The sequence below is a fragment of the Phalangium opilio genome, unplaced genomic scaffold (assembly GCF_054372755.1).
Source record: "Phalangium opilio isolate 3A_F unplaced genomic scaffold, DU_Popi_V2 ptg000038l_1, whole genome shotgun sequence".
In the NCBI taxonomy this organism is placed as follows: domain Eukaryota; kingdom Metazoa; phylum Arthropoda; class Arachnida; order Opiliones; family Phalangiidae; genus Phalangium; species Phalangium opilio.
This window is the reverse complement of record NW_028324161.1, coordinates 3,683,530-3,755,618: the sequence shown is the minus strand read 5'-3', so window position 1 is coordinate 3,755,618 and position 72,089 is coordinate 3,683,530. Positions and strand designations below refer to the sequence as shown.

The 72,089-nt window shown below is 36.2% G+C and overlaps 3 protein-coding genes across 3 annotated transcripts; 2 read left to right on the top strand and 1 right to left on the bottom strand.

Moving 5' to 3' along the window:
* Window positions 1–58,101: 58,101 nt before the first annotated feature.
* On the top strand, window positions 58,102–59,172 carry LOC149682709 (uncharacterized). Its single transcript, XM_089834365.1, has one exon. It carries the CDS (start codon window positions 58,102–58,104, stop codon window positions 59,170–59,172), a length of 1,071 nt encoding a protein of 356 aa, XP_089690491.1.
* A 1,333-nt stretch (window positions 59,173–60,505) lies between these two features.
* LOC149682708 (uncharacterized protein F54H12.2-like) lies at window positions 60,506–61,810 on the top strand. Its single transcript, XM_089834364.1, has one exon. The coding sequence runs from the start codon at window positions 60,506–60,508 to the stop codon at window positions 61,808–61,810; it is 1,305 nt and encodes a 434-aa protein (XP_089690490.1).
* A 939-nt stretch (window positions 61,811–62,749) lies between these two features.
* On the bottom strand, window positions 62,750–67,161 carry LOC149682707 (uncharacterized). Its single transcript, XM_089834363.1, has 4 exons — window positions 65,955–67,161; window positions 64,285–65,839; window positions 63,057–63,191; window positions 62,750–63,015 (listed from the first exon to the last, which is right to left on the bottom strand). Exons 1-4 carry the CDS (start codon window positions 66,204–66,206, stop codon window positions 62,750–62,752), a joined length of 2,208 nt encoding a protein of 735 aa, XP_089690489.1. The 5' UTR covers window positions 66,207–67,161.
* Between the last annotated feature and the right edge of the window lie 4,928 nt (window positions 67,162–72,089).

Genomic DNA, 72,089 nt, shown 5'->3' with positions numbered 1-72,089 from the left:
TTAATCAAAATATAGGATTATACAGGACCATATTAATCAAATTATAGGAATATACAGGACCAGATTAATCAATTTATAGGACTATACAGGACCAGATTCATCAAATTATGGGATTATACAGGACCAGATTAATCAAATTATAGGACTATACAGGACCATATTCATCAAATTATGGGATTATACAGGACCAGATTAATCAAATTATAGGACTATACAGGACCAGATTCATCAAATTATAGGATTATACAGGACCAGATTAATCAAATTATAGGATTATGCAGGACCAGATTAATCACATTATAAGATTAAACAGAACCAGATTAATCAAATAATAGGATTATAGAGGACCATATTAATCAAATTATAGGTATATACAGGACTAGATTAATCAAATTATAGAATTATGCAGCACCATATTAATCAAATTATAGGGATATACAGGACCAGATTAATCAAATTAAAGGATTATGCAGGACCAGATTAATCAAATTATAGGAATATACAGGACTAGATTAATCAAATTATAGGATTATACAGGACCATATTAATCAAATTATAGGATTATGCAGGACCATATTAATCAAAATATAGGATTAAACAGAACCAGATTAATCAAATAATAGGAGTATACAGAACCAGATTCATCAAATTATAGGATTATACAGGACCAGATTAATCAAATTATAGGACTATACAGGACCAGATTAATCAAATTATAGGAATATACAGGACTAGATTAATCAAATTATAGGATTATACAGGACCATATTAATCAAATTATAGGATTATACAGGACCATATTAATCAAAATATAGGATTATACAGGACCAGATTAATCAAATTATAGGAATATACAGGACCAGATTCATCAAATTATAGGATTATACAGGCCGAGATTAATCACATTATAGGATTAAACAGAACCAGATTAATCAAATAATAGGATTATACAGAACCAGATTCATCAAATTATAGGATTATACAGGACCAGATTAATCAAATTATAGGACTATACAGGACCAGATTCATCAAATTATAGGATTATACAGGACCATATTAATCAAATTATAGGGTTATACAGCACCAGATTAATCAAATTAAAGGATTATACAGGACAATATTAATCAAATTATAGGAATATACAGGACTAGATTAATCAAATTATAGAATTATACAGGACCAGATTAATCAAATTATAGGATTATGCAGCACCATATTAATCAAATTATAGGGATATAAGGACCAGATTAATCAAATTAAAGGATTATACAGGACCAGATTAATCAAATTATAGGATCATACAGGACCAGATTAATCAAATTATAGGATTAAACAGAACCCGATTAATCAAATAATAGGATTATACAGGACCAGATTAATCAAATTATAGGATTATACAGGCCGAGATTAATCACATTATAGGATTAAACAGAACCAGATTAATCAAATAATAGGATTATACAGAACCAGATTCATCAAATTATAGGATTATACAGGACCAGATTAATCAAATTATAGGACTATACAGGACCAGATTAATCAAATTATAGGAATATACAGGACTAGATTAATCAAATTATAGGATTATACAGGACCATATTAATCAAATTACAGGATTATGCAGGACCATATTAATCAAAATATAGGATTATACAGGACCAGATTAATCAAATTATAGGATTATACAGGACCAGATTCATCAAATTATAGGATTATGCAGGACCAGATTCATCAAATTATAGGATTATACAGGACCAGATTAATCAAATTATAGGATTATGCAGGACCAGATTCATCAAATTATAGGATTATGCAGGACAAGATTCATCAAATTATAGGATTATACAGGACCAGATTAATCAAATTATAGGATCATACAGGACCAGATTAATCAAATTATAGGATTAAACAGAACCCGATTAATCAAATAATAGGATTATACAGGACCAGATTCATCAAATTATAGGATTATACAGGACCAGATTAATCAAATTATAGGATTATGCAGGACCAGATTAATCAAATTATAGGATTATACAGGACCAGATTCATCAAATTATAGGATTATACAGGACCAGATTCATCAAATTATAGGATTATACAGGCCCAGATTAATCACATTATAGGATTAAACAGAACCAGATTAATCAAATAATAGGATTATACAGGACCAGATTCATCAAATTATAGGATTATACAGGACCAGATTAATCAAATTATAGGATTATGCAGGACCAGATTCATCAAATTATAGGATTATGCAGGACCAGATTCATCAAATTATAGGATTATACAGGACCAGATTAATAAAATTATAGGATTATGCAGGACCAGATTCATCAAATTATAGGATTATACAGGACCAGATTAATCAAATTATAGGATCATACAGGACCAGATTAATCAAATTATAGGATTAAACAGAACCAGATTAATCAAATTATAGGATCATACAGGACCAGATTAATCAAATTATAGGATTATGCAGGACCACATTCATCAAATTATAGGATTATGCAGGACCAGATTCATCAAATTATAGGATTATACAGGACCAGATTAATCAAATTATAGGACTATACAGGACCAGATTCATCAAATTATAGGATTATACAGGACCATATTAATCAAATTATAGGGTTATACAGCACCAGATTAATCAAATTAAAGGATTATACAGGACAATATTAATCAAATTATAGGAATATACAGGACTAGATTAATCAAATTATAGAATTATACAGGACCAGATTAATCAAATTATAGGATTATGCAGCACCATATTAATCAAATTATAGGGATATAAGGACCAGATTAATCAAATTAAAGGATTATACAGGACCAGATTAATCAAATTATAGGATCATACAGGACCAGATTAATCAAATTATAGGATTAAACAGAACCCGATTAATCAAATAATAGGATTATACAGGACCAGATTCATCAAATTATAGGATTATACAGGACCAGATTAATCAAATTATAGGATTATGCAGGACCAGATTAATCAAATTATAGGATTTTACAGGACCAGATTCATCAAATTATAGGATTATACAGGACCAGATTCATCAAATTATAGGATTATACAGGCCCAGATTAATCACATTATAGGATTAAACAGAACCAGATTAATCAAATAATAGGATTATACAGGACCAGATTCATCAAATTATAGGATTATACAGGCCCAGATTAATCACATTATAGGATTAAACAGAACCAGATTAATCAAATAATAGGATTATACAGGACCATATTAATCAAATTATAGGATTATGCAGGACCATATTAATCAAAATATAGGATTAAACAGAACCAGATTAATCAAATAATAGGAGTATACAGAACCAGATTCATCAAATTATAGGATTATACAGGACCAGATTAATCAAATTATAGGACTATACAGGACCAGATTAATCAAATTATAGGAATATACAGGACTAGATTAATCAAATTATAGGATTATACAGGACCATATTAATCAAATTATAGGATTATACAGGACCATATTAATCAAAATATAGGATTATACAGGACCAGATTAATCAAATTATAGGAATATACAGGACCAGATTCATCAAATTATAGGATTATACAGGCCGAGATTAATCACATTATAGGATTAAACAGAACCAGATTAATCAAATAATAGGATTATACAGAACCAGATTCATCAAATTATAGGATTATACAGGACCAGATTAATCAAATTATAGGACTATACAGGACCAGATTAATCAAATTATAGGAATATACAGGACTAGATTAATCAAATTATAGGATTATACAGGACCATACTAATCAAATTACAGGATTATGCAGGACCATATTAATCAAAATATAGGATTATACAGGACCAGATTAATCAAATTATAGGATTATACAGGACCAGATTCATCAAATTATAGGATTATGCAGGACCAGATTCATCAAATTATAGGATTATACAGGACCAGATTAATCAAATTATAGGATTATGCAGGACCAGATTCATCAAATTATAGGATTATGCAGGACAAGATTCATCAAATTATAGGATTATACAGGACCAGATTAATCAAATTATAGGATCATACAGGACCAGATTAATCAAATTATAGGATTAAACAGAACCCGATTAATCAAATAATAGGATTATACAGGACCAGATTCATCAAATTATAGGATTATACAGGACCAGATTAATCAAATTATAGGATTATGCAGGACCAGATTAATCAAATTATAGGATTATACAGGACCAGATTCATCAAATTATAGGATTATACAGGACCAGATTCATCAAATTATAGGATTATACAGGCCCAGATTAATCACATTATAGGATTAAACAGAACCAGATTAATCAAATAATAGGATTATACAGGACCAGATTCATCAAATTATAGGATTATACAGGACCAGATTAATCAAATTATAGGATTATGCAGGACCAGATTCATCAAATTATAGGATTATGCAGGACCAGATTCATCAAATTATAGGATTATACAGGCCCAGATTAATCACATTATAGGATTAAACAGAACCAGATTAATCAAATAATAGGATTATACAGGACCAGATTCATCAAATTATAGGATTATACAGGACCAGATTAATCAAATTATAGGATTATGCAGGACCAGATTCATCAAATTATAGGATTATGCAGGACCAGATTCATCAAATTATAGGATTATACAGGACCAGATTAATAAAATTATAGGATTATGCAGGACCAGATTCATCAAATTATAGGATTATACAGGACCAGATTAATCAAATTATAGGATCATACAGGACCAGATTAATCAAATTATAGGATTAAACAGAACCAGATTAATCAAATTATAGGATCATACAGGACCAGATTAATCAAATTATAGGATTATGCAGGACCACATTCATCAAATTATAGGATTATGCAGGACCAGATTCATCAAATTATAGGATTATACAGGACCAGATTAATCAAATTATAGGACTATACAGGACCAGATTCATCAAATTATAGGATTATACAGGACCATATTAATCAAATTATAGGGTTATACAGCACCAGATTAATCAAATTAAAGGATTATACAGGACAATATTAATCAAATTATAGGAATATACAGGACTAGATTAATCAAATTATAGAATTATACAGGACCAGATTAATCAAATTATAGGATTATGCAGCACCATATTAATCAAATTATAGGGATATAAGGACCAGATTAATCAAATTAAAGGATTATACAGGACCAGATTAATCAAATTATAGGATCATACAGGACCAGATTAATCAAATTATAGGATTAAACAGAACCCGATTAATCAAATAATAGGATTATACAGGACCAGATTCATCAAATTATAGGATTATACAGGACCAGATTAATCAAATTATAGGATTATGCAGGACCAGATTAATCAAATTATAGGATTATACAGGACCAGATTCATCAAATTATAGGATTATACAGGACCAGATTCATCAAATTATAGGATTATACAGGCCCAGATTAATCACATTATAGGATTAAACAGAACCAGATTAATCAAATAATAGGATTATACAGGACCAGATTCATCAAATTATAGGATTATACAGGCCCAGATTAATCACATTATAGGATTAAACAGAACCAGATTAATCAAATAATAGGATTATACAGGACCATATTAATCAAATTATAGGATTATGCAGGACCATATTAATCAAAATATAGGATTAAACAGAACCAGATTAATCAAATAATAGGAGTATACAGAACCAGATTCATCAAATTATAGGATTATACAGGACCAGATTAATCAAATTATAGGACTATACAGGACCAGATTAATCAAATTATAGGAATATACAGGACTAGATTAATCAAATTATAGGATTATACAGGACCATATTAATCAAATTATAGGATTATACAGGACCATATTAATCAAAATATAGGATTATACAGGACCAGATTAATCAAATTATAGGAATATACAGGACCAGATTCATCAAATTATAGGATTATACAGGCCGAGATTAATCACATTATAGGATTAAACAGAACCAGATTAATCAAATAATAGGATTATACAGAACCAGATTCATCAAATTATAGGATTATACAGGACCAGATTAATCAAATTATAGGACTATACAGGACCAGATTAATCAAATTATAGGAATATACAGGACTAGATTAATCAAATTATAGGATTATACAGGACCATACTAATCAAATTACAGGATTATGCAGGACCATATTAATCAAAATATAGGATTATACAGGACCAGATTAATCAAATTATAGGATTATACAGGACCAGATTCATCAAATTATAGGATTATGCAGGACCAGATTCATCAAATTATAGGATTATACAGGACCAGATTAATCAAATTATAGGATTATGCAGGACCAGATTCATCAAATTATAGGATTATGCAGGACAAGATTCATCAAATTATAGGATTATACAGGACCAGATTAATCAAATTATAGGATCATACAGGACCAGATTAATCAAATTATAGGATTAAACAGAACCCGATTAATCAAATAATAGGATTATACAGGACCAGATTCATCAAATTATAGGATTATACAGGACCAGATTAATCAAATTATAGGATTATGCAGGACCAGATTAATCAAATTATAGGATTATACAGGACCAGATTCATCAAATTATAGGATTATACAGGACCAGATTCATCAAATTATAGGATTATACAGGCCCAGATTAATCACATTATAGGATTAAACAGAACCAGATTAATCAAATAATAGGATTATACAGGACCAGATTCATCAAATTATAGGATTATACAGGACCAGATTAATCAAATTATAGGATTATGCAGGACCAGATTCATCAAATTATAGGATTATGCAGGACCAGATTCATCAAATTATAGGATTATACAGGCCCAGATTAATCACATTATAGGATTAAACAGAACCAGATTAATCAAATAATAGGATTATACAGGACCAGATTCATCAAATTATAGGATTATACAGGACCAGATTAATCAAATTATAGGATTATGCAGGACCAGATTCATCAAATTATAGGATTATGCAGGACCAGATTCATCAAATTATAGGATTATACAGGACCAGATTAATAAAATTATAGGATTATGCAGGACCAGATTCATCAAATTATAGGATTATACAGGACCAGATTAATCAAATTATAGGATCATACAGGACCAGATTAATCAAATTATAGGATTAAACAGAACCAGATTAATCAAATTATAGGATCATACAGGACCAGATTAATCAAATTATAGGATTATGCAGGACCACATTCATCAAATTATAGGATTATGCAGGACCAGATTCATCAAATTATAGGATTATACAGGACCAGATTAATCAAATTATAGGACTATACAGGACCAGATTCATCAAATTATAGGATTATACAGGACCATATTAATCAAATTATAGGGTTATACAGCACCAGATTAATCAAATTAAAGGATTATACAGGACAATATTAATCAAATTATAGGAATATACAGGACTAGATTAATCAAATTATAGAATTATACAGGACCAGATTAATCAAATTATAGGATTATGCAGCACCATATTAATCAAATTATAGGGATATAAGGACCAGATTAATCAAATTAAAGGATTATACAGGACCAGATTAATCAAATTATAGGATCATACAGGACCAGATTAATCAAATTATAGGATTAAACAGAACCCGATTAATCAAATAATAGGATTATACAGGACCAGATTCATCAAATTATAGGATTATACAGGACCAGATTAATCAAATTATAGGATTATGCAGGACCAGATTAATCAAATTATAGGATTATACAGGACCAGATTCATCAAATTATAGGATTATACAGGACCAGATTCATCAAATTATAGGATTATACAGGCCCAGATTAATCACATTATAGGATTAAACAGAACCAGATTAATCAAATAATAGGATTATACAGGACCAGATTCATCAAATTATAGGATTATACAGGCCCAGATTAATCACATTATAGGATTAAACAGAACCAGATTAATCAAATAATAGGATTATACAGGACCATATTAATCAAATTATAGGATTATGCAGGACCATATTAATCAAAATATAGGATTAAACAGAACCAGATTAATCAAATAATAGGAGTATACAGAACCAGATTCATCAAATTATAGGATTATACAGGACCAGATTAATCAAATTATAGGACTATACAGGACCAGATTAATCAAATTATAGGAATATACAGGACTAGATTAATCAAATTATAGGATTATACAGGACCATATTAATCAAATTATAGGATTATACAGGACCATATTAATCAAAATATAGGATTATACAGGACCAGATTAATCAAATTATAGGAATATACAGGACCAGATTCATCAAATTATAGGATTATACAGGCCGAGATTAATCACATTATAGGATTAAACAGAACCAGATTAATCAAATAATAGGATTATACAGAACCAGATTCATCAAATTATAGGATTATACAGGACCAGATTAATCAAATTATAGGACTATACAGGACCAGATTAATCAAATTATAGGAATATACAGGACTAGATTAATCAAATTATAGGATTATACAGGACCATACTAATCAAATTACAGGATTATGCAGGACCATATTAATCAAAATATAGGATTATACAGGACCAGATTAATCAAATTATAGGATTATACAGGACCAGATTCATCAAATTATAGGATTATGCAGGACCAGATTCATCAAATTATAGGATTATACAGGACCAGATTAATCAAATTATAGGATTATGCAGGACCAGATTCATCAAATTATAGGATTATGCAGGACAAGATTCATCAAATTATAGGATTATACAGGACCAGATTAATCAAATTATAGGATCATACAGGACCAGATTAATCAAATTATAGGATTAAACAGAACCCGATTAATCAAATAATAGGATTATACAGGACCAGATTCATCAAATTATAGGATTATACAGGACCAGATTAATCAAATTATAGGATTATGCAGGACCAGATTAATCAAATTATAGGATTATACAGGACCAGATTCATCAAATTATAGGATTATACAGGACCAGATTCATCAAATTATAGGATTATACAGGACCAGATTAATCACATTATAGGATTAAACAGAACCAGATTAATCAAATAATAGGATTATACAGGACCAGATTCATCAAATTATAGGATTATACAGGACCAGATTAATCAAATTATAGGATTATGCAGGACCAGATTCATCAAATTATAGGATTATGCAGGACCAGATTCATCAAATTATAGGATTATACAGGACCAGATTAATAAAATTATAGGATTATGCAGGACCAGATTCATCAAATTATAGGATTATGCAGGACCAGATTCATCAAATTATAGGATTATACAGGACCAGATTAATAAAATTATAGGATTATGCAGGACCAGATTCATCAAATTATAGGATTATACAGGACCAGATTAATCAAATTATAGGATCATACAGGACCAGATTAATCAAATTATAGGATTAAACAGAACCAGATTAATCAAATTATAGGATCATACAGGACCAGATTAATCAAATTATAGGATTATGCAGGACCACATTCATCAAATTATAGGATTATGCAGGACCAGATTCATCAAATTATAGGATTATACAGGACCAGATTAATCAAATTATAGGACTATACAGGACCAGATTCATCAAATTATAGGATTATACAGGACCATATTAATCAAATTATAGGGTTATACAGCACCAGATTAATCAAATTAAAGGATTATACAGGACAATATTAATCAAATTATAGGAATATACAGGACTAGATTAATCAAATTATAGAATTATACAGGACCAGATTAATCAAATTATAGGATTATGCAGCACCATATTAATCAAATTATAGGGATATAAGGACCAGATTAATCAAATTAAAGGATTATACAGGACCAGATTAATCAAATTATAGGATCATACAGGACCAGATTAATCAAATTATAGGAATATACAGGACTAGATTAATCAAATTATAGGATTATACAGGACCATACTAATCAAATTACAGGATTATGCAGGACCATATTAATCAAATTATAGGATTATGCAGGACCACATTCATCAAATTATAGGATTATGCAGGACCAGATTCATCAAATTATAGGATTATACAGGACCAGATTAATCAAATTATAGGACTATACAGGACCAGATTCATCAAATTATAGGATTATACAGGACCATATTAATCAAATTATAGGGTTATACAGCACCAGATTAATCAAATTAAAGGATTATACAGGACAATATTAATCAAATTATAGGAATATACAGGACTAGATTAATCAAATTATAGAATTATACAGGACCAGATTAATCAAATTATAGGATTATGCAGCACCATATTAATCAAATTATAGGGATATAAGGACCAGATTAATCAAATTAAAGGATTATACAGGACCAGATTAATCAAATTATAGGATCATACAGGACCAGATTAATCAAATTATAGGAATATACAGGACTAGATTAATCAAATTATAGGATTATACAGGACCATACTAATCAAATTACAGGATTATGCAGGACCATATTAATCAAAATATAGGATTATACAGGACCAGATTAATCAAATTATAGGATTATACAGGACCAGATTCATCAAATTATAGGATTATGCAGGACCAGATTCATCAAATTATAGGATTATACAGGACCAGATTAATCAAATTATAGGATTATGCAGGACCAGATTCATCAAATTATAGGATTATGCAGGACAAGATTCATCAAATTATAGGATTATACAGGACCAGATTAATCAAATTATAGGATCATACAGGACCAGATTAATCAAATTATAGGATTAAACAGAACCCGATTAATCAAATAATAGGATTATACAGGACTAGATTATTCAAATTATAGGATTATACAGGACCATACTAATCAAATTACAGGATTATGCAGGACCATATTAATCAAAATATAGGATTATACAGGACCAGATTAATCAAATTATAGGATTATACAGGACCAGATTCATCAAATTATAGGATTATGCAGGACCAGATTCATCAAATTATAGGATTATACAGGACCAGATTAATCAAATTATAGGATTATGCAGGACCAGATTCATCAAATTATAGGATTATGCAGGACAAGATTCATCAAATTATAGGATTATACAGGACCAGATTAATCAAATTATAGGATCATACAGGACCAGATTAATCAAATTATAGGATTAAACAGAACCCGATTAATCAAATAATAGGATTATACAGGACCAGATTCATCAAATTATAGGATTATACAGGACCAGATTAATCAAATTATAGGATTATGCAGGACCAGATTAATCAAATTATAGGATTATACAGGACCAGATTCATCAAATTATAGGATTATACAGGACCAGATTCATCAAATTATAGGATTATACAGGACCAGATTAATCACATTATAGGATTAAACAGAACCAGATTAATCAAATAATAGGATTATACAGGACCAGATTCATCAAATTATAGGATTATACAGGACCAGATTAATCAAATTATAGGATTATGCAGGACCAGATTCATCAAATTATAGGATTATGCAGGACCAGATTCATCAAATTATAGGATTATACAGGACCAGATTAATAAAATTATAGGATTATGCAGGACCAGATTCATCAAATTATAGGATTATGCAGGACCAGATTCATCAAATTATAGGATTATACAGGACCAGATTAATAAAATTATAGGATTATGCAGGACCAGATTCATCAAATTATAGGATTATACAGGACCAGATTAATCAAATTATAGGATCATACAGGACCAGATTAATCAAATTATAGGATTAAACAGAACCAGATTAATCAAATTATAGGATCATACAGGACCAGATTAATCAAATTATAGGATTATGCAGGACCACATTCATCAAATTATAGGATTATGCAGGACCAGATTCATCAAATTATAGGATTATACAGGACCAGATTAATCAAATTATAGGACTATACAGGACCAGATTCATCAAATTATAGGATTATACAGGACCATATTAATCAAATTATAGGGTTATACAGCACCAGATTAATCAAATTAAAGGATTATACAGGACAATATTAATCAAATTATAGGAATATACAGGACTAGATTAATCAAATTATAGAATTATACAGGACCAGATTAATCAAATTATAGGATTATGCAGCACCATATTAATCAAATTATAGGGATATAAGGACCAGATTAATCAAATTAAAGGATTATACAGGACCAGATTAATCAAATTATAGGATCATACAGGACCAGATTAATCAAATTATAGGATTAAACAGAACCCGATTAATCAAATAATAGGATTATACAGGACCAGATTCATCAAATTATAGGATTATACAGGACCAGATTAATCAAATTATAGGATTATGCAGGACCAGATTAATCAAATTATAGGATTATACAGGACCAGATTCATCAAATTATAGGATTATACAGGACCAGATTCATCAAATTATAGGATTATACAGGCCCAGATTAATCACATTATAGGATTAAACAGAACCAGATTAATCAAATAATAGGATTATACAGGACCAGATTCATCAAATTATAGGATTATACAGGCCCAGATTAATCACATTATAGGATTAAACAGAACCAGATTAATCAAATAATAGGATTATACAGGACCAGATTCATCAAATTATAGGATTATACAGGACCAGATTAATCAAATTATAGGATTATGCAGGACCAGATTCATCAAATTATAGGATTATGCAGGACCAGATTCATCAAATTATAGGATTATACAGGACCAGATTAATAAAATTATAGGATTATGCAGGACCAGATTCATCAAATTATAGGATTATACAGGACCAGATTAATCAAATTATAGGATCATACAGGACCAGATTAATCAAATTATAGGATTAAACAGAACCAGATTAATCAAATTATAGGATCATACAGGACCAGATTAATCAAATTATAGGATTATGCAGGACCACATTCATCAAATTATAGGATTATGCAGGACCAGATTCATCAAATTATAGGATTATACAGGACCAGATTAATCAAATTATAGGACTATACAGGACCAGATTCATCAAATTATAGGATTATACAGGACCATATTAATCAAATTATAGGGTTATACAGCACCAGATTAATCAAATTAAAGGATTATACAGGACAATATTAATCAAATTATAGGAATATACAGGACTAGATTAATCAAATTATAGAATTATACAGGACCAGATTAATCAAATTATAGGATTATGCAGCACCATATTAATCAAATTATAGGGATATAAGGACCAGATTAATCAAATTAAAGGATTATACAGGACCAGATTAATCAAATTATAGGATCATACAGGACCAGATTAATCAAATTATAGGATTAAACAGAACCCGATTAATCAAATAATAGGATTATACAGGACCAGATTCATCAAATTATAGGATTATACAGGACCAGATTAATCAAATTATAGGATTATGCAGGACCAGATTAATCAAATTATAGGATTATACAGGACCAGATTCATCAAATTATAGGATTATACAGGACCAGATTCATCAAATTATAGGATTATACAGGCCCAGATTAATCACATTATAGGATTAAACAGAACCAGATTAATCAAATAATAGGATAATACAGGACCAGATTCATCAAATTATAGGATTATACAGGCCCAGATTAATCATATTATAGGATTAAACAGAACCAGATTAATCAAATAATAGGATTATACAGGACCAGATTCATCAAATTATAGGATTATACAGGACCAGATTAATCAAATTATAGGATTATGCAGGACCAGATTCATCAAATTATAGGATTATGCAGGACCAGATTCATCAAATTATAGGATTATACAGGACCAGATTAATAAAATTATAGGATTATGCAGGACAAGATTCATCAAATTATAGGATTATACAGGACCAGATTAATCAAATTATAGGATCATACAGGACCAGATTAATCAAATTATAGGATTAAACAGAACCCGATTAATCAAATAATAGGATTATACAGGACCAGATTCATCAAATTATAGGATTACACAGGACCAGATTAATCAAATTATAGGATTATGCAGGACCAGATTAATCAAATTATAGGATTATACAGGACCAGATTCATCAAATTATAGGATTATACAGGACCAGATTCATCAAATTATAGGATTATACAGGCCCAGATTAATCACATTATAGGATTAAACAGAACCAGAATAATCAAATAATAGGATTATACAGGACCAGATTCATCAAATTATAGGATTATACAGGACCAGATTAATCAAATTATAGGATTATGCAGGACCAGATTCATCAAATTATAGGATTATGCAGGACCAGATTCATCAAATTATAGGATTATACAGGACCAGATTAATAAAATTATAGGATTATGCAGGACCAGATTCATCAAATTATAGGATTATACAGGACCAGATTAATCAAATTATAGGATCATACAGGACCAGATTAATCAAATTATAGGATTAAACAGAACCAGATTAATCAAATTATAGGATTATGCAGGACCAGATTCATCAAATTATAGGATTATACAGGACCAGATTAATCAAATTATAGGACTATACAGGACCAGATTCATCAAATTATAGGATTATACAGGACCATATTAATCAAATTATAGGGTTATACAGGACCAGATTAATCAAATTAAAGGATTATACAGGACAATATTAATCAAATTATAGGAATATACAGGACTAGATTAATCAAATTATAGAATTATACAGGACCAGATTAATAAAATTATAGGATTATGCAGGACCAGATTAATCAAATTATAGGATTATGCAGGACCAGATTAATCAAATTATAGGATTATGCAGCACCATATTAATCAAATTATAGGGATATACAGGACCAGATTAATCAAATTAAAGGATTATACAGGACCAGATTAATCAAATTATAGGATCATACAGGACCAGATTAATCAAATTATAGGATTAAACAGAACCCGATTAATCAAATAATAGGATTATACAGGACCAGATTCATCAAATTATAGGATTATACAGGACCAGATTAATCAAATTATAGGATTATGCAGGACCAGATTAATCAAATTATAGGATTATACAGGACCAGATTCATCAAATTATAGGATTATACAGGACCAGATTCATCAAATTATAGGATTATACAGGCCCAGATTAATCACATTATAGGATTAAACAGAACCAGATTAATCAAATAATAGGATTATACAGGACCAGATTCATCAAATTATAGGATTATACAGGACCAGATTAATCAAATTATAGGATTATGCAGGACCAGATTCATCAAATTATAGGATTATGCAGGACCAGATTCATCAAATTATAGGATTATGCAGGACCAGATTAATAAAATTATAGGATTATGCAGGACCAGATTCATCAAATTATAGGATTATACAGGACCAGATTAATCAAATTATAGGATCATACAGGACCAGATTAATCAAATTATAGGATTAAACAGAACCAGATTAATCAAATAATAGGATTATGCAGGACCAGATTCATCAAATTATGGGATTATACAGGACCAGATTAATCAAATTATAGAATTATGCAGGACCAGATTAATCAAGTTATAGGATTATGCAGGACCAGATTCATCAAATTATAGGATTATGCAGGACCAGATTCATCAAATTATAGGATTATACAGGTCCATATTTATCAAATTATAGGGTTATACAGGACCAGATTAATCAAATTAAAGGATTATGCAGGACCAGATTAATCAAATTTTAGGAATATACAGGACTAGATTAATCAAATTATAGGATTATACAGGACCAGATTAATCTAATTATAGCATTATACAGGACCAGATTAATCAAATTATAGGAATACACAGGACCAGATTCATCAAATTATAGGATTATACAGGCCCAGATTAATCACATTATAGGATTAAACAGAACCAGATTAATCAAATAATAGAATTATACAGAACCAGATTCATCAAATTATAGGATTATACAGGACCAGATTAATCAAATTATAGGACTATACAGGACCAGGTTCATCAAATTATAGGATTATACAGGACCAGATTAATCAAATTATAGGATTATGCAGGACCAGATTCATCAAATTATAGGATTATGCAGGACCAAATTCATCAAATTATAGGATTATACAGGACCAGATTAATCAAATTATAGGATTATACAGGACCAGATTAATCAAATAATAGGATTATACAGGACCAGATTCATCAAATTATAGGATTATACAGGACCAGATTAATCAAATTATAGGACTATACAGGACCAGATTAATCAAATTATAGGATTATGCAGGACCAGATTCATCAAATTATAGGATTATACAGGACCATATTAATCAAATTATAGGGTTATACAGGACCAGATTAATCAAATTATAGGATTATGCAGGACCAGATTCATCAAATTATAGGATTATACAGGACCAGATTAATCAAATTATAGGATTATACAGGACCAGATTCATAAAATTATAGGATTATACATGCCCAGATTAATCACATTATAAGATTAAACAGAACCTGATTAATCAAATAATAGGATTATAGAGGACCATATTAATCAAATTATAGGTATATACAGGACTAGATTAATCAAATTATAGGATTATACAGGACCAGATTAATCAAATTATAGGATTATGCAGGACCAGATTAATCAAATTATAGAATTATGCAGCACCATATTAATCAAATTATAGGGATATACAGGACCAGATTAATCAAATTAAAGGATTATGCAGGACCAGATTAATCAAATTATAGGAATATACAGGACTAGATTAATCAAATAATAGGATTATACAGGACCATATTAATCAAATTATAGGATTATGCAGGACCATATTAATCAAAATATAGGATTATACAGGACCAGATTAATCAAATTATAGGATTATGCAGGACCAGATTCATCAAATTATAGGATTATGCAGGACCAGATTCATCAAATTATAGGATTATACAGGACCAGATTAATCAAATTATAGGATTATGCAGGACCAGATTCATCAAATTATAGGATTATGCAGGACAAGATTCATCAAATTATAGGATTATACAGGACCAGATTAATCAAATTATAGGATCATACAGGACCAGATTAATCAAATTATAGGATTAAACAGAACCCGATTAATCAAATAATAGGATTATACAGGACCAGATTCATCAAATTATAGGATTATACAGGACCAGATTAATCAAATTATAGGATTATGCAGGACCAGATTAATCAAATTATAGGATTATACAGGACCAGATTCATCAAATTATAGGATTATACAGGACCATATTCATCAAATTATAGGATTATACAGGCCCAGATTAATCACATTATAGGATTAAACAGAACCAGATTAATCAAATAATAGGATTATACAGGACCAGATTAATCAAATAATAGGATTATGCAGGACCAGATTCATCAAATTATAGGATTATACAGGACCAGATTAATCAAATTATAGGATTATACAGGACCAGATTAATCAAATTATAGGATTTAACAGAACCAGATTAATCAAATAATAGGATTATACAGGACCAGATTCATCAAATTATAGGATTATACAGGACAAGATTAATCAAATTATAGGACTATACAGGACCAGATTAATCAAATTATAGGATTATGCAGGACCAGATTCATCAAATTATAGGATTATACAGGACCATATTAATCAAATTATAGGGTTATACAGGACCAGATTAATCAAATTATAGGATTATGCAGGACCAGATTCATCAAATTATAGGATTATACAGGACCAGATTAATCAAATTATAGGGTTATACAGGACCAGATTAATCAAATTAAAGGATTATGCAGGACCATATTAATCAAAATATAGGATTATACAGGACCAGATTAATCAAATTATAGGATTATACAGGACCAGATTCATCAAATTATAGGATTATACAAAAATAATTTATTGACCTCCCTAAAAATAAATGTAAATATTGAGCGACTATCGCTTTAGATGTTTTTTAATATGTTCGCAAACTAACCCTTTTTGAAGGGCCCCCTTTTTACTGGTTCTGGTCGCGTTTGGTTTTTTACCTGGTCTCGCGAAATCACATTCGTGATGTCAAAACGCGGGCTCCAAAAAAACTATAAAAGGAAGGGACACACAATGGGTCTCTCTCGCTCTGCTCGCTGCCTCGCCCTGCTGCTGCCACGCCAGCCGATGACCACCGGACCAGGACCCGAACTCGAACCCGAAGGACGTTAGCCTCAAAGCCCCGGGATGACCCGAGACGATCCAGCCGCCCAAGGAAGGATGTTGGCGCCAAGACTGAAACGCTGCTAGTGCGCGCATGAAAATACTTCAAACTTCGTATTAAACAAAGGGTCCGGTAGGCCTAGTAACTTTACGCGCGGGATCTATATGAACGACGGGCAACGCCTCTTCAAGATACCATGGTATCGTACTTTCGAATTAATTAACATAAGAGCTCTTCACGATTATGACCAGATCCAAACCAAACGTTGTAGTAAATATTTTAGTAGTATTATGTTAAACTGTAATTTCTTAGTTTTATCAATGCTGACACTGTTTATCCATTATTAAATATTAATTCCCCTAGACAACCGATCAAAGTATTATTATTGCTAAACTTATATCCATGCCTAAAAATAGTGTCGCAAGTTCCTTTAACGCGCTACCCAACCAGTTAGAAAGACGCCATCAGAATTACGAGAAGTTCTCAAGCCCGGAATACCCACAACACCTGAATTCAAAGAAATTAACACGGGAAACAATGATGTCTAGTAGCTGTGTGCATTCTTAGTTAAATTTACTTACTTTTTGATTCCTGGGAAAAAATAGGTGAAATGAGAAACGCGTTAACTAACAGTAAAGTTAAAAGCAAAGTTTTGAATCCCATTTTCCAAGTGGTTAACTAAAGTTGAGTTGAGAAGTTGAATATCGAAGTGTTTAAGCTGGATAAGCTTTTACAGGTACGATCTCGGCTGTGTTATGGTATACAGTGAAAAACTTTGCAATAACTTGGCTTGAGTTTTGTTTTTCCATATACCTGTTCAGCTCTCTCATTGGTTGACACGAATTTTAACAAAATATATGATGGACTTTGCAAGCTGGTGTTTATTTAAACGAGGCTGTTTGAAGGCTAGGGCGATGTTGGAGCCATTGTTTTATCCAAATATTTTTAACACGTCCATTATAGTCGTAGAGAACCGCTTCGTGTTTGAATTAAGGCTTCTTATTTTACCATTTTCATCTCATGACTTAGCGCAGTAACACGCTATGAACTTAGGGCCACCGTTATCCTAGCATTTTTTACGGTTTTCCCCTTATTATATGTAAATTTAATGAAAACGTCATAGCATGTGTTTTTAAAGTTAAAGATTGCTATCGCGATAACACGTGGAACATAGCCTTGACTGGAAAAAGTATATATGTATTGTTTGTACTTAAATGATGGTGTAAGCCTTCATAACGGAATGTTTGTTCTTGAAACAAAATAATCTTTTTCGTAATTTTTTATTCATTCAAATTAAAATACACTTTTAGACAGAGTATTTAAATTGAAATATATCCGATTCATCGACAACGGCACTGGCAAATGGTACTTCTCGAAGTACAAGGTTTTTTGGTAGAAAAATCAAGACATGCGTTTTTACCACCCTTTTTGCACTCCTTTTTCGCGCAATTTTTAAGCTTGTTTATATTGCAGAACGGACCATCATCAGCTAATTTTAAAAAATTAAGAGCTTGGATTAATTATCAGTATCCTCTTAAGACTTCTGTTATGGCGATAATTCATCATCGAGTATCGAATCTTTGTCGTAATAATGCTTGTTAGATGTTATGGCACCTTATGCGTATTCTGAGAGAGCGGTAGCTCTCTTAGAGAAGACTTCATACTGCTCTTAATGTATAAGGAGGGTTTTTTGTTTGGATGTAGTTTTTTTTTTGTGTTGTGTTAACTGTTCTGAAAAAATTCCACAGAGCTACAATCCGGGTCCTTAATATGTAGTTAAACTTTCAAAGGGATTCATCTAATAGTTTATTTTATAAAAAATAAAGTTGCTAAGGGTGGTTTTCATTTACATAAAATTAATCAGCCTTTTTGCCAAAAAACTGGAAAATTCCCATAGAAATAACATGGGAATTTTTATAAAAAAGGTCAAATTGTGGAACGTATATAACAAAAACTATACATTTCTTAGGATTGAAAACGGTTTTAAATGAACATATGATCTTTATTTTAGGTCCTTTTCTACTCTTTATTTCGAAAAATTAAGTTTAAGTATGTTTAATTTTAATTTTCCAAAAATACCTCGATTTGCGATTTTTCAATGATACACTGTTTTATTTGAAATTGACAACACATTGGAAACTCGCCTTTTTTAGTGGTTTATTTTTGCATTCCTATTGGAGAGATTCTATTTGAAGCCTTGAAATGGTCTATTGAAGGTTAAATAAGCCATGATGAAATGGTCTTCTGAAATGTGGGTTCTTGTGGGTGCTTGTGGGTACTTGTGTGTGCTTGTGGGTGCTTGTAGGTACTTGTGGGTACTTGTGGGTGTTTGTAGGTACTTGTGGGTGCTTGTAGGTACTTGTGGGTGCTTGTAGGTACTTGTGTGTGCTTGTAGGTACTTGTGGGTACTTGTGGGTGCTTGTAGGTACTTGTGGCTGCTTGTGGGTGCTTGTAGGTACTTGTGGGTGCTTGTAGGTACTTGTGGGTGCTTGTAGGTACTTGTGGGTGCTTGTAGGTACTTGTGGGTGCTTGTAGGTCCTTGTGGGTGCTTGTAGGTACTTGTGGGTGCTTGTAGGTGCTTGTGGGTGCTTGTAGGTACTTGTAGGTACTTGTTTGTACTTGTGGGTGCTTGTAGGTGCTTGTAGGTGCTTGTAGGTGCTTGTGAGTGCTTGTGGGTACTTGTGGGTACTTGTAGGTACTTGTGGGTACTTGTAGGTACTTGTGGGTACTTGTGGGTACTTGTGGGTACTTGGAGGTACTTGTAGGTACTTGTGGGTGCTTGTGGGTACTTGTGGGTGCTTGAAGGTACTTGTGGGTGCTTGTAGGTACTTGTGGGTGCTTGTAGGTACTTGTGGGTGCTTGTATGTACTTGTGGGTGCTTGTAGGTACTTGTGGGTGGTTGTGGGTGCTTGTAGGTACTTGTGGGTGCTTGTAGGTACTTGTGGGTGCTTGTAGGTACTTGTGGGTACTTGTAGGTACTTGCTCCGGGTGCTTGTGGGTACTTGCCCCGGGTGCTTGTAGGTACTTGCCCCGGGTGCTTGTAGGTACTTGCTCCGGGTGCTTGTAGGTACTTGCCCCGGGTGCTTGTAGGTACTTGCCCCGGGTACATGTAGGTGCTTGTGAGTGCTTGTAGGTACTTGCCACGGGTGTTTGTAGGTACTTTTCCTCCTCTATAGGATTAACATTACACTAAATTTTGGAAGCTCGTAACTCTGGTTATATTAGAGATTCGGGGATATCCTTTGATTATTTAGTCCTATTTGCCCCTTCCCTCCTTCGTCAACATTTGCTCCATAGGATACTCCATATACGGGAAAAACCTGGAAAACTCATGGAAGTATATGGGGAAAAGTCTGGAAATCTCAGGGAAATTTGTTTTCCAAAAGTTGTATGAACCTTGTTATGGAACATATCTTATAAACTTATGGTTTTAGTTATATAAAGTTTTACCAAGAAGCAATATCTAGTTTACTAGGGAGAAGGTATGAGATGCCTAAGTATTCGCGCGCCATAGTCCCAGTCCCACTTTCAAAATACAAAGGGGGACGTAAAAGGAGGCCGGGCTATTTCGCCTCTCCTCAGTCGGAAAACACGTAGTTTTCGTCATTCGCGTCGCGCTAACGTGAGTTTTCTGGTCCGTGACCAAATAAGGATATTTTAAACTGGAAATTAGGCTAGCGACTTTCCTGACTTGGAATAAATAAACTGGTCCATGACCATTGACCAGAGCACGTCGTCTGCTAAACTAAAGAAGTGGATAATTAAAATATTAGAATTTTAATGTGTGGAGTCTGGTTACCCTTGAACTTTCTTAGTAGTCTCGTGGACCACTGACCCCCCCCCCTCCGATTTAATTTTTGAACTGGAACAGGCAATTTTTAAACTGGTCATTTGCCCTGTGTCACCGCCTTACTTCCCACGCTGGCGCGAGTTGCTTTGCGTTGTCGAGTGCGTGATGGAGTCGGCTATGCCTGGAGTCCCAACCTTGAAGGAGAGAGGAATGGAGTGGAAACCCCCATACCTATAGCGTTGCCTGTGTACCCCCACCTACGGCACCATAGTCCTCCCAGCATCCTCAGCGGTTAGGTAGGGTTGTACTGGACGAAATTGTAAAGGGCGCTCCCTCTATCTTCAAAATAGAAGCTAGTTCTCATACAAATAAAATGGCGCTACGCGGCAGCACTTAGCTATCGCCTACCGAAGGGTAGGGGCGTGCGCGAGGTACATTGGGAGAGATACGGTGCCACAGGTCGCCCATCATCATTTCCAATCCATCTCAACTCCCTTATCCCTGTCCCAACCCCCGCGACTTCCAACCACTAGAATAGCCCACTCGATCACGCTCTCTTTTCCCCGGCTACATATTTTGAAGATGGCACTTTTTAGGCGTATTAACAATCTTGGATCATCTTTGTGAACTTTTAGGGTAGCCCTGACTATATTTTGTTTAAGGTTTTAAGCTTAATATCAAACAGACCTTATAGTTTATGCTACAAAAAAGTTTGAAATCGACAATCTCGGATCGTCTTTGTGAAGTTTTAAGGATATCCGAATTTCATAATGGGCTTATGACAATTTTGAGCTAAATGTTAAACGGACATAAATCAGCATTTTTAAAAATTTTGTAAAATTGTCAATTTGGTCCTATTTCTGGAATTTTTAGGGGGACACCTCGCGTTTCAATAATGATTGTAAAAAATTGTATTATGTTAATTACAATAAGAATACAAACTTTTAATGGTTTACGTTTTATTTTGAAATATCATTATAAATAAATGTCTGATTGAGCTAAAGTTATGGTCCCCTATATATATGTTTCAGCTTGGTGCAGATTTTGAAAATGTAAAACAGTTTCTTAACATTCTTAATTAAAATGAAGACTGAAGGAACAGATATTAATCAAAAATGTCTTGATTAGAATCAAGACCTAAAAAGTATCGATAAGACTGAGGTTATCACTTGTCTGAAGGATCAGATATTAATTTTTCTTTTAATTGAAACTTAAATGCATGCTTAAGAAAAAACAACGTGCCATTACCGTTTTCCGTTGAAATAAATTATTTTACTGGTAATCAATTTCAAAAATTTACTTATCTCGGCTTTTCGAGCACAATTCCATTCCCCGAAAACATTTTATCATTACATTAATTACTTTTGGGAGATAACGTGTCAAAATATCCTATAAAACAATAAAAAACTGTAATAGCGGTCTGTTTAGCCATGACAACAACCTTTTAAAAGTTACAAGCACTATATAACCCTTTCGAGACTAACAGGACCTGAGCAAACTATAGCCTAACCTGCTACTACTACGACCAGGGAGAATTGATATAACTGGAGTTGAAATTTCATTATGTGCGACCTGCGGCCCTGAAACTTTCCCATAGTCCCAGTGTGTGTAGAACATAATTTTTTCGCTGTTATCTGCCAAAATCAATCTTTCTATGTAGTGCTGCCACCTCAATTGAATTTTTCATGATATATTAAGGTTTGAACGAACAAAATTCTAGATTACTATTTTCACTACCATGTCCCTCTGCTAACTTGAAGCAAACTTTCCTCTCTTTTTGTTGCTCATTACCGGTGCCATTCCCTTGACTTTCTGTTCGTTATAACTACTATCATGAGTTTATTTATTTCAAACCAAAATATAAAAAAATGGTTTCTTTTCCTTTTGTGCTACTTAGAATTTACAAATGGATATAACGTTGTGACGTGCCATATCAAATAGTCTCTAACCATTGTTAGAAACTAAAGAGAGAAATTGGGCAGTAACACTAATCATGCCCTGAGCTATGAGAAAGAACAATACGACGGTTGACTAAAGTACACTTGATATTACATCATTTTGCAAAACCGCGAGTAAAAATCTTACTGTCCCTATTGAATTTGGCGCCATTGGTTTTAGAATAATTAAAATGTTCCACTGCGAAGCGTGCCGGTCACGAATGGGGATGTAACGTCTTTAGGAACCTTTTAAAACGCAAAACCATACACGTACTCTCCCAAAAGTAATTAATGTAATGATAAAATTTTTCGGGGAATGGAATTGTGCTCGAAAAGCCGAGATAAGTAAATTTTTGAAATTGATTACCAGTAAAATAATTTGTTTCAACGGAAAACGGTAATGGCACGTTGTTTTTTCTTAAGCATGCATTTAAGTTTCAATTAAAAGAAAAATTAATATCTGATCCTTCAGACAAGTGATAACCTCAGTCTTATCGATACTTTTTAGGTCTTGATTCTAATCAAGACATTTTTGATTATATTCTACAGGGCCGGTAGGCCCTTGTAGATATGACTTGATACTAGGGATGCAACGATTCGTAATTTTTCGGAATCGGCCGATTCGATGCATCGGTCTCTAAAAAATCGGCTTCGGCCGATTAATCGGCCGAAGCCTCAAGGTTATACGTTTTAGGCATTATTATGGGAGTGCTACTTGTCCAAAATGTCTAAGGAAAATAATCTATCTGGTTTGGTTTCCGAGATACTAGTTCATTTAGTTCAACACACATTTTGTCTACTTTTTCTGCTACAACTTGTTTTTGATTAGTTCTTTCTTTGCATTCCGGATAGGAAAAAAGAATTTTAAGAAGTTATTAGTTTCATTTCCTAAAAAAACCCCCTTTCCTTTCTCATCCTTTTAAAAACAAGAAGTAGCATTCAAGACTTCAAGTATTATTACTTTAAGTAAACAAGGGACCGCAGGAATACACGCTAGAGACAATGACACCAAACACATTAGAGGGATAGCTGACAATATGAAAATGCAGACTGTGATAGAGCGACATTGTTTGTGGAACGGGTGGAAAGTAGCAGTGAGCACAAATCGAAAGGAGAGTCAAAGATAGAAGGGGGAAGACAAACCATAACGGCCGGGCACCATGACTTAATTGTTTCTGATTAGACTAGCCGATCGCACACCCTGAATACTTAATTGTTAAATTAAGAGTATTCCGAAAAGTAACTTCGCTCTAGTTTTTCGGTTAGAGGTGGCTAAATATCACGAAAAACCCCATGTTAATCTCCATAGGAAAATTGGCAAAAGCATGTGAATTTTGCTTTAACGTTACAAAAGAGTATCCATCGAGATACACCTTCAAATTAAACTTAATCGAGATATACCTTTAAATTAAACTTAATCGAGATATACCTTCAAATCAAACTTAATCGAGATATACCTTTAAATTAAACTTAATCGAGATATACCTTTAAATTAAACTTAATCGAGATATACCTTCAAATCAAACTTAATCGAGATATACCTTCAAATTAAACTTAATCGAGATATACCTTTAAATTAAACTTAATCGAGATATACCTTCAAATTAAACTTAATCGAGATATACCTTCAAATTAAACTTAATCGAGATATACCTTCAAATTAAACTTAATCGAGATATACCTTCAAATTAAACTTAATCGAGATATACTTTCAAATTAAACTTAATCGAGATATACTTTCAAATTAAACTTAATCGAGATATACTTTCAAATTAAACTTAATCGAGATATACCTTCAAATCAAACTTAATCGAGATATACCTTTAAATTAAACTTAATCGAGATATACCTTTAAATTAAACTTAATCGAGATATACCTTCAAATTAAATTAAACTTAATCGAGATATACCTTTAAATTAAATTAAACTTAATCGAGATATACCTTTAAATTAAATTAAACTTAATCGAGATATACCTTTAAATTAAATTAAACTTAATCGAGATATACCTTTAAATTAAATTAAACTTAATCGAGATATACCTTTAAATTAAATTAAACTTAATCGAGATAAACCTTTAAACTAAACTTAATCGAGATAAACCTTTAAACTAAACTTAATCGAGATAAACCTTTAAACTAAACTTAATCGAGATAAACCTTTAAACTAAACTTAATCGAGATAAACCTTTAAACTTAAATAAAATTAAGGTGAAATTAACCCAAAACACGATTTTTTTGGTTCAATTCATGGATACCTTATTTAATTAAAATTAAAACTAAATTTATCTTTCACCCAGTCTCAATTTTCCTTTTTAATCTTTACAATTAAATGAGGATTCAAGTTGATATTTACACCCATTTCAAATCTATATTTACACCCATTTCAAGTCGATATTTACACCCATTTCAAGTCGATATTTACACCCATTTCAAGTCGATATTTACACCCATTTCAAGTCCATATTTACCCCCATTTCAAGTCCATATTTACCCCTCATTTCAAGTCCATATTTACCCCTCATTTCAAGTCCATATTTACCCCCATTTCAAGTCCATATTTACCCCTCATTTCAAGTCCATATTTACCCCCATGTGTATGTACACGTTGAAGGCTTTCTTATTATATCAATCCTGAATGAACACGATTATAAGTTAATGCCGTTAAAATTATCCAAATGAACTCTTTTGGGCAACAACTAATGGAGTCAGATTGGTTTTAATAATGAGCATGTTTTACTTTTTAAAACATCACTTAAAAACCTTTCTGAGTTTTGTATGCACAATTTTTTAAAAATACATGATTTCAATTATTGCTTATTGGAAAATATTTCATGGCATAAAAATTTTATTTTTATTTTACAAACCGATATTTAATATTAACAACGCGGTAGGACTGTTCACGAGCCGAGCTGAGCGAGCTTTTTAAAAGCTCGGCTCGGCTCGAGTCAAAAAAACGGCGGCTCGGCTCGACTCGAGCCGAGCTGGGTCTTGGCTCGGCTCTAGCTTGGCTCGGCTCGAAAATGATCGAGCCGAGCCGAGCTGGCTCGATTAATATATACATGTTTAAAAAAATTGCTTCTACGAACGTCAACCTTGAGAACGACTATAAATGCCATCCCATGTTTAGAAATGTAGTGGTTCAATAAAACCCGCTCTTTAAAATATGCTCAAGGTCAGAGACGAGAGATTTTTCCCACGCTTTATTTCATGTAAAATTACAACGGAACGCTATTGGTGGAGAGAATAAAGACTAAAAGGAAAGCACTATATCAGTGACTAAGCTCGCGAGTCGTAGTGGCTCGATGCCTGTCGGCTCGGCTCGGCTCGACCATAAAAAAGCTCGCTCGTTAATTAATCGAGCCGCAAAAGTGGCGGCTCGGCTCGGCTCGAACTCGGCTCGCTCGTCACGAGCCCGAGCTGGCTCGAGCTCGTGAACAGTCCTACAACGCGGGCCTTTTCCAAAAAAAATCGTTTATTTTTCAAGGTCGTTCAACTAAAAACGTTGAAAATATTGCTTGTTTTATAGGTCGGGTTAGGTAAGGCATATATTAGTTAGGTTACGTTTCATTGAGACACAAATTTCAAGCATTGTGCCTCTTAATAGTAGAAGTATTTATCCTATAAATGCTATAAATTTAATAAAAAAATAGTTCAATAATAACAAACGTTTTATCGTTGACAACCTTTAAAAATAAAAATATTTGCTTTTAATAATATGTAATAATATAGGTACTATATTACGTTAGAAAATTATTTTTGGGTTTAATAATGTGACATAGGTAGCGTACTTTTTCCCTACTTTTAACACCATTAAACTAAGTAATATTAGAAGTTCAACAGATTGCCTAAAAAAGATGTTAAAAACCACTGTAAATGGTGCATAAATGCCTAATATTTCCTTAATACTTGCAAATAATATTAGAAAATGGCGTCAATTGATCATAAAAATGGGGTTAAAGTACACCATAAATGATGTCTTTTTTGGCACCGGAAAAAACAGCATAAATGGTGTTTGAATGCACCGTTATATTTTAGAGTGCAATGGTATGACGGTAAAGCAAACATAATTATTCAAAATTTAATTACATTAAGACTGAAGTGACAGATATTATAAAAAAATGTCTTGGTTTGGACCAAGGCTGAAAAAACAAACGATATGTATGAGGTTCATCAATTGACTGAAGTTTCAGATATTGAAATTTTTTTCTAGTTATTTCTATCCACTCAATCCTTAATCAATATTTAATACAATCAACTGATTTTACTGTTAATCGATCTAGTCCCTCTAAATTAATTGAAAAAATTACATATCTACGCTTTTTCAAGAACAATTACATTTTCCGAAAACATTTTATCATGAAATTAATTATTTTGAAGGGATTTCGTGTCGATGCTCACTAACTTGTAAGCACCTTGACCGACATAGTTTTAATTGTTGCTGGCTTGACAAATTTTCAAGTTTGCACCAAAAGAAGTTTAAATCTGTTTTAAGTTGTTTATAACTGTCGTTTACAGTGAATGTCGTCTACTTAAGACAAAGCAACAAAGTTTATCCTGTGTGGTAAAGGGTAAAGATCACATAAACAGAAATACTTCTCAGTACCAATGACTTGTTATATTCATTTCCCGCGGTAATAATATGATTAAACACATCATTCATTACTAGTTATGCCAAGAAGGTCACATTTAACTCCGACACCCCTTCCCTTCCTCTATTTTCCCAATATATGGCGTTTTATAATAACCAGTGGTTCCAGTGTATGGGTCATCTGAGCCGTCGCAACACACTCAGCCAATAGATCGAAACCTTTTCACATTAGTAAACGGTACATGAAACTCCGGACTTGTTCACCAACCTTATTAACCCAACACTATAAAACATTCGTGTACATGAATGATTATGGTTATGGCTTGACACTCGCTAGCGCCCAAACGACCGATCACTCAGTGTAATCGGTGTACATTTGTAAGTGAGTAGACCATTTTGGAAATTACATACAGAGAAACTAAAACACAGGTGTGATCCCGCCATTGGGGTGTTTTCTCTCATTCTCTCGCTCGCTTAGAAACACCGCTGTAGGCAGTGCTAGTTGACTAGCCTCCTGCCCGTAGTGAACTTTGGCACCGTCTGGCGATGACCCTTGGTGCGAGGGAGAATACACCTCGCCCCTGATCTTTGTGCTTGTTAAAATGATTACGCGTAACCGGTGTAAAAGTAGCGCCAACAAGAAAGGGGCGGTGACGTTTCAAATGAAGACTGAGTTATGACCAAGAAATTCTAAAGTACGGAAATGGAAGTTCCAGTGCAACTTTACCTTCATAGAGGCGGCAATAGAAATGAAGAATTTCTATATACGAAATTAATTGTATAAATTCGCGCAACACCCTGGTTTGGCATCTATTAAATATTTACATTTTCCATTCGAGTTATACCAAAGTTCGCTTGCTCTTTTTAGACATCCAGTAGAACATTTCAAATATTCAATACTAATCCCTCAACACGTACTCCCTTCAAACTAATTAATTTCATGATAAAATGTTTTCGGAAAATGTAATTGTTCTTGAAAAAGCGTAGATATGTAATTTTTTCAATTAATTTAGAGGGACTAGATCGATTAACAGTAAAATCAGTTGATTGAATTAAATATTGATTAAGGATTGAGTGGATAGAAATAACTAGAAAAAATATCTGAACTTCAGTCAATTGATAAACCTCATACATATCGTTTGTTTTTTCAGCCTTGGTCCAAACCAAGACACTTTTTTATAATTTTAACTTTTAAATTAGAGGATAAAAAAACATTAATTTTTTTCTAATTTTAAGTTGGGACACAAAGGTAGCAACGTTGTGAACCACATCATGGAATTGATATCAAATTCATCCACAAATGAGTATTTGGTAACGTCATGGTGAGCCACACTAGTAAACTGTTAAGAATCGAGGCAAGATCAATTGCAGCGACCTCGGTGTAAGTTTAGGAATCCTCGAAGTAAAGTCTAGTTTATGCCTATAAATTCATTTTACTACAATCAACCATTAACTAGGTATTTATTTCCTTAATATCTACATTTGGCTGAAAGCTTATAAGAAGTCAATCTTCGTATAACAGCCTTGTGACACTCGAAAGTGTTATCATTGTGTCTTTCCGGTTGCGACAGGTTGAATCTTTGAAGAACTGATGTCAAAAAGAGGAATACTTCCATATGAGCCAAGGGTTCTCCGGGACAAGCCCTTTTACCTGCGACTTTTTATGATACAAGAAAGTATTTTAGAAATAAAATCAGGAGTCCATTACACACAAAGTACCAAAGTGAAGCTTTTCCCCATTCACTATTCAGGCTTTAAGACAGCGGGATGCCGCGACTCTACCGCCACCACATAAATAGACCTTTTTGCCATAAAATATTGTAGTAGGCAACTCTCAGTATCAAGGGGGTTGAAATATTACCGTATCTGCGCACTCTCATGATACGAAAAGACTACAGCGTAGGCGGAAAAGGGGTAATGGAACGCAAGTTGTAGACCATTTCGATGTAACTAAGAGGTAAAACTTTGCCATTAACCCTACTTTTCGTCGCCTGTGCTGTAGTCTTTTAATATAGTGCGCAGAGACGGAGATGTATTAACCCCTTGTATGTCTCGATACTGAGGATTACCTACCCCCTTATTTACACCGAAAAAGGTCTATTCTCGCCTCTGAGCGAATCGTGTGATCAAAGTTGATACGTGGCCTATTATCATGCTGCGACCTAATCTATGTTATAACCGTTATCACAGTAGACAACCTCACAAGGGGGCGTCTCCCAAGTTGTAATCTAGACTGGCCTATTCGGCCTACAGTCATCCTCGCTAACGCGCTGAATAAAGCTAGTCAAATCTATTATCGGCCTCTCTAATTTATACTCGTAACATGGTGTCAGAAGTGGGGTATCTCTGTTTTTCGCGTTACGCGTCGCGTTGCAACTAAGTCGTGAGTTTCGATTTAGTCGGCGGTTACCCTTGGTCTCTACGTGTATACGTCTTCAGCTTTCAACGTTTATCAACCCGACATGGCTACCTTCAGGGCCCCGCCGCCCTTCCTGCCTGGCGACGCTCCCGCGGACTCTTGGGAAGATTGGAAAGAAGAATTTGAGATATTTGCCAAGGCAACCGAACTGGCGTTAAAGCCGGCAGACACGCAAGTTAACACTTTTTTACATATTATTGGACCGGAAGGGCGAAGGCTGTACAAGATATTGGACTTTCCCCCACTCTTCCCACCGGCCACTACCAGGACATTGCAAGATATTTACGATGCCTACACAGCATATTACGCCCCGTATAACCACCTGAATGAAGAGATTCACGACAGTGAACGTACCAATCTCGACCGTAAAGACCCCGATGACGATTACAACACTGAACCGCTATACGTACAAACATTAACAATAAACGCCACCTCGTTTGACAACTCGGCCCAAGACTGGGTAACGACCATCAAGATCAATAACCAACGAGTTGCGGTCAAAATGGATACCGGTTCCCAGGTGAATGTACTACCAAGCATCCTCTTCCAAAATTTACCCGACACTCCATCCATTCGACCAGCACAGAGGAGGGTTATGTCGTATTCAGGTCATATCGTCCCGATGCTGGGATTGGCCGACATAAAGACTACCTCTGAGAATGCACAACGCGTGTGTACATTCTACATTACTGCACAGAACACTATACCCATCCTGGGTGCAACCGCACTAACAGAGTTGGGAATTATACAGAGATTGGACAGTCCAGAGGAAAAGGTTCTAACAGATAAACAAGTATGCCACCTAACTCCACAGAAGAACCTTCTCCCTTGTCAGATAATACAACAATTCGAAGACGTTTTCGGACCCATGGGATGCCTACCGGGGCAGCATCATATCGCCTTAAAGGGCGACGCCCAGCCGTGGATAGTTCCAGCCAGAAGTATACCCCATGCATTCCGAGAACCTCTGAAGAAAGAGCTGGCCCGCATGCAGGATCTGAAAGTCATCGTCCCAGTGACCGAACCTACTGACTGGGTTCACCCATTGGTGATTGTCCCGAAGGCTGACAAATCTATACGTGTCTGCCTGGACCCCCGAAGGCTGAACAAATCAATAAAACGTGAACATTATAAAGTCCCGACCTCGCAAGAAATCTTCAGCAAGTTGCAAGGCTGCAAGACATTCTCTGTCTTGGATGCGACGTCTGCATTCTGGCAAATAAAGCTGGATGAACAAAGTTCCCGACTATGCACTTTTTCCACTCCATACGGGAGATTTCGTTTTTTGCGCATGCCCTATGGAATATCAAGCGCCTCCGAGATATGCCAAAGAATCATGAATGACTTATTTGGTGACGTACCCGGGGTTGACGTGTCAACGGACGATCTTATAATAGCGGCCCCCACAGTGGAAGAACACAACGAAAGATTGACAGCTGTACTTACACGGGCAAGGGCTGCAGGCATAACATTTAGCAAGAAGAAACTACAGTTGGCAGTTCCAAACATCACCTACCTTGGACACAATCTCTCAGTCTGGGGTTCATGTTGACGGAAAAAAGGCGTCAGCAATCGAGGCACTAACACCACCCACTACCAAGAAAGAACTTGGTATCATAAATTACCTTAGTAAGTTCATTCCGTGCCACTCTGAGAAGGCCGCCCCGTTACGACAACTACTAAAACCAGCGGTGGAATTTGTGTGGGATACGGTCCCTCAAAAGAGCTTCGATGGCCTTAAACACGACATCATGAAGGCACCAGTCCTAGCCTTTTACAACCCTCAAAAGCAAAGCGTACTGTCCGTAGACGCTAGCCAAAGCGGTATAGGCGCTGTTCTACTACAAGGAAATCAGCCGATAGAGTATGCGTCCACATCGCTCACCGAAGCCCAGCAAAGATGGGCCCAAATTGAGAAAGAGCTACTTGCGGTAGTCTATGCGGTCGAACACTTCCGCTATTATATAGTGGGCACTAAAGTTCTGATTGAGACTGATCACAAACCACTACTTGCAATTGTCGAAAAACCACTAAATGACCTCTCGCCCCGCCTACAGCGTTTGGTTCTGAGATTATCCAAATACGAATTCAAGATGGTCTACGTACCTGGAACACAAATGTACATAGCGGATGCCCTATCCAGGTCTCCGCCCTAACAACCGATATAGACACGAAGGATATGGAAGGACCCACTGCCAGTCTCCATTCAATGACTGTCCTGTCAGAAAACAAATTAAAGGAGTTCCAAGAAGTCTCAGCTAATGATAAGGACATTCAAGCGTTACGCAGCTACATTCGGAACGGATGGCCTAAATACAAGTCCACCAGATCAAACATAATCCAAGCGTACTGGACCATAAAGGACGAAATACACGAAGACGACATTCACTGTAAACGACAGTTATCAACAACTTAAAACAGATTTAAACTTCTTTTGGTGCAAACTTGAAAATTTGTCAAGCCAGCAACAATTAAAACTATGTCGGTCAAGGTGCTTACAAGTTAGTGAGCATCGACACGAAATCCCTTCAAAATAATTAATTTCATGATAAAATGTTTTCGGAAAATGTAATTGTTCTTGAAAAAGCGTAGATATGTAATTTTTTCAATTAATTTAGAGGGACTAGATCGATTAACAGTAAAATCAGTTGATTGAATTAAATATTGATTAAGGATTGAGTGGATAGAAATAACTAGAAAAAAATTTCAATATCTGAAACTTCAGTCAATTGATGAACCTCATACATATCGTTTGTTTTTTCAGCCTTGGTCCAAACCAAGACATTTTTTTATAATATCTGTCACTTCAGTCTTAATGTAATTAAATTTTGAATAATTATGTTTGCTTTACCGTCATACCATTGCACTCTAAAATATAACGGTGCATTCAAACACCATTTATGCTGTTTTTTCCGGTGCCAAAAAAGACATCATTTATGGTGTACTTTAACCCCATTTTTATGATCAATTGACGCCATTTTCTAATATTATTTGCAAGTATTAAGGAAATATTAGGCATTTATGCACCATTTACAGTGGTTTTTAACATCTTTTTTAGGCAATCTGTTGAACTTCTAATATTACTTAGTTTAATGGTGTTAAAAGTAGGGAAAAAGTACGCTACCTATGTCACATTATTAAACCAAGTGAAGTGAAAAACTGAGAAATAGTTGTTAAATATTTTTTTTCCATATTTAGCACCACGTTTATGGTGTAAAACAAACCCGTCAATACACCATTTCAAGTCCCTGTTTACCCATTTAAAGACCCTATTTCCCCAGTTTTAAGGCCCTATTGACCCATTTAGGTCTGATTAATTTATAATGATTGAGTGGTTATGTAAAATGAGCAAAAATCCCATCTATTTTGTAAAAAAGCAAAATTTATAGTTTAGAAGAATGAAATATTTTTAAGTCGCAGAAATGGACCGTTATAAAGCGATTCGCTTATTTTAATTTTTAAGTCAAATTACGTAACACTGTAACGAACTTAAACGAAGTTTGAACATAGAATGAGTTCCCAAAAATAATTTTCTAACGTAATATAGTACCTATATTATTACATATTATTAAAAGCAAATATTTTTATTTTTAAAGGTTGTCAACGATAAAACGTTTGTTATTATTGAACTATTTTTTTATTAAATTTATAGCATTTATAGGATAAATACTTCTACTATTAAGAGGCACAATGCTTGAAATTTGTGTCTCAATGAAACGTAACCTAACTAATATATGCCTTACCTAACCCGACCTATAAAACAAGCAATATTTTCAACGTTTTTAGTTGAACGACCTTGAAAAATAAACGATTTTTTTTGGAAAAGGCCCGCGTTGTAGGACTGTTCACGAGCTCGAGCCAGCTCGGGCTCGTGACGAGCGAGCCGAGTTCGAGCCGAGCCGAGCCGCCACTTTTGCGGCTCGATTAATTAACGAGCGAGCTTTTTTATGGTCGAGCCGAGCCGAGCCGACAGGCATCGAGCCACTACGACTCGCGAGCTTAGTCACTGATATAGTGCTTTCCTTTTAGTCTTTATTCTCTCCACCAATAGCGTTCCGTTGTAATTTTACATGAAATAAAGCGTGGGAAAAATCTCTCGTCTCTGACCTTGAGCATATTTTAAAGAGCGGGTTTTATTGAACCACTACATTTCTAAACATGGGATGGCATTTATAGTCGTTCTCAAGGTTGACGTTCGTAGAAGCAATTTTTTTAAACATGTATATATTAATCGAGCCAGCTCGGCTCGGCTCGATCATTTTCGAGCCGAGCCAAGCTAGAGCCGAGCCAAGACCCAGCTCGGCTCGAGTCGAGCCGAGCCGCCGTTTTTTTGACTCGAGCCGAGCCGAGCTTTTAAAAAGCTCGCTCAGCTCGGCTCGTGAACAGTCCTACCGCGTTGTTAATATTAAATATCGGTTTGTAAAATAAAAATAAAATTTTTATGCCATGAAATATTTTCCAATAAGCAATAATTGAAAGCATGTATTTTTAAAAAATTGTGCATACAAAACTCAGAAAGGTTTTTAAGTGATGTTTTAAAAAGTAAAACATGCTCATTATTAAAACCAATCTGACTCCATTAGTTGTTGCCCAAAAGAGTTCATTTGGATAATTTTAACGGCATTAACTTATAATCGTGTTCATTCAGGATTGATATAATAAGAAAGCCTTCAACGTGTACATACACATGGGGGTAAATATGGACTTGAAATGAGGGGTAAATATGGACTTGAAATGGGGGTAAATATGGACTTGAAATGAGGGGTAAATATGGACTTGAAATGAGGGGTAAATATGGACTTGAAATGGGGGTAAATATGGACTTGAAATGGGTGTAAATATCGACTTGAAATGGGTGTAAATATCGACTTGAAATGGGTGTAAATATCGACTTGAAATGGGTGTAAATATAGATTTGAAATGGGTGTAAATATCAACTTGAATCCTCATTTAATTGTAAAGATTAAAAAGGAAAATTGAGACTGGGTGAAAGATAAATTTAGTTTTAATTTTAATTAAATAAGGTATCCATGAATTGAACCAAAAAAATCGTGTTTTGGGTTAATTTCACCTTAATTTTATTTAAGTTTAAAGGTTTATCTCGATTAAGTTTAGTTTAAAGGTTTATCTCGATTAAGTTTAGTTTAAAGGTTTATCTCGATTAAGTTTAGTTTAAAGGTTTATCTCGATTAAGTTTAGTTTAAAGGTTTATCTCGATTAAGTTTAATTTAATTTAAAGGTATATCTCGATTAAGTTTAATTTAATTTAAAGGTATATCTCGATTAAGTTTAATTTAATTTAAAGGTATATCTCGATTAAGTTTAATTTAATTTAAAGGTATATCTCGATTAAGTTTAATTTAATTTAAAGGTATATCTCGATTAAGTTTAATTTAATTTGAAGGTATATCTCGATTAAGTTTAATTTAAAGGTATATCTCGATTAAGTTTAATTTAAAGGTATATCTCGATTAAGTTTAATTTGAAAGTATATCTCGATTAAGTTTAATTTGAAAGTATATCTCGATTAAGTTTAATTTGAAAGTATATCTCGATTAAGTTTAATTTGAAAGTATATCTCGATTAAGTTTAATTTGAAGGTATATCTCGATTAAGTTTAATTTGAAGGTATATCTCGATTAAGTTTAATTTGAAGGTATATCTCGATTAAGTTTAATTTGAAGGTATATCTCGATTAAGTTTAATTTAAAGGTATATCTCGATTAAGTTTAATTTGAAGGTATATCTCGATTAAGTTTGATTTGAAGGTATATCTCGATTAAGTTTAATTTAAAGGTATATCTCGATTAAGTTTAATTTAAAGGTATATCTCGATTAAGTTTGATTTGAAGGTATATCTCGATTAAGTTTAATTTAAAGGTATATCTCGATTAAGTTTAATTTGAAGGTATATCTCGATGGATACTCTTTTGTAACGTTAAAGCAAAATTCACATGCTTTTGCCAATTTTCCTATGGAGATTAACATGGGGTTTTTCGTGATATTTAGCCACCTCTAACCGAAAAACTAGAGCGAAGTTACTTTTCGGAATACTCTTAATTTAACAATTAAGTATTCAGGGTGTGCGATCGGCTAGTCTAATCAGAAACAATTAAGTCATGGTGCCCGGCCGTTATGGTTTGTCTTTCCCCCTTCTATCTTTGACTCTCCTTTCGATTTGTGCTCACTGCTACTTTCCACCCGTTCCACAAACAATGTCGCTCTATCACAGTCTGCATTTTCATATTGTCAGCTATCCCTCTAATGTGTTTGGTGTCATTGTCTCTAGCGTGTATTCCTGCGGTCCCTTGTTTACTTAAAGTAATAATACTTGAAGTCTTGAATGCTACTTCTTGTTTTTAAAAGGATGAGAAAGGAAAGGGGGTTTTTTTAGGAAATGAAACTAATAACTTCTTAAAATTCTTTTTTCCTATCCGGAATGCAAAGAAAGAACTAATCAAAAACAAGTTGTAGCAGAAAAAGTAGACAAAATGTGTGTTGAACTAAATGAACTAGTATCTCGGAAACCAAACCAGATAGATTATTTTCCTTAGACATTTTGGACAAGTAGCACTCCCATAATAATGCCTAAAACGTATAACCTTGAGGCTTCGGCCGATTAATCGGCCGAAGCCGATTTTTTAGAGACCGATGCATCGAATCGGCCGATTCCGAAAAATTACGAATCGTTGCATCCCTAGTATCAAGTCATATCTACAAGGGCCTACCGGCCCTGTAGAATATAATCAAAAATGTCTTGATTAGAATCAAGACCTAAAAAGTATCGATAAGACTGAGGTTATCACTTGTCTGAAGGATCAGATATTAATTTTTCTTTTAATTGAAACTTAAATGCATGCTTAAGAAAAAACAACGTGTCATTACCGTTTTCCGTTGAAATAAATTATTTTACTGGTAATCAATTTCAAAAATTTACTTATCTCGGCTTTTCGAGCACAATTCCATTCCCCGAAAAATTTTATCATTACATTAATTACTTTTGGGAGAGTACGTGTATGGTTTTGCGTTTTAAAAGGTTCCTAAAGACGTTACATCCCCATTCGTGACCGGCACGCTTCGCAGTGGAACATTTTAATTATTCTAAAACCAATGGCGCCAAATTCAATAGGGACAGTAAGATTTTTACTCGCGGTTTTGCAAAATGATGTAATATCAAGTGTACTTTAGTCAACCGTCGTATTGTTCTTTCTCATAGCTCAGGGCATGATTACTGTTACTGCCCAATTTCTCTCTTTAGTTTCTAACAATGGTTAGAGACTATTTGATATGGCACGTCACAACGTTATATCCATTTGTAAATTCTAAGTAGCACAAAAGGAAAAGAAACCATTTTTTTATATTTTGGTTTGAAATAAATAAACTCATGATAGTAGTTATAACGAACAGAAAGTCAAGGGAATGGCACCGGTAATGAGCAACAAAAAGAGAGGAAAGTTTGCTTCAAGTTAGCAGAGGGACATGGTAGTGAAAATAGTAATCTAGAATTTTGTTCGTTCAAACCTTAATATATCATGAAAAATTCAATTGAGGTGGCAGCACTACATAGAAAGATTGATTTTGGCAGATAACAGCGAAAAAATTATGTTCTACACACACTGGGACCATGGGAAAGTTTCAGGGCCGCAGGTCGCACATAATGAAATTTCAACTCCAGTTATATCAATTCTCCCTGGTCGTAGTAGTAGCAGGTTAGGCTATAGTTTGCTCAGGTCCTGTTAGTCTCGAAAGGGTTATATAGTGCTTGTAACTTTTAAAAGGTTGTTGTCATGGCTAAACAGACCGCTATTACAGTTTTTTATTGTTTTATAGGATATTTTGACACGTTATCTCCCAAAAGAAATTAATGTAATGATAGAATGTTTTCGGGGAATGGAATTGTGCTCGAAAAGCCGAGATAAGTAAATTTTTGAAATTGATTACCAGTAAAATAATTTATTTCAACCGAAAACGGTAATGGCACGTTGTTTTTTCTTAAGCATGCATTTAAGTTTCAATTAAAAGAAAAATTTATATCTGATCCTTCAGACAAGTGATAACCTCAGTCTTATCGATACTTTTTAGGTCTTGATTCTAATCAAGACATTTTTGATTAATATCTGTTCCTTCAGTCTTCATTTTAATTAAGAATGTTAAGAAACTGTTTTACATTTTCAAAATCTGCACCAAGCTGAAACATATATATAGGGGACCATAACTTTAGCTCAATCAGACATTTATTTATAATGATACTTCAAAAAAAAAACCGTAAACCATTAAAAGTTTGTATTCTTATTGTAATTAACATAATACAATTTTTTACAATCATTATTGAAACGCGAGGTGTCCCCCTAAAAATTCCAGTAATAGGACCAAATTGACAATTTTACAAAATTTTTAAAAATGCTGATTTATGTCCGTTTAACATTTAGCTCAAAATTGTCATAAGCCCATTATGAAATTCGGATATCCTTAAAACTTCACAAAGACGATCCGAGATTGTCGATTTCAAATTTTTTTGTAGCATAAACTATAAGGTCTGTTTGATATTAAGCTTAAAACCTTAAACAAAATATAGTCAGGGCTACCCTAAAAGTTCACAAAGATGATCCAAGATTGTTAATACGCCTAAAAAGTGCCATCTTCAAAATATGTAGCCGGGGAAAAGAGAGCGTGATCGAGTGGGCTATTCTAGTGGTTGGAAATCGCGGGGGTTGGGACAGGGATAAGGGAGTTGAGATGGATTGGAAATGATGATGGGCGACCTGTGGCACCGTATCTCTCCCAATGTACCTCGCGCACGCCCCTACCCTTCGGTAGGCGATAGCTAAGTGCTGCCGCGTAGCGCCATTTTATTTGTATGAGAACTAGCTTCTATTTTGAAGATAGAGGGAGCGCCCTTTACAATTTCGTCCAGTACAACCCTACCTAACCGCTGAGGATGCTGGGAGGACTATGGTGCCGTAGGTGGGGGTACACAGGCAACGCTATAGGTATGGGGGTTTCCACTCCATTCCTCTCTCCTTCAAGGTTGGGACTCCAGGCATAGCCGACTCCATCACGCACTCGACAACGCAAAGCAACTCGCGCCAGCGTGGGAAGTAAGGCGGTGACACAGGGCAAATGACCAGTTTAAAAATTGCCTGTTCCAGTTTAAAAATTAAATCGGAGGGGGGGGGGTCAGTGGTCCACGAGACTACTAAGAAAGTTCAAGGGTAACCAGACTCCACACATTAAAATTCTAATATTTTAATTATCCACTTCTTTAGTTTAGCAGACGACGTGCTCTGGTCAATGGTCATGGACCAGTTTATTTATTCCAAGTCAGGAAAGTCGCTAGCCTAATGTCCAGTTTAAAATATCCTTATTTGGTCACGGACCAGAAAACTCACGTTAGCGCGACGCGAATGACGAAAACTACGTGTTTTCCGACTGAGGAGAGGCGAAATAGCCCGGCCTCCTTTTACGTCCCCCTTTGTATTTTGAAAGTGGGACTGGGACTATGGCGCGCGAATACTTAGGCATCTCATACCTTCTCCCTAGTAAACTAGATATTGCTTCTTGGTAAAACTTTATATAACTAAAACCATAAGTTTATAAGATATGTTCCATAACAAGGTTCATACAACTTTTGGAAAACAAATTTCCCTGAGATTTCCAGACTTTTCCCCATATACTTCCATGAGTTTTCCAGGTTTTTCCCGTATATGGAGTATCCTATGGAGCAAATGTTGACGAAGGAGGGAAGGGGCAAATAGGACTAAATAATCAAAGGATATCCCCGAATCTCTAATATAACCAGGGTTACGAGCTTCCAAAATTTAGTGTAATGTTAATCCTATAGAGGAGGAAAAGTACCTACAAACACCCGTGGCAAGTACCTACAAGCACTCACAAGCACCTATATGTGCCCGGGGCAAGTACCTACAAGCACCCGGGGCAAGTACCTACAAGCACCCGGAGCAAGTACCTACAAGCACCCGGGGCAAGTACCTACAAGTACCCGGGGCAAGTACCTACAAGCACCCGGAGCAAGTACCTACAAGCACCCGGGGCAAGTACCCACAAGTACCCGGGGCAAGCACCCACAAGCACCCGGGGCAAGTACCCAAAAGTACCCGGGCAAGCACCCACAAGTACCCGAGGCAAGCACCCACAAGTACCCGGGGCAAGTACCCACAAGTACCCGGGGCAAGCACCCACAAGCACCCGGGGCAAGTACCCACAAGTACCCGGGGCAAGCACCCACAAGTACCCGGGCAAGCACCCACAAGTACCCGGGGTAAGCACCCACAAGTACCCACAAGTACCTACAAGCACCCACAAGTACCTACAAACACCCACAAGTACCCGGGCAAGCACCCACAAGTACCCGGGGCAAGCACCCACAAGTACCCGGGGCAAGCACCCACAAGTACCTACAAGCACCCACAAGTACCTACAAGCACCCACAAGTACCTACAAGCACCCACAAGTACCCACAAGTACCCACAAGCACCCGGGGCAAGTACCCACAAGCACCCGGGGCAAGTACCCACAAGTACCCACAAGTACCTACAAGTACCCACAAGTACCTACAAGTACCCACAAGTACCTACAAGTACCTACAAGTACCCACAAGTACCTACAAGTACCCACAAGTACCTACAAGTACCCACAAGTACCTACAAGTACCCACAAGTACCTACAAGTACCCACAAGTACCTACAAGTACCTACAAGTACCCACAAGTATCTACAAGTACCCACAAGTACCTACAAGCACCCACAAGTACCTACAAGCACCCACAAGTACCCACAAGTACCTACAAGCACCCACAAGTACCTACAGCCACCCACAAGTACCTACAAGCACCCACAAGTACATACAAGCACCCACAAGTACCTACAAGCACCCACAAGTACCTACAAGCACCCACAAGTACCTTCAAGCACCCACAAGTACCCACAAGCACCCACAAGCACCCACAAGTACCTACAAGTACCTACAAGTACCCACAAGTACCCACAAGTACCTACAAGTACCCACAAGTACCCACAAGTACCTACAAGTACCCACAAGTACCCACAAGCACTCACAAGCACCTACAAGCACCTACAAGCACCCACAAGCACCCACAAGTACAAAGAAGTACCTACAAGTACCTACAAGCACCCACAAGCACCTACAAGCACCCACAAGTACCTACAAGCACCCACAAGCACCTACAAGCACCCACAAGTACCTACAAGTACCCACAAGTACCCACAAGTACCTACAAGCACCCACAAGTACCTACAAGCACCCACAAGTACCTACAAGCACCCACAAGCAGCCACAAGTACCTACAAGCACCCACAAGTACCCACAAGTACCTACAAGCACCCACAAGTACCTACAAGCACCCACAAGTACCTACAAGCACCCACAAGTACCTACAAACACCCACAAGTACCCACAAGTACCTACAAGCACCCACAAGCACACACAAGTACCCACAAGCACCCACAAGAACCCACATTTCAGAAGACCATTTCATCATGGCTTATTTAACCTTCAATAGACCATTTCAAGGCTTCAAATAGAATCTCTCCAATAGGAATGCAAAAATAAACCACTAAAAAAGGCGAGTTTCCAATGTGTTGTCAATTTCAAATAAAACAGTGTATCATTGAAAAATCGCAAATCGAGGTATTTTTGGAAAATTAAAATTAAACATACTTAAACTTAATTTTTCGAAATAAAGAGTAGAAAAGGACCTAAAATAAAGATCATATGTTCATTTAAAACCGTTTTCAATCCTAAGAAATGTATAGTTTTTGTTATATACGTTCCACAATTTGACCTTTTTTATAAAAATTCCCATGTTATTTCTATGGGAATTTTCCAGTTTTTTGGCAAAAAGGCTGATTAATTTTATGTAAATGAAAACCACCCTTAGCAACTTTATTTTTTATAAAATAAACTATTAGATGAATCCCTTTGAAAGTTTAACTACATATTAAGGACCCGGATTGTAGTTCTGTGGAATTTTTTCAGAACAGTTAACACAACACAAAAAAAACTACATCCAAACCAAAAACCCTCCTTATACATTAAGGGGGAGGACGACTGACCTAAAGTTCGAATCTTTTTCAAACGATGGCGCTCAGATCTGCGGGGAATAACACAATTCTATCCCCCGTGTAGTAGGTATTATAGTGGATATTTAGAAGTTTTCCTTCTATAAACCATCCCTGTACCGGAATTCAGTTAACTATTTATTATTATTCAACGCTATACTAACGCCGATAGAAGTCATGAAGGCTTTAATGTATTGAACATTAGGTGAGACGAACCTGATCTCGCATCTTTGAAAATGGGGAATTTTTTTTTTCCCCCAAGCGCGGTTAAGATTACCAGTGAAAGGGAAAGGGCGTGCGTTACTGATCAAGGATAGATAGCGACCTAAACAAGAGGGGATGTTCACCTCGACATTTTTCATTAAGACAACCCAAAATAGTTCGAGTCCAGTGTTCAAAATAATAGCCCCATACCAGAAATACATGAACCGAAATTACCGGAGACATATTCCTCTAACGCTAGAGGCAAGTTCTCTCTGTTTCCCCTCTTTAGGCGCCGTATTTTATAGCCCCCTGTTAGAAATACAATCATCTCTGATTGAAGAGCGAGCTTTGAATACGCCACCTAGCGATTGCTACAAGAAGCTTTGTTTATACACAGACTAAAAATATACTGTGGGAAAGTGTCTCTTTTAGTCTTTGTAATAATGGCAGTCTGCTCTTCTTGTAGGGATTAACCAGAAGTGAATATTTAATCAAGTGCCTTATTTTTTAATCAAAATTGAGAAATAAATGGTCTTGAAAGGTTTTTTAAGTAAGTTACTACTTCTTCCACGTTTAGCATAATTGCAAACTAACCACCAACCAACCAACCAGTGCACCATTGACCACTAGGCCTAGGTTTGCAGACGACGTCAGGACGATTTTAAAGAAAGAAGAAAAATTGTTTGGCTGTCACTATGGCAACGAAATTACCCATGATTCCAAAAATATTTTTCCCGCTGCCGCGGGAGGGTAAAATTTACTAAGCTTCCTTCTAGACTCCCTCCCCATTCACTCGGAGACATTGCCTGTGGCGAAAAAAAGTCTCGTAGATAATTTCGGTTCATGTATTTCTGCAAGTATCAGACAACGACCACATCTCTTTTCGACGCCAGACCGTTTTCACAAAATGTAGAGAGGAAGGCTAGCAGTTCAGTTTCACTCGTTACTTGACTAACTCGGCTAATTTCAGAGGGCCTGACATCACTGCACTGCAGTTAAAGCTGAGAGAGGGGGAGGAAATATCTCTAGCCCTTTTAGTGGAAGCTATCTATATTTAGAATAATAAAATAAATTGCTTTAAATTAATCTAAATCGATTAAAACTGGTTGTATGACCATTTCTGACTCAATTTAATTATTAAAAATCATTTAGTAAAGTAAATTTTATTTGAACACCCGGGAGAGGGTCAGTGAGGCCTAAATTCAAGAAGGATAAACTAGAATTTTGTTGGTGATAAGCGGGAATAGCCCCGAAATCCACGAGCAGCAAAATTCTTTGACGAAGCGAATGAAGCCTTTCAAAATCGCATTCACAGTCTCCCGTATTAACCCCTCCCCTCGGTAGTTCTGTACAACAAAAGAACTTCAAAATCTCGCTGCGGGGGCCAGCCGACCAGTTTTACCTTTTCCCGTCGTTCCGCCAGTCTTTATACCAGCATAGAAGGAAAACTTCTACATAGTATGAGAAGTTCAGAGTTTAGCCTATACCCAGATAGGGTGCCCTCTAGGAATTAAGTATTGAAGCTGTCTAAATTTGAAGTTTTTCTGGTGCAGCTCTTTTATTAGTGGACGGATTTAATTGAAAATTATTTTAATCGATACAGCTCAAAATTGTCTTTCGAATGACATATTGGACAAAACATTAGGTATTGAATTGTAAGAGTTGGACTCGAATAACTACATCCAAAACTTCATCGGCGGGAAAAATATTCTGACTTAAATATTGAGTTAAAAATAATGAAAAATATTTTAATCGTTAGGAGAAGGTTTGAACTATAAGTCAGTAAAATTTTATCCGTATAGGGCTATTATTTTGGGGACTGGACTCGAACTAAAACGGGCTATTTTGATTAGTCTTCAGTAGTCTTCCCCCTTAAGAGCAGTATGAAGTCTTCTCTAAGAGAGCTACCGCTCTCTCAGAATACGCATAAGGTGCCATAACATCTAACAAGCATTATTACGACAAAGATTCGATACTCGATGATGAATTATCGCCATTTAAATCGAAGTTGCCAGATTTTGAATAAAGGCTGATTACTCGTGACCTATTCATCCGAATTGAATTTGGTGAACACTTTTCAAATACGAATCGACCCCAAGGAATCCGAAAATCGCATTTATATCCTGGAAAAATCAATATTTTCAAAGTTGATAATTTTGACATTTCCGGTTTCCGGTATAAGTATGCAAAGGAAACTGTGGAACGGGTAAAATATGAAAGAGGAATGCAAAACTTTTATAACGCACTTTATTCCAGAGCGCTAGCTTGAATAGATTTTGAATTATAGTAAAATATGTGCGAAAAACGCAACGCGCAAAGACTTATTTAACAGTCTGTACTTATGGATGCTTGTAGGTACTTGTGGGTGCTTGTAGGTACTTGTGGGTGCTTGTAGGTACTTATGGATGCTTGTAGGTACTTGTGGGTGCTTGTAGGTACTTGTGGGTGCTTGTAGGTACTTATGGATGCTTGTAGGTACTTATGGATGCTTGTAGGTACTTGTGGGTGCTTGTAGGTAATTATGGATGCTTGTAGGTACTTGTGGGTGCTTGTAGGTACTTGTGGGTGCTTGTAGGTACTTATGGATGCTTGTAGGTACTTATGGATGCTTGTAGGTATTTGTGGGTGCTTGTAGGTGCTTGTAGGTACTAGCGGGTACTTGTAGGTACTTGTGGGTGCATGTAGGTACTTGTGGGTTCATGTAGGTACTTGTGGGGGCTTGTAGGTACTTGTGGGTGCTTGTAGGTACTTGTGGGTGCATGTAGGTACTTGTGGGTGCTTGTAGGTACTTGTGGGTGCATGTAGGTACTTGTGGGTGCATGTAGGTACTTGTGGGTGCTTGTTGGTACTTGTGGGTGCTTGTAGGTACTTGTGGGTGCTTGTAGGTACTTATGGATGCTTGTAGGTACTTGTGGGTGCTTGTAGGTACTTGTGGGTGCTTGTAGGTACTTATGGGTGCTAGTAGGTACTTATGGATGCTTGTAGGTACTTGTGGGTGCTTGTAGGTACTAGCGGGTGCTTGTAGGTACTTGTGGGTTCATGTAGGTACTTGTGGGTGCTTGTAGGTACTTGTGGGTGCTTGTAGGTACTTGTGGGTGCATGTAGGTACTTGTGGGTGCATGTAGGTACTTGTGGGTGCTTGTAGGTACTTGTGGGTACTTGTGGGTGCTTGTAGGTACTTGTGGGTAATGATAAAATGTTTTCGGGGAATGGAATTGTGGTCGAAAAGCCGAGATAAGTAAATTTTTTAAATTGATTACCAGTAAAATAATTTATTTCAACGGAAAACGGTAATGGAACGTTGTTTTTTCTTAAGCATGCATTTAAGTTTCAATTAAAAAGAAAAATCCATATCTTATCCTTCAGACAAGTGATAACCTCAGTCTTGTCGATACTTCTTAGGTCTTGATTCTAATCAAGACATTTTTGATTAATATAATCATGATTTGTTTACCTTATTCTTAATTTTTGTTGTTCATTTATTTTCGATGATAAATTGTTTTTGCTATATTTTTTTGGCATCACTTCGTGCGATTTTTTTCTATCTCTCGAACTGTATTAGAATTGTTTTTGTCAATATGTTTTATTCTCGAACGAGGTCGTCCGAAGGCTTTGGTCCCATTGAACCGAATTCCCATTCGACTTATTATTGTTAAAATAAATGTGAGTTGAAAATGTATTACTGCACTCCTCACCTCACCTACCCTAGCCTAACCTAACCTAACCAAACGTAACCTAACCTAACCCAACCCAACCTTGATTGGAGGGAAAAAGATTATTTATATGATTATTAAAACAATTTATTAGCAATAATAGAAATATTTTGGAAAATATGTCAGATAATTAATTGGAGAATATTTTGGAAAAGGTGGCAGCTAATTAATAGGAAAATCTTTGGGAAAAGGTGGCAGCTAATTAATAGGAGAATATTTTAGAAAAGGTGGTAGCTAATTAAAAGGAGAATATTTTGGAAAATGTGGCAGCTAATTAGTAGGAGAATGTTTTGGAAAAGGTGGTAGCTAATTAATAGGAGAATATTTTGAAAAAGGTGGAAGCTAATTAATAGGAAAATCTTTTGGAAAAGGTGGCAGCTAATTAATACAAGAATGTTTTGGAAAAGGTGGTAGCTATTTAATGGGAGAATATTTTGGAAAAGGTGGTAGCTAATTAAAAGGAGCATATTTTGGAAAAGGTGTCAACGTTTTATTGGAACCAAACCTAAACTAACCTAAGCTAACCTAAGCTAACCTAACCTAAGCTAACCTAACCTAAGCTAAACTAAGCTAAGCTAAGCTAACCTAACCTAGCCTAACCTAACCTAACCCACCCGAAACCAAAATATTAAAATTTTAATTTAAAATTTAAAGTTATTGTTTAAAATTTAAAGTTATTGATGGAACTACCATTAAGACTGCACTTCATTTTAAGCACAATTTGTTTATTAATTCTATATATCTTTTGCCTTGAAAGGAATGAAAGTGAGCGTTTTAATTAGTATCACGAAACATTTACTTTTAATATTATTAACATACTTTCGGAGATTCGAACCAACAACCTACCGCTTCGAAGTCCAACTTCGTATCCACTACACCAAAGAATCGCTGACGGCTACAGTGTTTCAAGTTATATTCATGTATTTTTAGGGGCATATTCGGACGATTGGGATTTCGGTCCATCGGGAATATAGCCATTGGGCTGGAAATATAAAATCATTGCGGGATATTCGGTCGAATGGGATTTCGGTCCATTGGGAATTCGGTTGAAAGGAACGATACCGTCCGAAGCCTAGTGGAGGGGAATGTAAAAATAATTTATTGACCTCCCTAAAAATAAATGTAAATATTGAGCGACTATCGCTTTAGATGTTTTTTAATATGTTCGCAAACTAACCCTTTTTGAAGGGCCCCCTTTTTACTGGTTCTGGTCGCGTTTGGTTTTTTACCTGGTCTCGCGAAATCACATTCGTGACGTCAAAACGCGGGCACCAAAAAAACTATAAAAGGAGGGGACACACAATGGGTCTCTCTCGCTCTGCTCGCTGCCTCGCCCTGCTGCTGCCACGCCAGCCGATGACCACCGGACCAGGACCCGAACTCGAACCCGAAGGACGTTAGCCGCAAAGCCCCGGGATGACCCGAGACGATCCAGCCGCCCAAGGAAGGATGTTGGCGCCAAGACTGAAACGCTGCTAGTGCGCGCATGAAAATACTTCAAACTTCGTATTAAACAAAGGGTCCGGTAGGCCTAGTAACTTTACGCGCGGGATCTATATGAACGACGGGCAACGCCTCTTCAAGATACCATGGTATCGTACTTTCGAATTAATTAACATAAGAGCTCTTCACGATTATGACCAGAACCAAACCAAACGTTGTAGTAAATATTTTAGTAGTATTATGTTAAACTGTAATTTCTTAGTTTTATCAATGCTGACATTGTTTATCCATTATTAAATATTAATTCCCCTAGACAACCGATCAAAGTATTATTATTGCTAAACTTATATCCATGCCTAAAAATAGTGTCGCAAGTTCCTTTAACGCGCTACCCAACCAGTTAGAAAGACGCCATCAGAATTACGAGAAGTTCTCAAGCCCGGAATACCCACAACACCTGAATTCAAAGAAATTAACACGGGAAACAATGATGTCTAGTAGCTGTGTGCATTCTTAGTTAAATTTACTTACTTTTTGATTCCTGGGAAAAAATAGGTGAAATGAGAAACGCGTTAACTAACAGTAAAGTTAAAAGCAAAGTTTTGAATCCCATTTTCCAAGTGGTTAACTGAAGTTGAGTTGAGAAGTTGAATATCGAAGTGTTTAAGCTGGATAAGCTTTTACAGGTACGATCTCGGCTGTGTTATGGTATACAGTGAAAAACTTTGCAATAACTTGGCTTGAGTTTTGTTTTTCCATATACCTGTTCAGCTCTCTCATTGGTTGACACGAATTTTAACAAAATATATGATGGACTTTGCAAGCTGGTGTTTATTTAAACGAGGCTGTTTGAAGGCTAGGGCGATGTTGGAGCCATTGTTTTATCCAAATATTTTTAACACGTCCATTATAGTCGTAGAGAACCGCTTCGTGTTTGAATTAAGGCTTCTTATTTTACCATTTTCATCTCATGACTTAGCGCAGTAACACGCTATGAACTTAGGGCCACCGTTATCCTAGCATTTTTTACGGTTTTCCCCTTATTATATGTAAATTTAATGAAAACGTCATAGCATGTGTTTTTAAAGTTAAAGATTGCTATCGCGATAACACGTGGAACATAGCCTTGACTGGAAAAAGTATATATGTATTGTTTGTACTTAAATGATGGTGTAAGCCTTCATAACGGAATGTTTGTTCTTGAAACAAAATAATCTTTTTCGTAATTTTTTATTCATTCAAATTAAAATACACTTTTAGACAGAGTATTTAAATTGAAATATATCCGATTCATCGACAACGGCACTGGCAAATGGTACTTCTCGAAGTACAAGGTTTTTTGGTAGAAAAATCAAGACATGCGTTTTTACCACCCTTTTTGCACTCCTTTTTCGCGCAATTTTTAAGCTTGTTTATATTGCAGAACGGACCATCATCAGCTAATTTTAAAAAATTAAGAGCTTGGATTAATTATCAGTATCCTCTTAAGACTTCTGTTATGTAAGCTCATGATTCTTCCCAGGCGAGGGAGCCCTTTTTGAATATTTGCTATCCCGCTCATCAAACTTCAGATGGGTATTACATTACACCGTGCTAGGGTGAATCCTATAACTGTTTAGTGGTATTAAATCCCAAGCCAACAATCAACCGGGCACAGGCCTTGATTGTCTTGACGTGGGACAAAAATGAATCAACAAGCGCATGCATGCGCCTTGGCAAATAGTTAAACGCCGCTAATAGATATAGTAATGATGAGGAAACTATTTAAGGCTCTTTCAGACGATCCACCTTTTTGACTCAGCTCGATGGGTCAAAAAGTTGAATCAACTTGCCCAACTTTTGAAGGGGAAAGTGAAGTAAATCCTTCCTTTTACACGACTAAACGTTTACCGCAAAATGGAACTTTTTAAGCGCCACCTATAGAGATGTGAGTCGGTAATTTACCGTCCGTAAATTACCGGTAATTTACCAAATACAGCGTAAATTACCGATTTATATCATACCGTAATTTTAGAATGGTAATTTACCGGTAAAATACAAAATTACCGCGGTAATAAGCCTGTTAAAACATAAAATACCAAAAATTACGGTAATTTTTGTAATTTCAAAATTTTAATCGGTAATTTACCGGTAACCTTATTTTTAAAGAAATAACCCGCGAAAAAGGCTTTTTTGTTGGCTGAAGAAATGAAATTAAAAAGTTGAGTCAGCAAATATTGGATCACTGATCCAATTTTTCCTAGCCAAATTTTTTGGTGACTCAACTCATCCAGCGTCTATTCACACGATCCAACTAGTTGATTCAACAAGCTGAGTCAAAAAGTTGGATCGTCTGAAAGAGCCTTAAGATGGTGTATGTACATGATTCGGTTTAGAAACCTTGCTATAATAAATGTTATGGGATGTTGGGAGGAATCATGGTACATTTACGAATTACCCCCTTTGTGGAACGTACACTTCTCCCGAAAAGAAGTATAGTTAAGCGCTAATAGATATATTAATGATGAGGGAACTATTTATCTCGTATGTGCATGATTCGGTTTAGTACTAAAATGTTTAAGGATGTTGGGGAAGAATCATGTTACAATTACCCATCACGCTTTGTGGTGGTACACTTCTCTCCAAGGGAAGTGTTATAAACTTCTACAGAAACTAAACTATAATAAATAGGAGCAAGTTATATTTTAAGTTACATGACTTACGATCGTAATAGTTCCCATCCGCAAAAATGGGTGCAATGAACAGCGCGTTAAGCAACAGCAAAGTGATGATCAAAGTTTTCACTCCCATTTTTTCCAAGTCGTCTTGAAGTAACTGAAGTTGAGTTTAGAAGTTGAATATCGAAACGTTTATGCTCGGTATGGGTGCCATCTCGGCCGTTTTATAGTAACAAAGCAGTAGTAATAAATTTGGACAGATTTATTTCAATGGACACTGACGACTTGAATTTTCGTTGCTTGACAATCATATGTCTTCCTCTTCAATGCGATTTAATTTAAAATTCAATTAAAATTTTGGCAGAAGGAGTAAAAGAGTTGGCAAGTTGATAAGATATGTTCCATAAGTTACTGAGATCTTGTCATGAAGTGAGTGAGGTAGGTCATATATTCGATTGGTAAAGCGGGGGAGGCCTGGCGAGGCGCTGCTGTCAAAGGCTTAGTATGCAGACTAAATAGGAAGATGAAAGCCCTGTAAAATTAACCACCTAGTGTAGGACTTCAATTCTCGCTTCCGTCGTTCTCCTTCTCGAACTAGCTCGAGCTGTAAGTAGCATTACGTATAGTCATACTTATGGAACATAACTTATAAACTTATGATGTTTCGAAGTTTTTAAAAAAAATTTTCATAAAAATGCAAATGCTTTGTTTGACATAATTCAGTTGTCAGTAGAACATAACTTATAAACTTATGATGTTACGAAGTTTTCAAATTTGTTTTCGTAAAAATGCAAATGCTTTGTTTGACATAATTCAGTTGTCAGGTCCGCACTTTGATTTTGTGTCAGTACGACCACGTTGGCTTTTACCTTTAAGTCAGAACAAAGTCAGAACAACAAATCATTTTTGACATTAGAAATTCGAAAGTTTAACGAACAAGATGGGCCCGGCCATATAACGTTTTGCCTGGGCTAGCTAAATTTATTGTAAGGTGACACTGGCCTATATACTTTACGATTATTTTTTTTATTTTAAATATCAAATATCATTCAAATTATGAATAAAAATATTCTAGCTTGATTTTGGGATGTAGATTAATGAAAAACGTAAATAACCAACTTCTGTCCTATGAACTGGAACAATTTTGTTGATATTTTTGTTGCAAACCTAATATTTGTGGGATAATAGATGCGTTTCGGTCATAGACATTATAACACAATTAAGGCGTAGACAAACTATTGGGGAAAGCGGTCCTTGAATGTTTTGTGAGGGATTTTTCGCTTCTCCTTCTTCGCATGTGTGATAGGGTGAATGACTGGTGGCACCTCCCTATCAACGAGCGAAGGAGTTATTAAATGAAAAACTAAAGCGCCGGAAATCCAAGTTGCAATTTCTGGATATTTGAAGAAGTATTTTTAGTTTACCTTCGCCGCATGTAGGGGCGCCACCAGTCTTTCACCCCATCATACATGGGAAGGGGTGAATGCCTTAAAACCGTCACAAAGCTGACTCTCAACTGTTCCTCTTGTATCTCTATGGTTTCGGTACTAAAATTATTCATTGATTGCACGCTTATAGCAATATGCAACAACCGCTTAAAATTAGCCTCGAGTCATGTTGTCTTGAAACTTGACACAATAGAAATGAAGTAAATTGCATAAGCCCTACCCAGGGCCGGATTAACCACTAGGCAAGTTAGGCAATTGCCTAGGGCCCGGATGTCTGAGGGGCCCGTAATCAGCTAGTTTTCAAAAATTGAGAAAATGAAAAACCCAAAAATTAATTTCCCCCTCTTTCTCTACCAAAACATAACGTCACTGACACCATGGAAAAGCCAGGTGAGATGTAACGGCAGCCTAATGTTGAAAAACCCGTTACCCAAAAACATTATTGCAATTGATAAAGAAAGAAAGAAAAAGACTAAAAGAAACTTAAAAATTCAGAAGTCGCAATCCTCGGAGAAAGAAATATCATTTTGAAATCGTGTTGTTACTGACCGTCATTAAACACTGGATTTGCATTGTATGATTCCTTGATAAGCTTTATTCAGAGTGTTAGTCATAATTTGAAATATTTTAAATAATTGCTCAGCTCACAAAATAGATAATTTACTAAAGTAACGAAGAAAGGGAAAAAATACGTGAACGGTTCTTTGATGAAGGCGCAGGAAAAAACAAGGCGACCCAAGGGTTGGGCTCGTAATAGTAGCCACATCTTACCGTACCATAAGCATATCATACCACCTGTAAGCATGAATTCACAATATTTCCACGGGTAATCACCATTGTACAGTAGCGCCAGTAAAAGATTTGAGGTCCTACGCCACCTCGAGGGGAATCGAAGCATCTCGCTCCTTCCCCGAATCCTCCTACTACCTTTTAACTTGGCAATCTAAGCAGTCGTCTGCTTCTATAGTACGATTACCGCCGCCAATTATTTCAGTTGTTATTTTAAGTTTATTAAGCGCAAATTATCTCGAATATTTGTTCAAAATAGAAAAACTAATAGAGATAAGTTTACACAATACATATGGTTTCAGATTAATATTATAATAACCAAACATAAAAGAGTGGGTTACCGCAAGTTTTGTATTCGCCACTTTAACAGTTAAAAAAATTCAGTGTAATCTTCCACCCGAATAAATAGATGAATAAATAAAATTAAAATAAACATTAATTTTGCACGCCTCCCCCTCCCCGATCATTAGCGAAGAGGCGAACATCAAAATCCACGGTTTAAAATGTTCGTTATGATTACAAGTATTAATGTAGGTAGGGCTCATAATAGGTAAGAATAAGATATATACTAATTCTTGTATTTATGTCCAAGCTTCCGGTAGCATCCCTTGCGCGATTTGAAAAATGTTTCCCCTTTGTGCCACCAGGAAGACCCGTGTCGCGAGTTTTACCTAGACAATGCCTGTGGCTAAATTCCCTCCGATTCACGCTTACGGGTGGTTTGATATGCTTATGACCGTACTTGACAGGCGTACCGAAAATTTGAGTGAATAGCCCTTGATGCGTTACCTTAACTGTTTTAAAATAATTACTTCATTTTTTACTTCTGTTATAATTATAATAGTGTGACACGAACGGAAAACGTGAGTATCCCCACTATGACCATCCTTTAACAGTGGTACAGAAAATGAGAGTGAATAACCCATCGATGCCCTAACAAAAATAATAACCCTTAATCCTTACTTCAATAAATTTACTTGCGTTATAATTGTAGTATGCAGGGCCACAAGCTAGTACTTTATTTTAAAATTCTTCTCGATTAGTGGAGAAATACACGTAACTTCTAATAATAAAGATCTCCTCAAGACCATACTAAATATAACATCGGAATATACTTTCTTTTGCTTTTTCAAAATTCCGCTCTATTTCTTTGGATTTTGAAGCAGGGGAGCGGGATTGAAAGCGTGAAACCCTTATTGTCGACGGGTGACAGGAATTTTAAAGGCAGTATTAAACCTTCCATTTTAATTAAGGTAACACCATAATCCTCTATCTCGCTTTAAATATGTCGAGCAATCGTAAAACACAATTCAAAATGCTTAATCTTACTGATACAATTAATTGCAGTGCTTAAAGTTACTATTTTAATCCCCATCCTCTTAAATTACACGAACGTAAAAATCGCCTCACCACAATTCTCTCCCTTTCACTCTCCCTTAAATGACGAACGAAAAATTCTATACTACCAAACGCGCTACTCTTTCACGTCTATTGGTACTAGTACTAGTACGAGTACGAGAACAACAGGGCAGGCAAAACTAAGAGCCTCATCGTAGATGTACATCAATCGATGTGGCTAAAAACGATGATAACACACTGAGTGGACGGGACGCTTTCAAAACATAAGAGTTTTACGTCTTATGTGACAATCTATTGACAAATACTAAAAAACAATCTGAAGTTAACAGGGACACCGATAAAAAGTTCAAACCTATTTTTAACATTAATGCCCCCGATGAATCTTTCTCTGGAGCTTTCCAAGAATTGGCAGAACCGTATTGCAATGATTTAAATTTTGAAGAGCTTGAAAACGAATGGCTACATTTCAAGCATTTCGTGAAGAATGAAGAAAGCAAAAACCCAGAATTCTTTCATTCCTTCATTCAAACCAATAATATCATTTCAACTTTTCTAAACTTGAGAATTTTCTTGTGTTTGCAATGCAAGTGGCGAAAGATACTTTTCAGCTTTAAAAGGAGTGAAAAACTACTTAAGAACCACATTAGCCCAGGATAAATGAAGATCTTTATCTTTGATATATATATTTTCGGTGGGGAAAAACCATGTTGACTTTGTAAATGGCGTGGAAATTTTCAGGGATAATTCCATGACGTGGCTGGGGAAATTAGAAAATCAGGCGTCATGTTAACTTTTGGCGTTGTGACTGAAATATACATGATACGACGCGTGATAGGATGGTATAAAAGACAGGGTAGGTTTAAAGATAAGGTACAACTCTCCAAGCCTTTCTCCAAGACGTTGAATTGTACAGGATATACACAGCCCATCATACAGAAATGGACTCGGTCAAATTGTAAGTACTAATTATCTTTTTAAACATCTCAGTTAAGCCTTGCCAGTTTCCCTCCTAGGAAATATTATCAGTGTCCGGTTAATTTTTTACTCATTTATCGATATGGATTTAAGTATGAAACACCCATTTACCGGGCTCGTAGCCGGGGTCACGGGATGTGGGAAAAGTGTTTTTGTAGGAGATTTAATTAAGCATAGGGATATATGCATTTCACCTACCCCAGAAAGAATAATTTGGTGTTACACGGAATATCAGTCTAATCTTTTTAGTACCATACTATCCCATACCCCGAATTTGGAATTCCATGAGGGATTATTGGATGTTAGCACCTTAGATGCTAGTGTGAGGAATTTCGTTATACTAGATGATCTTTTATGTGAAATAGCGAATAACAAGGATGTAACAAATCTTTTCATTAGAGGATCCCACCATAGAAACACTTCTGTTTTAATTTTAATGCAGAATCTATATTACCCTGGAAAGGAAATACGTACCCTGAACCTTAACGCCCATTACTTGGTCATATTTAAAACACCGCGTGATCAATCCGCCATTGTTAATATTTCGAGACAAATTTCACCGGGTAATAGCAAATACGTAGTGGACGCGTTTAGACAGGCGACATCTGAACCATACGGTTATCTCTTTGTAGACCTTAAGGCCAACACCCCGGATAATCATAGATTAAGAACAGGTATAATTCCAGGGCAACAAGCAGCGGTATTCATACCGAAATGACGGCCATCCTGGAAGCGAACTTTTTCAGGGTCAAGGGGAATGGATCGTTAAGGAGCTCTCAATGTACTTGAAGGAGGATGCAGCCTATGACGTCTGGATTTTCCAATCACCATGCCCATTCTCGGAACTATCTATTAAGGATAAAAGACAGGTTCGCTGGCTGTCTCGCAACATTTGCGACCTAGGTTTCGAGGAGGGAGATTATCCCTACGAAACGCTGCAGGAAGTAGGCGAGTACATTCGCCAGAAAGCATCATCCTTCGTTTCGAAGGGGGCGGAGAAAGCTTTGGTTCTATCCAGGGTCTTGGGAGTGGACGTTACCAACGCCGAGGAGTACGGGTGCCCGAAACTGACCACCATCGAGGACTGCGAGACCCCCAAAGCCTGCACGTACCACCGGAACGACAACAACTGCACCCTGGTGAAAGCCGCGAGGCTAGGCACATGGCTCCATCGGAGAGAGTACGCGAACATTTAAATTTTTTAAATTATATATCAAAATGTAATGGGTGTCAGAGAAATGCCGCAATAAAATATGCTAATAAAGAAGCTATAAAATCTATTGCCGAGTGTTGTATAAATATCCTACAGGGTAATGTCCCTCTTTCAGAAAACGAGAAGCGGCGGTTGAAGAAACATCGACACGCCATAAGACGAGTTACGTCGAAAATCCCTAATTCAAAACAGAAGAAAATACTAATTCTAAAAGGGGGCTTCATCCCTTTACTCCTTGGACCCTTACTATCTATCACCAGCTCAGTGGCAGGTACGGCTATAAGTCGCGCAATAAAATAGAATGGCGCGAAAAATGTTATTAATTTCTGAAGACACGTATAATAGGTTAAATTCAAATAGCGGTTTCAAAGCCGACACTTCGATGGAGTTAGAGAAGGATGATAAGTTGAAATCTATCATTAACGATGCTAAATTAAACGATACTGACAAATTATTAAGATATAACCACGTACTTTCGAGGGAAATTAGTAAAACGGCGAAAAAGAAGAAAGTGAAACCTGCGAAAAACCAGAATTGGAGTTCTGAAATCGTCTCTTCGGTTCCCTCCTATAGCGCAGTCGATTGTTTGAACTTGTATAAATGGATAGACCATATATCAAAAATAAGATGGACACACGCCGGGGAATTAATATAGGAGAATCGTAAAATCGTCGGTTCCAATATAATTGATTTATTGGCTTATACTGCGGCGAGTTCTAAAAAACGGTCGCTCGTCATTGGCGCCTCACAGTTTTACAAACTTTTATATGAGGGTAATGTACCGCGAACATTAATTAAAATTAGAAAAACAGACCTACCCCCACTTGAAAAAAGTGAAGCGGAGAAAGAGAAAGTGGAGAAAGAAGATTATTATTTCCCATTCCAGACTGGTGAAGGTTTCAGAAATTGGATAAGCTTGTAGCATTTGTTTTTTTAATAAAATACGTTTCATTTACATTCCACGTTTCATTCATTTTAAGTAACCCGATATGGAAGGTTGTGATAACCAGGTGGGTACTTTTGTGGCGTTAGCCACCTAGTAGACACATTTTTTAAATCACCTAAAATTTTAACTGTAGTTTTAGTAATTGCTATATTCCTAATTATAGAAGTTAGCGACTTTCTCTTCTGGCATTATAGTAGTGTAACAAACCGCACCCTTAATGGATAGACTAAAAGAGATTTATTCCAAGGTTTCTGACCCGGGTTCCTACGGGAGTGTTCTCGGGCTATACCGAGCGGCTAAAGAAGATGGGTTAAAGGTTACGGTAAAAGACGTAGAGACATTTTTAAAAACTCAAGATACGTATACATTACGCAGGAATGCTAGAAAAAACTTTAAGAGAAATAGGACAATAGTTTATGGGATTGATGAGCAGTGGCAGATTGACTTAGCTGATTTGAAAAGCCTAACTCGTCACAATAAAGGGTTCAGATACCTTCTATGCTGCATTGACGTTTTCAGTAAATACGCCTTTGTGGTAGCAACCAAGGACAAGAAAGGACCAACCATCCTTAGGGCTTTTAAGGCTATTCTAGATTCTGGTCGATCGCCAAAGCGAGTGCAAAGTGACCACGGAAATGAGTTCATATGCAGGGATGTTCAGAGAGAGTTGAAAAGAAGGGGGATTGAGTTTTTTGCCCCAGATTCCGAACAGAAAGCTACGATAGTTGAAAGGTTCAACAGAACTCTAAAAAGTCGCATGTACCGGTATTTCACGGAAAACAATACCTATAAGTACATTGACGATCTTAAAGAGATGGTTCAAGGTTATAATAACAATTATCATCGATCCATAAAGTGTAAACCTGTTGAGGTCACGCCCGAAACATCCAGACGGGTATGGGAAAACCTTTACGGCGATATAGACTTCTCTCCACCATTAAAGTATCCTTACGATATTGGTGACGTAGTTCGGATAAGTAAACATAAGAATATTTTCGAAAAGGGTTACTTGCCCACGTGGTCGGAAGAACTTTTCAAAGTGGTGGAGAGATTACCCCGCAGTCCACCGGTGTATAAGATCCAGGATTTGAATTCGGAACTAATTACCGGTATTTTTTACAAGGAACAATTACAGAAAGTGGGTAAAGACCTAAATTCTAGCGTGTTTAAAATAGAAAAGATCTTGAGGAAACGTCGCAGACCCGACGGGACGTTAGAGAAGCTAGTACGTTGGAAAGGATACTCTCCGTCTTTTGACAGTTGGGTTCGGGAAATAGATATAGTATGAGCTTTTACATCACTTTACCTTCCGACTCGTCGATGAGGTACTTTCCCAACAATACGAGAAGTAAATTCAGGACATACCTCCCTGAACCCGTAAAATTGGAAGGATTTTACGAAGTAGGCTTAGCAGAAATTAGCTACCCGCACACTTGGGATAATTTGAGTAAGACATGCTCTCTTCGTCTCGTGAGTAATGGTAAAGTAGTATATTCTACAATTATAGAGTTACCCGCTGGATATTATGGTAATATCCAGGACCTTATCGAGCAACTTAACTACATCGAGGATGACGTGTCAGGCGTTATTTCGCGTGAACCTTCAATTCCCGCCCAGCTCAAGTATTCCTTTAGTTACATAAAACGCATACGAAGAGTACAAATTTCTCTCAAAGAGGATTATTTGTTAACTATACCGGGGGAGTTAGCTGTTATTCTTGGATTTTCGAGAGATTCCACAGAATCCACGACTTTTTCCCAGTCTACCATAGCTAAGTACCCCTTTGACCTCGACGCAGGAGTTCATTCACTCTTTTTTCTTATATCGACGTGGTCGAGAGTAGACCCGTGGGGGATGTATACATACCTCTACTCAGAATCGTTAGCGTGCAGGGTAATGACGGAGAAACGGTAGACAAAGACTTTCCTAGACCACACTACCTCCCCCTCGCCTGCAATACTTTCCAGTCAATTGAAGTTAACATAATGAGTGAGCTCGGTACTCCCATAGAGTTCGCTAGAGGGAGAGTTCACGTTACGCTACATTTTAGACCACGTAGGATGTGGTCACCGTTATAAATTAAAAGGTAAACGGACTCGAATATCATTCACACTTGAAGTGTTAGATGAAGAACATCGTCAAATCAAATATGTCCTTTAACCAATCGGACTACGATCAACACTTTTTAAACCAGATCGGACATGGTGGAAAATTTGATTATTATAAACACTTTCATTCCCAAATTGGTAATTCTTTGGCAGTATACAGGGGACTGCCGGTGCAACACGGCTACGGACTGGGAAACCTGATTTCATCGGCCTTTCGTAGGGCTATGCCTCTACTCAAAAGGGGCGCCACATACCTCGGTAAAAAGTTTTTGAACACAGGTGCGAAGGTCGTGACTGACGTAGCTAGCGGGATTCCTGTAAAAGCATCTGTAAAATCTCATGGAAAAGCCGCGGCTAAAGACGTCGCCCTTAGTGCGGCGGAAGAAATCCGAAAAATGACGGAGAATGGTAATAAAAGGAGGCGTAGGTCTAAATCACTCGTCAGTTCAGTCGTGACAAGGAAGAGGAAAGCAACATCCTTTAAACATCCAGATATTTTTACCTAAAAATATAATGACACATGTCCATCCCGGTTCGCATGGGTCAATCAGTAGCGAAGTCGAACTTTTCGACGTACCCCTTACCAATACCAGTATTCTGAGTGGAGAATGGGTCGAATACAGCCCAATATCGAACATTAACGAAAATTCGACAATCACGTTTACCGTAGCTGGTAGTTCCGACGCGTATTTGGACTTGTCCAAGACTTTACTACATATTCAAGATAGGATTGTCAACCCGGCCGATGGGACCACAATTCCGGCTGCTGCTGATAAAGTTGGACCGGTTAATAATTTCCTGCATAGTCTTTTCAGCGAAGTACACCTTTCGGCTCAAGAGAGATCGGTCACACCATCGCCGCAAAACTACCCTTACAAGGCCATGTTTCAAACGGCGGTGACATTCGGAGGACCCGCCAAAACTAGTTTTCTTACTAGTTCCATGTTTTACAAAGACACGGCCGGAAAATTTGACGTTTTGGACGATAACGAAGGGTTTAAAACACGAGCGGCCTTTGCTAGAAAAGGAACAATAGATATGGTAGGAACTGTACACTTGGATCTTTGTCAACAACCTCGATACTTCCCAAATTTAACGGATCGCAAATTCAAGTTTGTTAAAAGTCCAAACGAATTTTGCGTGCATGCAGACGGTGCAGTTAAATGGAAAGTGGTTTACGAGTTAGCATCCCTGTACGTTCGTAAAGTAAAATTACCATCGGAAGTGTTAATCGCCCACGCTAAATGTTTGGAACTGGCAACCATGAAATACCCGATTATTCGCACGGAATGTAACTCATTCTCAATTAACAGTGGTACAAAAATATGTGTTAGAGATAATTTATTCATGGGTCAACTACCTAAAAGAGTTCTTTTCGCTCTTGTAGACCAAAATGCATATTTGGGTGAATACAAAAAGTCCCCGTTTAATTTCCAACATTTCGATTTAAATCATATCGCCTTGTACCTTGACGGAGCTAGCGTCCCTCATAAACCTCTTACCCCAAACTTTTCTGGTGGTCAATATATGAGATCTTATACTAATCTTTTTACTCAAACCTCTCAATGGTTATTGGACGAGGGAAACTACATTTCACGGGAGGAATTCCCCAATGGTAATTGCATATTTGCTTTTGATTTAAGCGCCGACCTCAGTAGTTCAACTTCTCAATTTCAATTGATAAGGAATGGTAACTTGCGATTGGAATTAAAATTCGCCAAGGACTTGCCCAAGACTATCACAGTTTTATATTACTCCGAGTTTCAGAATTTGATCGAGATTGATAAAAATAGAACAGTTATTTACGATTACAATTAAAAAAAATGGACACACTGCAAATAACTAAAATTATGTAAAAGGATAAATTCACCAAAGATCTGTTTCGAGGTGTTTATGCCGCAGACCAGCTACCCCAGAAAGTAAAATTTTTCCCTTCACTCTATATTGTAAATACTGGCTCGTCAAAAACCGAAGGCATGCATTGGACTAGTATATATTTTTCAAGTCGACAAAATAAAGAGTTTTTCGACAGTTTCGGAAACCCTCCCGACATGTTTGAATTTAATGATTTCGTGGAACGTAATAGTCTTACGGTTACTTTTAATTCAAAGCAGTTTCAAGGAGATTTCTCCCATACTTGTGGTGGATATTGTATTTATTTTTCTTTGTTCAGATGTAGAGGTATTAAATTGTATGATATTTGTTCAAAGTTTAAAACTGATAAAGATACGAATGATAAAATGATATCGGAATTTATGTATAAGAGATTTTCAATAAAGTTTTTTTAAAACAAATACAGAGTCTTGAATATTTTTTTTTACAGATAACCACGCGTCGCGCACGCGCGCGGGATTTAAATATTTCCCCGCGCGGATTAATTCACACGCGCGCGCGCCGTCTCGCGGGGAGACCAGGCCCCTCTCCCCTCCTCGTACATGAAAAATTAAAAGAGTAGGAAAAATTTGAATAAGAATACTTTAACATAATATATTTATTTTATTTTCAACAACATTTCAAAAATTTATAAAAAAAATAACAAGTTTATACATATACAAATTTACACGAAAGATATTTTTTTTTTAAAAAGTTATTCAATTCTAAGATATTTACAGTTCTAAGATATTTAAGTTACACAATTCAAAAATAATTCAAGCGAGAAACCGGGCTATGCCACGGAGGAAAACTCGCTTTTATAGGTCCCTAATTTTAAAATGTCCTAGTGAGTAAGTTGACACACCGTCGATGATGTATCGCTTATCATCGCACGGGTTCAGGGCAAGCTTTCTCTGAGTAACCGAGAACAGTTCGTGCTTCTGACTTACAATCCTCTTCATTTCTTCCGCGGTGAGATTGCGTTGCAGTAGGGATTCCTTGTAGTCGGCGTGACGTATCTTCTTCTTTACCACACGACGACAAACCCCCTTCGCTGTTTTCTTCTCCCCCTTCGACGACAGGATGGAGTACATCTTCGGACGGAGCCCGCAGAACTCCTTTATTTGTACTCCATTTAGCTCGTCCTTGAACTTCCCCAGAACCTTCTTGTTCTCCTCACTTAAGAACTCACTGGGGTAGTCGGAGAAGTCGTACATCTCCTTGTTCTCGGCAAAGTCCCGAGGAAGGTCGTCGGTGAAGATATGGAACGTCAAGGAATCGGTATCCGTGAAAAGAAGTTTGGCGGCTTCGCCATATTTAGCACGGACTGTGTTATCAGGGCCGGATTAACCACTAGGCAAGTTAGGCAATTGCCTAGGGCCCGGATATCTGAGGGGCCCGTAATCAGCTAGTTTTCCAAAATTGAGAAAATGAAAAACCAAAAAATATATTCCCCCTCTTTCTCTACCAAAACATAACGTCACTGACACCATGGAAAAGCCAGGTGAGATGTAACGGCAGCGTAATGTTGGAAAAACCGTTACCCAAAAACATTATGGCAATTTATAAAGGAAGAAAGAAAAAGACGAAAAGAAACTTAAAAATTCAATGGAAAAGTATTTTGAGAAGTCGTAATCCTCGGAGAAAGAAATTTCATTTTGAATCGTGTTGTTACTGACCGTCATTAAACACTGGGGTTGCATTGTATGATTCCTTGAGAAGCTTTATTCGGGGTGGTCGTGATAATTTGAAATATTTTAAATAATTGCTCAGCTCACAAAAGAGATAATTTACAAAAGTAACGAAGAAAGGGGAAAAAAATACGTAAATATGTTAAAGGCGCAGGAAAGAACAAGGCGACCCAAGGGTTGGGCTCGTAATAGTAGCTACATCGTACAGTACTTGACAGGCGTACAGAAAATTTAAGTGAATAGCCCTCGATGCGCTACCTGAACTGTTTTAAAATGATTACTTCATTTTTTACTTCTGTTATAATTATAATAGTGTGACACGAACGAAAAACGTGAGTACCCCCACGATGAGCATCCTTTAACAGTGTTTAAACGAAATACCCGTAAATGCCCATTAAAAGAAGTACAGAAAATGAGAGTGAATAACCCCTCGTTGCCCTAACAAAAATAATAACCCTTAATCCTTACTTCAATAAATTTACTTACATTATAATTGTAATATTTAGGGCCACAAGTTAGTGCTTTTTTTAAATTCTTCTCGATTTGTGGAGAAATACACGTAACTTCTAATAATTAACATCTCCTTAAGGCCATTCTAAATTTAACGTCGGAATATACTTCTTTTTGCTTTTGAAAATTCTCTCGATTTCTTTGAATTTTGATTTAGGGGAGCGGGATTGAAAGCGTGTTCAAATGTGAGGATACGGTGAACCTTCACTAATTTCATACCCTTAGCGAGGTAGAACTTGCGATTCCGGTAATGGAGCACGTATTTTTCTCTGTTATAAAGCGTGGGAACTAATTTGGGATGACTGTCTTTAACCTTAAGTTTTAGTTTGTTTAATTGGTCTATTGAATAAGGAGATAGTTCGCCGGCGGTAATAACAAGCCTTTCAGGGGCGAGCGGGAGGCAATTATGTTCTTCGTGTAAAATTTCTGGATATTCAAGATCTACTTCTAGAATGAAACCCTGAGGGTCATCGTCGGGGTGATTAAGAATAACTTCTCTCGTGAAATCCTGACATGGTTGCAACCATCGGAAACCCTTCATAGGTAGATGGTGACACATTACCGTTCCATAAAGATTGTTACAGTCGAGGTAGGTGATGTAGGAGCTAGGTTTCGAAGAGTCGTAGGTTTCAGGAAGATGTTTGTTATTTGCCTCGGCCAACCTGTGGGTTATCAGAGAAACTCCTCCCCTAATTCCCTTCTCGATAAATAGGTGCATATCAGGGTCTGTTAAAAGTTCAAGTTTAACCCCCGTCATACGTAAGGCGCTCTGCCAAGCAAAACCGGGACCGGTAAAGGCATGAGCGCAGTCTAATTTATAATATTCTAGGCACATGGCTCTAAAATTTTCAAATACGTCAGCCAAGATCAAAACGTCTGTCTTTACGTATAGATCATGGTACTCGCCGAGGTTAGCGACTCGGAATTTTTCCCAAACTGTTTGAGCCTGAGAATAATCCTCATCACTAACCTTTTCATCGGTCAGAGAGTTGAAAAAGGCCTCCTTGGGTGGTAATTCAGTCTCGTTGAACTTCTCCTTGGAGTCGAAATAATCGTACGGGTAAACTTGTTTCCTCAGTAAATGCTCCACTTCGTCCGGTTTGAAGACAGAGTTTAGGCATTTAAACTTGTCCGCACCTCCCTTGGCCAAGTTCGAAACGAGGAACTCGAGCGAGGCCGGCATAAACCTGATTGAGTCTAGAAACCGTAGATTGCCCAAGGAAAATGAAATGCAAGTCTCGGAATTAGTCGGGATACACCTAATTTGCTCTCTCTTAAAAAGCCCGATTTTGTCCATTATCAAGTGAGCGTCGTAGCGGGAGAGATTGTGCATGAACACCGGAACGAATTTCAGCGTCTTCAACTTCAAGTTACAGGAACTATGAGCCGCCCCCCTGTAGGCTCCGTCCACGTCGTCGTGGTCTCGAACTTTGCAGTCTTCGGGGGTGAATGCCTTACCGCAAAGATAACATAATTGAGCGGAAGAAAATTCCGCCATCTCGGAGTTGGATAAGTTCATGGGTACGGTGGCTTTAATTTTTTCCTGGATGATAGAATCCTCAAGAAGAAGGTTTTGTAAAAACCTTTCCGCAGCATCCATCCCTCGGTACGTCACTGGTTTTGATACCGAACCATCCTGTCCCACAATGACGTAACTGAATCCGCAGGCAATGTGCTGCGAAGTTTTTGTGGTAGAGGAGAGGTTAACGTCAGGATCGCATCGATGTATTTTGCTTAAGATCGACTCGAAATCGGCATAGATAACGAATTTAACCTAGAGGAATAGAAATAGCGAACATTAATATCACGCAGTGGATTTTACATCGTATGCTCTAACACGTGTTTAATCTGTTTCTTATTTGGTGAAAATAATAATAAATGGAACTTACTTTTTGTTGCCAGGCGATGTTTTTAAACTCCAGGGTAGGTTCTTTTACTGGCATTTCGATTTTTTGCGGTCCATGTATGCTGCACTCTTTAACATGTTCTTTGTGATTCCGTTCGGCGTTATCACCAGAGAAACGATGGAGACAATAACGGCAGTAGAATGCCTTAGTCCTATGTTTGGTTAACGAAGACAGAAGACGGCTCAAACTACGTATTAAACAGAAATGCTTCTTTTCCCCCTGGTTAAGTAACATCAAATCTATTTGTCGGCCTTCTTCGACCCTGTTCGAACTAATATAGAGTGGGAAAACCTCATTTTCGTAGCCAAAGACATTAACTGATAAATCATTTAGCTGCTCAAACTTTTCCAACACCCTTGCATTTACTTCTACGGGAAATTTAAGCCCTGTAAAGTCTAACTCGTTTTGAAATGGTAGATATTTCTCAACATGATTAGGGTGATTGTCCCTGTTAACAGGGTGTAAATGGGCTAAAACTGACCAGAGGAAGCACTTATTGTCATAGAAGTGCTAATTTAGAGGCTAGGTATTTAGGGGTTTCGAAATAAGTTCCCCCACGTAATGGTATATATGCTATAATATTAACTTGAAGGAACATAATTCTATCTAGTACCCAACCACTACCTTGCGCTTCGTATTCCTCAATTAAACGTTTTAAAGTTAAAACCCCTAAATCTATTTGTCCTGGAATAACGTCAGGGGTTAGAATGGAGAGATTTCGGGTCCTATGATAAATTAAACATTCCACATCCTGTTCGGAATTCCCCAATTCCCGCGTGTAACGTACCCGAACAGTTAAATACCATTTTATCCCTTTTTCCTGAGCTAATTTATCTTTAAGATACTTTTCTATAGCCGCCCTATCTCTGTTAACATAAAGGTCTACATCGGTTTCCACCGCTGCTGGTGTAAATCTAGCGCAGAAGATCGCATTATGTAATACGTCCAACTCCTCCAGTTGATCAGGTATAGGTGCGTCAAGTGGGGCGGTGATGGGTTGTGGATTGTCTACTTCCACCGTATCCTTAAAGTCGTGGAGATCCTGGTTCTCCTGGTTTGTTAGATCGTCCAGGGAGTCGGGATCTTGATAGTGTTCCGGCATATGGGCGTTCAACTCGTCGTGGCCGTTGAACCGCTTATCGCAGATGTGGCATGAGAGTACCGACGGCGGAGGGTTGTCCGGCGTGGTGGTTGCTTCGGCTGGGGTTTCTTCAATGTTACATCGTATCGCTCCATGAGAGCTTGTAGCGCTTTGGTCTCCCGCTTGGTCAAGTCAGCTAGAGTGGGCTGTGAAAAACTCGCCGACGCTCTAGAGTCGTCGACCGAAACGGGGCGGGGGTCTCGAACAGGGGCGGTCGAAGGACCGGCAACATCCGTGGGGTTTTCTATTTTACGTCTTTTAACACCGTGAAACTTAGCCTGGTGCAGTACTAAGTTGGCACGCCTCGTGTAAACTGCAGAGCAGTCATCGCAGGAGTATTTAATTCCCTCATGTTTTTCACGATTATGTCTCATGAGGGCCTTATTCTTTGAAAACTGACTCTTGCAAACGTTACACTCGAACATTCTTACAATTTAATTTAAATTAAACTTAAACTATCTCACAAGACTTGTAAAAGAAAGTAAAATCTCACCCTCTGCAAAATACTTTTATCTGGATAGTAGCTTAGGAGCGTCTAGGTCTGGAGTCAGGAACAGAATAAAGTACTATCTAATCTTTGAGGGATCTTTTTATAGTCTAATCATGTTGACATTAGAAATGAATTAAACGCATAAGCGAGTCTAGTTCGAAAGTCGACCCGCCATATTTCTGAAATTGATTTACTTCTTTATTTGAACTTGCTCGACCAGGAAATTTACCCGCCTGATTTGGAAATGGGTTTTATCCTTGGTATCTGCTTTGAAATTTTTGTGTTTAGGAAATGTATTTTCCATCTTTATTATTTACAGTCAATCCATACTTTTAAAAAGTTCAAACATTTGTTCATATCCTCGGGGGAATTTGTAGGGGAAATATCATTGTCATATTTTTTATTTGCTGTCATACAATTAAGTTCAAATATTCGTTCAGTTTATATGTGAAGGAGTGATAAAATCGATCTTTTATAATTTCAAATCATGTTTACTTCTATTATCAGTTAATTGGTCGGGATAAAGTTTTTCAGTTTAATTCCATCAAGGATGATAGGGGATTCCATTACCCTTTTAGATAAAGTATTATGATAAGAGAGATTTTACGCTGAGTTTAATTCCCCTATCATTTCAGATGGAGTATTATGATAAGAGTGATTTTATGTTCTTTTTTTTCTTTTCATAAAAAAAATAAACTATAATATTTTATGGGTGTTATAAGGATTAAGATAGGCCTACCAACAATTAGAAACACATTAAGTCAATTCAATCAATTTTTATTCATATTTTATAAATTTTGTTTAGCATTTAAAACATTTCTTGTAAGCATCTGCCTACAGAATGTAGGGCTTAAAAATGTTTTATTGTTAAAGGAGTTAACAATTAACTCTAAATTTAATTTGGACACGGCGTTACAATAATGCATGTCCACTCGGTCCTTCCATTCCTCCATGGTACAGTCATGTTCTAGTTGCGAGGGGTGGTCGATAAGACATCCATTACAGCTGCCAGCGATGAGGTCGGTCAGCTGTTGGGTGACCGTTTCCCTGATGAGTGCATCCACCCTTTTTGCCTCGGCGATGAACGTTATTATTTGGACGTGTACTCCCAGCAATTTTTCCCATAAATATGGGCCTATGGCGAATCCTGTCTTGGTCGGGTAGAGGTTTGCGTAGTCCGCCCCCTTACCCCGTACCATCTGTCTGATGTTCAGCATTTTCCTCTCCTGATAGGTAACGAGTTGAATGCGTCTCTCCTCCGATCCATCGAAGAAATGGGTGCTAGGTTCGACATCATCCCTCTCAAAGAAATCGTTGACGACATCGCGCATATTGTAAAGTTGAAGGTATTCAGCTTCACTCAGCGAGATCCCAGTTGACTCGTCGGTCATTCCGAGTCTAACCTTGCAGTCCGGTGTAATGCTGCATGATTTGGTGTGGGAAAGCTCGAACATGTGGGTGTTCTCCCTGAAGAGATACATTAAATATGTTAAGAGGGTAATGGGTTTAACTATAACACTAAGATTTAAAGTAAAAATGAATTGTACTTACATTTTTTCAAATGTCCTGGAAAGTCGCAAAGTTGTCAATATACGTCGTCTTGGAGAAAGGCTTGGAGAGTTGTAACTTATCTTTAAACTACCCCGTCTTTTATACCATCCTATCACACGTCCTATCATGTATATTTCATCACCTACCACAACGCCAAAAGTTAACATGACGCCTGATTTTCTTAATTTCCTCAGCCACGTCATGGAATTTACCCTATAAATTTCCACGCCATTCACAAAGTCAACATGGTGTCAAGCTTTCCCCTGGTTTTCCCCGCCGAAATTGAAAATTTCCACGCCATTCGCAAAGTCAACATGGGCTCTAGCTTTCCCCTGGTTTTCCCCGCCGAAATTGAAAATTTCCACGCCATTCGCAAAGTCAACATGGGTTCAAGCTTTCCCCTGGTTTTTCCCCACCGAAAAATCTGGCGTGAGGACGCCATCTTGGTGTCAGGCACCAATTTGGGTGTCAGGCGTCAACTGGGTGTCACTGCCGCGAAAGGAACATTTGTATACTACTACTAATAGAACTTATTGGGCCTACTTCTAACGCAAAATTACAAGTTTGTACCTAATATAGTTTAAAAAATAACTAAGGTCAAATTTTCATTGTTTCACTCACTGACCGGTCATGAAAAATCTAAGGAACTTTTAAAAAGTGGTAGAAACCTAAAATTTGGGATTTATTTAGTATTTAATATATAAAGTAAGGAAAAATTTAAAAATACTGAAATTTCTTTAAAACCACTTTAAAACTATACCTATGAAAAGAAGAGAAATCCTAACCAAAACACTAACGTGCAAAAATATGCAAAGCTTTGCTTTGGAACTGCTACACCGTAAAAGTTTTGAGATCCCACGTACGACTAAGTTTCATATAAATATTTTTAAATTTTATACAAAATATTTTTAAATTTTATACAAAATATTTTTAAATTTTATACAAAATATTTTTAAATTTTATACAAAGTATTTTTAAATTTTATACAAAATATTTTTAAATTTTATACAAAATATTTTTAAATTTTATACAAAATATTTTTAAATTTTATACAAAATATTTTTAAATTTTATACAAAATATTTTTAAATTTTATACAAAATATTTTTAAATTTTATACAATTTATATAAAAAATATTATCATTTGGCTATAGGCCTAACGCAGCAAAAAGAAAGATAATAATAATAACAATATTACCAATATTATAGCCAAGTGAAGATGTACATTATATAAAGGAACTGTACAAATTTATATTCTACAGGGCCGGTAGGCCCTTGTAGATATCACATGACACCCTTCCGTAATATTAAAGGAAAATTCACAGTTTTTAGGGTTTGCGTCCCATAGTTTTTTTAACGCAATTGTCATAGGCCATACGGAAAAAGTATAGCGAAGTTAGTTTTCGCTCAGACCACTAATATAGGGACAGTAAACTCAATGGTAATCGCCAGTTTACATTTGGCAACGCGTAGCAACCGCCACCTCGCGTCGAAAGCGTGAAATTATCGTACCCTGTGTCATGTGACCATTCTATGTAATTTTAGCCAAGGCTTAACTATATATCTCTATATCACACCATGAAGCTTTCATAATATGTTTATTACTCGTTAACATCTACGTAAATTTGAAAATAATAATAACTTTTAACTCACCTTAATATAATTATTTAATTATAATCCTCCTTCGCTTAATTTCATCCTAATGTTCATCCTTGAGGCTCGTAATAGTTTGAGCTCATTGAGGAAAGACCTGACCTAAATCACAGCCTACATAACCGTGTTTTCAACTGTTTAGAGGTACGTGCATCTGTTAGAGTTCGAAATATTCCAAAGTCGCCACCGCGGCGCTGCAATCAGGCGTTGCTCTATTCTAACCTAGTGTTTAATTCTTACGATTAATTAAATTGTCATTTAAAAGCATTTTTCCCATTTTTAAAAGAGAGCCATTGAAAAGGCGCGATATTTAAAAGTTTTGGGGCAAAATAGTCATTGTTCCGCAAGAGTCAAACAGTCACTCCTCTAAAGTTTGCAGTTTAGGAGAATTTCTTATTCAAAGTCGTATAATAAACTGCAATAACACTAATAAAAGAAGATAAGCCGTTAATTTCAACTTAATAACCATATTTAACTTTAAATTAATCGAAAACAACAGGTTTTTTGGGTAACTTTAGATAACCCTTAACTGAAATAACAAAATAAGATTTCAGCCTAAATGTTTTCCTATTTAACGCTAAAATTAATTACATTATCACTATAATGCATTAATAGGCTCCAAATACAAAATTTTAGGGTAAGGAATGTGTCAAAATGTAACTTTTCCATTTAAATTTTAATATATAATTAACATAGTTCACCAGCAACAATTTAATCTGGCAACATTCAATGTAATAATGTTGCCAATAAAACAAGGGCGTCTAGCCCATAACTAAGCCACATCGCTAGCCATCTCTCGCTATCCCTAATTCAATAAATTTTCTTCAGAAATATCACTTCATACCAGTCAAGTGGGGGGAGCAACAGAAAATTTTAAAGCACAGTCTTACGATAAATCTTGAAATTTGGGTCTCAAATTACAACCTCTAATCTGTTTGGTACACATCAACGTCAACGCAAATCATGTTCAACGTGATTACCATTGTGGTGCAGGCACTCTTCATCTGTCCATGTCTTGCAATAACTTTACAAGCAACGAACTCATGACGCAGGAAGTCCAAGTAAATGCCTTCAGAGATTTTCTTATCAAGAAAAAGGGTCCGATAATTTGCTTTCCAAGAATGCCCACCCAAAAATGCACGTTATGAAGGTTTAAGGTACCATCCCTAAATAGCCTCGTCAGAGAACAGTACCTTTCTAAAAAATAATGGATCGGCTTCAACTAGTTCACGCAAAGGTTTTGCCGTCTTGGGTAATCCTCGTAAACATCATGTTTAATTTGC

Bases quoted from the DNA above. Each gene is read 5' to 3' on its own strand.
- LOC149682709 (XM_089834365.1), top strand. From the start codon at position 58,102: ATGGATAGACTAAAAGAGATTTATTCCAAGGTTTCTGACCCGGGTTCC.
- LOC149682708 (XM_089834364.1), top strand. From the start codon at position 60,506: ATGACACATGTCCATCCCGGTTCGCATGGGTCAATCAGTAGCGAAGTC.
- LOC149682707 (XM_089834363.1), bottom strand. From the start codon at position 66,206: ATGTTACTTAACCAGGGGGAAAAGAAGCATTTCTGTTTAATACGTAGT. The intron at 65,840-65,954 runs GTAAGTTCCATT...CTATTCCTCTAG, and splicing joins ACATCGCCTGGCAACAAAAA to GTTAAATTCGTTATCTATGC. The intron at 63,016-63,056 runs GTGAGTTCTTAA...GTTCTGGGGAAG, and splicing joins CGACTTCTCCGACTACCCCA to TTCAAGGACGAGCTAAATGG.